Source organism: Phaseolus vulgaris, chromosome 5 (genome assembly GCF_051622355.1).
Source record: "Phaseolus vulgaris cultivar YP4 chromosome 5, ASM5162235v1, whole genome shotgun sequence".
Lineage (NCBI taxonomy): Eukaryota > Viridiplantae > Streptophyta > Magnoliopsida > Fabales > Fabaceae > Phaseolus > Phaseolus vulgaris.
The window spans coordinates 37,262,501-37,319,902 of record NC_143502.1 but is presented as its reverse complement, the minus strand read 5'-3'; the positions used below and the strand labels follow the sequence as shown (position 1 = coordinate 37,319,902).

At 31.0% G+C, this 57,402-nt stretch overlaps 7 protein-coding genes across 14 annotated transcripts; 3 read left to right on the top strand and 4 right to left on the bottom strand.

The window, feature by feature from the left end:
- The first annotated feature begins 18,248 nt into the window (after positions 1-18,248).
- CLV3 (CLAVATA3) lies at positions 18,249-18,968 on the top strand. The gene is made up of 3 exons (XM_068642547.2): positions 18,249-18,355; positions 18,447-18,514; positions 18,670-18,968. Exons 1-3 carry the CDS (start codon positions 18,280-18,282, stop codon positions 18,838-18,840), a joined length of 315 nt encoding a protein of 104 aa, XP_068498648.1. The 5' UTR covers positions 18,249-18,279; the 3' UTR covers positions 18,841-18,968.
- A 645-nt stretch (positions 18,969-19,613) lies between these two features.
- On the top strand, positions 19,614-20,719 carry LOC137835604 (pentatricopeptide repeat-containing protein At4g16470). Its single transcript, XM_068644192.2, has one exon. The coding sequence runs from the start codon at positions 19,614-19,616 to the stop codon at positions 20,562-20,564; it is 951 nt and encodes a 316-aa protein (XP_068500293.1). The 3' UTR covers positions 20,565-20,719.
- On the bottom strand, positions 20,715-22,648 carry PDE247 (Tetratricopeptide repeat (TPR)-like superfamily protein). 2 transcript variants are annotated; one of them, XM_090302845.1, is made up of 2 exons: positions 21,568-22,564; positions 20,715-21,482 (listed from the first exon to the last, which is right to left on the bottom strand). In XM_090302845.1, the coding sequence occupies exons 1-2, from the start codon at positions 22,419-22,421 to the stop codon at positions 21,437-21,439; spliced, it is 900 nt and encodes a 299-aa protein (XP_090158971.1). In that variant the 5' UTR covers positions 22,422-22,564; the 3' UTR covers positions 20,715-21,436. The 2 variants fall into 2 exon arrangements, with proteins under 2 accessions (XP_090158971.1, XP_068500292.2); XM_068644191.2 differs by having other exon boundaries at positions 20,715-22,648.
- A 2,113-nt stretch (positions 22,649-24,761) lies between these two features.
- LOC137835602 (receptor-like kinase TMK3) lies at positions 24,762-28,745 on the bottom strand. Of its 2 annotated transcripts, XM_068644190.2 has the most exons (3): positions 28,502-28,745; positions 25,927-28,301; positions 24,762-25,535 (listed from the first exon to the last, which is right to left on the bottom strand). In XM_068644190.2, the coding sequence occupies exons 2-3, from the start codon at positions 28,292-28,294 to the stop codon at positions 25,024-25,026; spliced, it is 2,880 nt and encodes a 959-aa protein (XP_068500291.2). In that variant the 5' UTR covers positions 28,295-28,301; positions 28,502-28,745; the 3' UTR covers positions 24,762-25,023. The 2 variants fall into 2 exon arrangements, with proteins under 2 accessions (XP_068500291.2, XP_068500290.2); XM_068644189.2 differs by lacking the exon at positions 28,502-28,745 and having other exon boundaries at positions 25,927-28,476.
- A 4,778-nt stretch (positions 28,746-33,523) lies between these two features.
- HDA08 (histone deacetylase 8) lies at positions 33,524-37,339 on the bottom strand. 3 transcript variants are annotated; one of them, XR_016521127.1, is made up of 4 exons: positions 36,989-37,339; positions 35,113-35,693; positions 34,431-34,559; positions 33,524-33,998 (listed from the first exon to the last, which is right to left on the bottom strand). XR_016521127.1 is itself a non-coding variant. In XM_090302662.1 (4 exons), exons 1-3 carry the CDS (start codon positions 37,251-37,253, stop codon positions 34,503-34,505), a joined length of 903 nt encoding a protein of 300 aa, XP_090158788.1. In that variant the 5' UTR covers positions 37,254-37,339; the 3' UTR covers positions 33,968-33,998; positions 34,496-34,502. The 3 variants fall into 3 exon arrangements, 2 of the variants coding, with proteins under 2 accessions (XP_068500289.2, XP_090158788.1); XM_090302662.1 differs by having other exon boundaries at positions 33,968-33,998; positions 34,496-34,559; XM_068644188.2 differs by lacking the exon at positions 34,431-34,559 and having other exon boundaries at positions 36,989-37,337.
- Positions 37,340-41,262: 3,923 nt separating this feature from the next.
- On the top strand, positions 41,263-44,159 carry LOC137835600 (uncharacterized). The gene is made up of 2 exons (XM_068644187.2): positions 41,263-41,495; positions 43,589-44,159. Exons 1-2 carry the CDS (start codon positions 41,351-41,353, stop codon positions 43,870-43,872), a joined length of 429 nt encoding a protein of 142 aa, XP_068500288.1. The 5' UTR covers positions 41,263-41,350; the 3' UTR covers positions 43,873-44,159.
- Positions 44,160-47,907: 3,748 nt separating this feature from the next.
- Positions 47,908-51,265, bottom strand: LOC137835599 (octanoyltransferase LIP2p, chloroplastic). 4 transcript variants are annotated; one of them, XM_068644186.2, is made up of 5 exons: positions 50,747-51,265; positions 49,450-49,660; positions 49,099-49,363; positions 48,853-49,003; positions 47,908-48,298 (listed from the first exon to the last, which is right to left on the bottom strand). In XM_068644186.2, exons 2-5 carry the CDS (start codon positions 49,605-49,607, stop codon positions 47,973-47,975), a joined length of 900 nt encoding a protein of 299 aa, XP_068500287.2. In that variant the 5' UTR covers positions 49,608-49,660; positions 50,747-51,265; the 3' UTR covers positions 47,908-47,972. The 4 variants fall into 4 exon arrangements, with proteins under 4 accessions (XP_068500287.2, XP_090158715.1, XP_090158716.1 ...); XM_090302589.1 differs by having other exon boundaries at positions 49,450-49,534; XM_090302590.1 differs by having other exon boundaries at positions 48,857-49,003; positions 50,747-51,264.
- Positions 51,266-57,402: the final 6,137 nt, after the last annotated feature.

Below are 57,402 nucleotides of genomic sequence, written 5' to 3'. Positions count from 1 at the left end.
AAAAAAATATATTAAACTTAGTGTATACATATTCACCACCATTGTTAGTTTTGAGTCCTTTTATCTTCAATCTTGTCTCATTTTCTATCATGGCCTTCAATTTGAAAGTCTGAAACACTTCATACTCATGTTTCATAAAATATAGGCATACCTTTCTAGAGTGATCATCAATAAAAGTCACAAAGTGTTACTTCCCACCAATAGATGAGATTGTCATTGGACCCCAAACATCAGAGTGAACAAGCTCAAGTTTCTCCTTCTCTAAGGTTCTTACACTTGTATGAAAGCTAACTAATTTTTGTTTTTCAAGAGTATACAATCTTCACACATGTCAGTTTCTACTAATTGAATACTTGGTAGTTTATCTTTTGAGTGCGTGATCTTCATCATTTTCTCACCCATATGGTTTATAGATTGGGATTTTCATTTGTTGCAACTGCAATCAAATGGCATGCTTTTATTGTCTTGTAAAGGGTGTCACTCTTTTAACCATGAGCAATTATCAGTGTGCCCTTTGAAATCTTCCAATGATTTTCATGGAAGACTATTGTATAGCCGTCATCGGTCAACTAACTTACTAAGATTAAGTTCTTTAACAACAGGAATATGTTTAACAGTTTTCAATTCTAATATAGACCCATTTAACTTAATCTTCATTTCACATTTACCAACAATCTCATAAGATTGTTCATTACCAAGATAAATGATAAGTGTCATATTTCAGTAATATTTCATATTAAAAGACAAACACTTATGAATATTTATTAATAAGATAACTATAATGTAACCCCTAATTTATGAATTTAAACATTTTCACATATTTTATGATTATAATATCAATAAGAACGATTTATTCCCAAATTTGTGTTAATTTTAGGATTATGTGGGAAAATGGAGATAAAAGGGCTAAAGGAGAATAAACCAGAAGAAAATGGAAAGTTTGAACACTTAAAACTCGCCCAAAATCTTGCCTAAGTCAAATCACTCAAGAGGAACTTGCCCAAGTGAGCTCAATCACGCCCAGACGAGATCACTCCAGAGAAGTTGGGCTTTTTTCTCGTCCAACTCACCCAGACTAGCCCAATCACGCCTAGGTGAGAATTCACTTAACCCAAGTCCAACTAAGTTAAATAAGAAGCATGAGGCATAACCCTAGACATCATTGGGAGAATAGAATGAGATAGAAAATCCTAGAGGAGGCAACCGTCAAGGAGAAACATCTTGGAACTTCTTTTCTTGTTTTCCATGCTTGTAATGTCCAACATCAGTGGCTAATTCTACCATTTGGGATTGGAGTGATCTGTTCAAACTCTTATGTATTGAGGTGATATTTAAATATTTTTGTTTTTGATTGGTTATTAGTATTGTCATTTTATTCTTAACGCTTGTTTTATCATGATTTTAATCCTTAGATTTGATTGAAAAATACTTATAAGTATTTGACTTAATGGTAATGCTTAACATGTTTGAATGCTAGGAATAAATTTGAAATGTTAATTGCTATCAACATTTGCTTGTAACGATGAAGAGTTTTAATAAATATGAGAGGAACCGATATTTAAGAGACTATCTTAATAATTTTATATGTGAGGAATCGATATAAATGAATTTTATATGGGCATCAATATCAATCAAAGATAGAATATTATTATGCTTTTCAAAATGCAAAAGAGTGAGAAGGATGAACTTCAATCCCAATTTTCCCAATTGAATAAGCAAGTTCTTTACTCTTTTTTTTTTTTGCAATCTCATACACAACAAACTTCCAACAAACTTTATTATATTGTTTTCTATTTAGTGTATCTTATAATTGAGAATTCAACTATTCCTTGGGTTCGATATCTGTCCTTAGGGACAAATTTATTACTTCTGGCATGGTACATTTGTCGTAAAATAGTCATTAGTAAACTTTACCAAGGATTTTGGGAACATAAATCTTGAAAAAATCTTTTTGTGAAGTGCATGAAAGGATGCTCCAAAGTCTAACACCCAATACTCTTCCTTGTACTCTAAAAAACATATCAATGTATCACATCTTCCTGAGGTAAAAGCAAGACTTGCCTCTAGAAGCAATACTTGTATCTACCTTCACATCTTGAATCTTTGGTTCCTTCTTTCACTAATTTTTGTAGTGTTCAGTCTTTCCATAGTTCCAAACATTCAATTGTTTTCATTTTTTGAAGCTACAAGGATTCTAGGAACTTTCATTTCTTTAAATTTATCGCAAACATCGTCAAATTTTAACTTATTACTTCCCAATGAACTTCTCACAACTATGGCAATAACATTTCAACATTCTAGTAGAGAAGACAAAAATATCAATGCTCATACTTCTTCATCAAATTCTATTCCATCAAAACTCAATTGGGTTGTGACTATATTGAGTTCATTGAGATGTTGTGTTGTTGATGCACCTTCTCTCATCCATAAATTGAACAACTCTTTTATCAAATAAACTTTATTTGAGGTTAAAGGCCTTTCATACATTCTAGAAAGAGTCATAAGATTTTTTGTGGTTGTTTCTGTCATAATATTAAACGTAACATTGCAGTATAATGTCAAACGGATAACTCTAAGGGTTTGCCTAAGAGCTCAACCTTTATCTTTCATGCCCTATAGTTTGTTTCCTAAGAGATGTTGATATAATTTTTTGTGATACAAATAATCTTCAATTTGCATCTTTCAAAAGCTAAAGTTTGCACCATCAAACTTTTAATTTCCACATTTCTTTCCTCTGCAGCCATTGCTCTCACTCAAATTTTATTCCCTCTAAATTGTTCATAGTAATAAACAATAGTAACAATCTGGCTCTCATACCAGTTGTTAGGAAATAACACACATTTCCTATAATTAGATTTATGAGAAACAAAATAAATAAGGAACAATCACACACAAAATTAATATCAAATTTCAGTCAATTATGCCTACGTCTTTGGGTTACTGCAGACATTTTATTTGAAAGAGAAAATTATAAAATGAGTGTTTACAAAACACTCAACTCACAATCCAAATAAACCCAAAAATATAAAATATTATTTTTTATCTCTCCTTTTTTTTCTCTTTGTTGGAATGATTAATAGATTTTGCATGATTATATTTATAATAATGTAATGTATATAATCCTTACATTGTATTTCCTATATCTATGCAATTCTTTCATTTGCATTAATTTTCCTATTTTTTTGGACAAATATGTTCTTCCGTGTATTTTGCTTTACTTTTTTCTGACTAAGTCCAACACTAACAATTTTTTGTACATGACTTGCAAATTGTTTGAAATTACTTAGAGAACCTACTTATGGGTTTCAAGTTTTAGTTGACAATAACAACTCTTTTAGACTCCGTTTGCTTCAAGGTCTCCATTGTTAAAGAGGAAGGATGTGAGGAGTTATCTATGGTTTGAATCAAGGGATGTGTAGGGAAGGAGGGAGAGTGAATCTGCATGAATAGTGATTTCTATCCCCCTTTCAAATTCAAAGATGGGAGAGGAAAACCACGTAAGATGGTGGTCTTTTTTTTTTTTTTGTCCTTGTTTTTGGCTTTCATGGAATAAGTTTAGGGACGAGATTTTGGTCTTGGTGATTTTGAGTTATTGGATGAGAGAAATTGATGGAGATTTTAGGTATGAGAAGGAAATGTTCAAACTAGTTGCAAGGTAAAAAAAATTGTATTAATTGTTGGAGATCCCACATTGACTAGAGATGAGGACATTTCATTGTACATAAGTGGGTGCAAACCTCACTCCATGAGCCGGTTTTATGGAGTCGAGTTAGGCTTAAAGCCCACTTCTTAACATGGTATCAGAGCCATTTAAAGTCTATCCTAGCAAATGTTTGTTTGGCTTATCAGGTCACCCGCTATCGGGTCGTTATCGGACCACCCATCATATGTTATCCCACGTACGAGTTGTCACTCTCGGCGTGAGGGGTGTGTGTTGGAGATCCCACATTGATTAGAGATGAGGACATTTCATTGTATATAAGTGGGTGCAAGCCTTAACCTCATGAGCCGGTTTTATGGGGTTGAGTTAGACTTAAAGTCCACTTCATAATATTAATTATTAATAACTAATATAATAATATATTATATTGGGATGACACATCAATGACTAACAAGAATAATTATTATAAAATAAATATATCATTCATGCAATAATATATATATATATATTAATACATTTTGTTTTTATTATTTTTCCATCATATTGTATGATTTTTCATACTTTGTGTGGGTTATGACTCACATTTACTGTTATCTTGGCATAAATGGGAGGTTACTTACCGTTGACAATTAATTGTTATTAAAGGGAGGTTAATTTCCACAATCAATTGCAATCAATGGGAGGTTAATTGCCGCAATCAATTGCAATCAATGGGAGGTTAATTGCCACAATCAATTGCAATCAATGGGAGGTTAATTACCATTAATTGTATTTATTATTGTTGTCTCCTAATATATAGTGGCTTCCTTCAAGCAATGTAACACACAACATACAGCAACACACACTTGCTTCCTCTCTCTTTTCCTATACTCTCTATTTCTGCTTTTGGGTGTAAGTGTTTAACCCATATAGAGAGAATTTGTTTTGGGGCTATTTATCTATTAGCCTGAGAGGAATTTATTGTACTCCCAGTACCATTATAGTGGAAGTTTTGGCTCTCTCGCCGGTGGTTTTTTACCTCTATTTAAAGGGGTTTTCCAATTAAAAAAATTCTGGTATCATTCTCACTTTACTTGTTACTTTAATTTCTCATAATCTTTGGTTGAAATTATCACGCTTCCGCACACGATATCCCTACAAATTGGCCTCAGAGCTTTTCGATAATTCAACCAGGATCTATTGTTCAATAATGTCAAAATTGGATATTGAGAAATTTGATGGTAAAATCAGCTTTGCTATCTGGCGAGTTCAGATGCTAGCTGTTCTCACCCATAATGGTTTAAAGAAAGTTCTGGCAGGTAAAATGATGAGACCAACCACTATGACGGAGGAGTAGTGGGATGAGATGGATGAAAAGGCATTGTCTGCAATCCAGTTATGCTTGTCCCATGAGGTGTTGCGTGAGGTCATCAACGAGAAAAGTACAGCAGGCATATGGAGTAAATTGGAGTCTCTATACATGACCAAAAGTCTTGCAAACAAACTCCGGTTAAAGGAGCGACTCTTTACACTCTGAATGTCTGAAGGTACTCCCATCCAATCTCACCTTGATGAATTTAATTCCATCATAATTGATTTGGAAAATTTGGATGTTAAAATTGATGATGAGGATAAAGCAGTTCTACTTATTGTTTCTCTACCACCCTCGCATCGACAATTCAAAGAAATTATGTTATACGGTAATTATCTTACCTTAAGCTTTGATGATGTCAAGACTAATTTACTAGCCAAAGAAAAATTTGATACTCAAATTCATTCTGAAAATTCTGGTGAAGGATTAGTAGTTAGAGGGAGAAACCAAGAGAAAGGTAGGAACACTAAACATAAATCTAGGTCAAAATTTAGAGGCAAGAACTCCAAATATTGTCGTTATTGCAAGAAAAAGGGACACGAGATCTCTGAATGTTATAAATTGAAAAATAAGCAAGATAGAGAAGATAAAGGAAATGGTAAACAACCAGAAAAATTTGCCGAAGCTAGTATTGTTGAAACTGAATCTGATGGGGATTGTTTTGTAGCTTCCAACACTGAACAAAGGTCTAAAAATGAATGGGTTCTTGATTCTGGTTGTACTTTTCACATGTCTCACAATAGAGATTGGTTTACCACATATGAACCAGTTTATAATGGTCTTGTTTTGATGGGAAACGATGCTCAATGCAAAGTTGTTGGTGAAGGAACAATCAAAATCAAGACACATGATGGAATTGTTAGAACTTTAACAGGTGTTAGATATGTCCATGAGTTGAAACGGAATCTCATTTCCTTAGGCACCCTTGAATCTCATGGGTGTAGATACTCAGCTGAAGGTGGAGTTTTAAAAGTGTCTAAAGAAGCTCTTGTGTTACTAAAGGCAATTCGATGTGATAGTTTGTATGTACTGCAGGGTTCAACTGTTACAGGTTCTGCAACTGTTGCCTCACCCAACAAAGATAACACCAAGTTGTGGCATATGAGATTAGGCCACATGAGTGAGAAGGGAATTCTAATCCTCAAGAAGAAGGGTCACCTTGGTAACCACTGTACTGAAAAGGTTGATTTCTGTGAACATTGCATTTTTGGTAAGCAGAAAAAGGTTAGTTTTTCTAAAGCCATACACAGAACCAAAGGTACTTTGGATTATATTCATTCGGATCTTTGGGGTCCGTCAAAAGTTCCCTCCATAGCTAAATGTCGTTATATGATGACAATTATTGATGACTTCTCACGAAAACTGTGGGTGTATTTTCTCAAACATAAGAATGAAGCATTTTCCACTTTTAAAGAGTGGAAATTATTGATTGAGAATCAGACTGGCAAGAAGATAAAGAGGTTAAGGACAGGCAATGGCCTTTAGTTCTGTTCGAATGAATTCAATGATTTCTGCAAGAAGGAAGGCATTTCCAGACACTTCACCATCCCAAGTACTCCACAACAGAACGGGGTTGCAGAAAGAATGAATAGAACTATCCTGGAGAGAGTTCGTTGCATGTTCTCCCATTCTGGTTTAAGAAAATCTTTTTGGGCTGAAGCGGCTTCAACGGCATGTTATCTGACAAACCGCTCTCCTAACAGATCTATTAATTGCAACATTCCAGAAGAAGTTTGGTCAGGTGGCCAGGAAGATGCTCGAGAGAAGGTGGAGTTTGAGATTAAAACACTCGCTCATGAGGAAGATGTTCCCAATTCCTCCAGTACTCAAGGTGATCAAGTCACTGCTATTGATGGTACAAATGAACATTTGAGTCCACGTGAGCAATGTCCACCTAAACGACGAGGGTTACCACAACCGTGGTCTATGGCTCAAGAACTTCCACAACAGAGACCAAGAAAACCAACTCAAAGATTAATTGCAGAATCTGCCAACATTGCTTATGCTTTAACTATTGCACAAGAGATGGGTGAAGAAGGTGAACCCAAGAATTACTTTGAAGCTATCTCTAATGACGACTCAGCAAAGTGGATTGCTGCTATGCAAGAAGAAGTTGAGAGTCTTCTCAAAAATGAAACATGGGAATTGGTGGAGTTACCAGAAGGAAAACGAGTCATTAGTTGCAAGTGGATCTTCAAGAGAAAAGAAGGGATCCCTGGTGTTAAGAGTACAAGGAATAAAGCAAGATTTGTTGTAAGAGGTTTTAATCAAGAGAAAGGTATTGAATTTAATGAAGTATTTTCTCCTGTTGTTCGTCATACTTCAATACGTATATTACTTGCTTTAGTTGCCTTGTATGATTTGGAGTTGGAACAGTTAGATGTGAAAACTGTTTTTCTTCATGGTAATCTTGAGGAAGAGATTTACATCCAGCAGCCTGAGGGGTTCGTTGTTCCTGGAAAGGAGGACCATGTATGTCGTTTGAAGAAATCTCTCTACGGCTTGAAGCAATCACCAAGACAATGGTATAAGAGGTTTGATTCTTTCATGGTTGGACATGGATACTCCAGAAGTAGCTATGATAATTGTGTCTATTTTCAAAAGACATCTTATGGGTCATTTATATACTTGTTGTTATATGTTGATGACATGTTGATTGCTGCAAGAGATAAATTTTTAGTTAACAAGTTAAAGGCTCAGCTTAGCAGTGAATTTGATATGAAGGACTTAGGTCCTGCCAAGAAAATTTTGGGAATGGAGATCAACAGAGATCGACAAGCTGGACAACTTTTTCTATCACAAAAGAAGTATGTTCTTAAGATGCTTGACAAATTTGGAATGCGAGATTGCAAAGCTGTTAATACTCCAATTGCCACCCACTTCAAGTTGTCATCAGATCAGTGTCCAAAATTAGACGAGGACAAAAGACGCATGTCACATGTCCCGTATTCAAATGCAATTGGAAGTCTCATGTATGTTATGGTATGTACTATACCTGATTTAGCTTATGCTGTTAGCAGGTTCATGCATAATCCAGGCAAGGCACGCCGGGAAGCCGTTAAATGGATACTTCGTTATCTGAAAGGTTCTCCAAATCTTGGTTTGGTATTTGATCAACATAGAGCCGATCCCGGAGGAGCAGTTGGCTATGTTGATGCTGACTATGGTGGTGATTTAGATCGGAGAAGGTCACTTTCAGCCTACATTTTTACCCTATGTGGGTTTGCTATCAGTTGGTATTGTTCACTTCAAGCCATTGCGGTTTTGTCCACCACTGAAGCAGAATATATTGCTGCTACAGAAGGTATGAAAGAGGCTATATGGCTTCGAGGCTTGGTAAGTGAACTTGGTCTTCAACAAGATGTTCTTGTTATATTTTGTGATAGTCAGAGTGTTGTCCACTTGACCAGGAACAATAAGTATCACTCAAGGACCAAGCACATTGAAATCAAACACCATTTTATCCGAGACATTGTTGATACAGGAGATATAATTGTTGAAAAAATTCATACGACCGAAAATCCTGCAGACATGTTGACCAAGCCACTTCCATCGGCTAAGTTCGATCATTGCCTGAACTTAGCTGGTATTATCCATACTTAATCAAGGCTTCATGGCGAGAGAGTGTTCCAGTCAAAGGCAAGTCAAGGTGGAGATTTGTGGGTTATGACTCACATTTACTGTTATCTTGGCATAAATGGGAGGTTACTTACCGTTGCCAATTAATTGTTATTAAAGGGAGGTTAATTGCCACAATCAATTGCAATCAATGGGAGGTTAATTGTCGCAATCAATTGCAATCAATGGGAGGTTAATTGCCACAATCAATTGCAATCAATGGGAGGTTAATTACCATTAATTGTATTTATTATTGTTGTCTCCTAGAACCACTATATATAGTGGCTTCCTTTAAGCAATGTAACATACAACATACAGCAACACACACTTGCTTCCGCTCTCTTTTCCTATATTCTCTATTTCTGCTTTTGGGTGTAAGTGTTTAACCCATATAGAGAGAATTTGTTTTGGGGCTATTTATATATTAGCATGAGAGGAATTTATTGTACTCCCAGTACCATTATAGTGGAAGTTTTGGTTATCTCGTCGGTGGTTTTTTACCTCTATTTAAAGGGGTTTTCCACCTAAAAAAATTCTGGTATCATTCTCACTTTAATTGTTACTTTAATTTCTCATAATCTTTGGTTGAAATTATCACGCTTCTCCACACGATATCCCTACACTTTGTTCTATATATTTTTTCTTCTTTATAAATAAATTTGTTGTACAATTCATTTTACACATATTATTTTCCTTTATAAAATATCCTCTAAAATATCTACAAGGTTTTGTATCTACATACAATCTAATTCAATTTGTTCACATCCACTCCCTCAAATCCTCACATATCTACTCCTCAAATCCCATGCCTTAAAATTACAATTCCTAATTGGAGAAAATTGTATCACGCTCTATGAAAATAAATCGAAACTTCCTGCTCAAATTCAATACCACTATATTAGAAAGATTCATGACATTTCATAATTATTCAGAGTTCAATCCAACAACCTAATTGTGTTGCTAACCATTAGTTACAATTACTAAATAACATTAAACATGAATTGACATTGTTGTGAGCCAACACGAGCGTACCTTAAAGATCTTCCTTTCAAATACATCGTTTCTAAAGGTTTGAAAAGGTTCATTGATATTTCTTATTCTCATCAAATTTCTTGATTTGTTTGGTTGTACTGTGGTAATCTTGCTTAAGTTAGTTGCAACTTGCGTCTTCCTTTTATTTGCTCAGCTACATATAGGTTGTTATTTTTCTTTTCTTTCTATTTGTTATTTGCAGCTGAAATAGCCATAGAAACATCAATCTTATCCTGAAAACGAGAATAATTCATCATATGCCATAGCATCCAAATAGAAAATGTTATAAAGCAAACTTAATCAATTTAACCAAAGAAGTACCACCATTCTTAATAAAAAAAAAGATCATCCTTAATAGAAATATGAGAAGTAGGAAAAATCTGTCGAACCCAACTTCAAATATACTTAGGACATTCAAAAAATAAATATTGAATAAATTTTTCATTCTTTTCACAAAGGCTACACATAAAGAAAAGAATGCGCACGTGAGAAATCTAAAATTGGAAGTAAACAAGATGCAAAGATAAATATATATGAATAACAAAAAATTTCACACATGACATTATGAATATAGTTATATCTGTAACCAATATAGTACATTAAAAATTCTTATCCCAGAGACATTTACATTGACGGTGTACATGACTGGTAATTTTTGTTGTAATTTATTTTACAAGACACACTGTTAGTTACATAAATACTTAAGAAACTAGACTAAAAAAACAGAAATGAAAATATCACTGATAGATGATTAATATTAGAACAACACGTGACTCTGCAAATTCAAAGTCGTGTATTACTTGAAATGATAAAACCAAGTAGCTAGTAGTACTGCGCATTGTCTATCACTATTTTTTTTGGGTTAAAATATGTTTTTTTAATTATTATAATGTAAAATTGATTTTAATTTCTAATTTTAATTTTAAATTTATTTAATATTTGTAGTAAGAAAATTATTAAAAGAGATTTTTGTTAATATTTTTTAAGTAATAAAATAAATATTATAGACGAATTAATATTCTCATTTACATTAACAATGAGTGTGTATGTAATAACATCTTAGTACATAAAAAATTGATAATAATTCATTTTAATAATTTTTTTAATATAATTATTCAGAAAATTTAAAATTTGAACTAAAATCAAAACTCAATTTTTCATAAAAATATAAGGAAAAAACATATATTTTCTTTTTTATCTTTTATACAGTAATTAAATTTTGTAATGTTATCTGAATTTCTTTGTAAAATGTACATGACTTTAGATGAAACTAATGAAGCTAAAGAAAAAGAAAAACAAAGATGATAGAAAAAAAAAGGTTTAAAAAAAGTATAGCTGAAATAAAATCATTTAATTAAAACCCTTTGCCACATTCGTAATAATTGTTTGGAAATGTCATCATTACCAAAAAAGCAGATGAATATTTAAGTTTGTGATATTTAAGTGTGTGAAAGTATGCAACATAAAGCGATGGGACGAATTTTTCTATAATTTTTTTGTAGAAAAATATAAACATTAAAATATTATTTTTTAAAATTAAACTTAATTTAGTCGCATGTTAATTTATAGAAACGGTTTCATATAATTTTTCTAAATTTTTATTTTTAAATATAAACAAGTTTTGAATTATAAACAAATTCAATTCCTTTTTTCTTTTCTTTTTTAATTTAAAATTCTTATATAAAATTTCGTTCAAACAAGTCCTTAAGAATATACTTACAAGGAAAATTTCGTTCATTTCCTCGTAAGTCTTTAGGAAATAAAATACAAAAGATAAAATTAATTTCTCAGTATGTTAATATTAATTACATACAAGATAAAAATAAAAATCTAAAAAAACAACTTTACTTTTTTAATGTAAGAGTACTTTTAAAGAAATTTTATACAACCACTATATAACTAAATATATTATTATTAAGAAAAGTTATTTAATAATTATTAAACAAATTATTTTCACCAAATCATTTTTCTCAAGAAAACCATGAAAAAAAAATAAAAAAAAATCAATACAACAAAACCATATATGTGGTCGAGACAGAAAGTATTTCCATGCATTGTTGTGAATTTATTTTAGAATAGATTTACTCAAATAAAATTATCTCACTTTAATTTTTAAACTAGATCAATTTATTCTTCACATTGTTCTTGAAAAGTTGAATTCTAATGTGAAAAGTAAACAAGTTTAATTCCTCTCTCGCAATTGTGAAGCTTCGTGTATTATTGCAATCCAAATTCCCGAAAATGTTTACTTGGTTGGTGTTCAAGGTGCAAAAAAATACTTTTATGAAAGGATTATTCTAATTAAAGGTTTGGAGAATGTAGTGATAGAGACAAATTGAACTACCCAAGTTGAGTCGGCATTGGATAAAAATGTTGCATTTTATGATCTAACAGATATTACTATAGGTGTTGCTACTAGTCTTATAACACGTGTTTTCTGATTCTGTTGTTATTGGTGTGTCTGATATAAGTCTCCTCTTTTGTCTATTGTGTCTTATACATATGTTGCTCTAGAGCTTGATATTGTCCTCTCTTCAAGTGTTGACTTGTACCTGAAAGAATATAAAATTGTTGCTAAGTATTTGAAGGGTGGGATTGATATAAGACAACCTCTTAGTAATAATGGAGATGATGTTGTTCAAACTAGTAGGAGGTCTGGACGTCCTATAAAAGGTTTTAAAATGTCTTTTAGGAAGAAATGAGAGTCCTTACTTTTCTAGAATTTTCATTTACAAGGTTGTGTTTGGATTGAGGAGGGGAAGTGTAGGATTTGAGGGGGTGAATGTGTGAGGATTTGAGATGAAAGTATGAAGAAAAAGAGTGTGTTTGGATTGAGATATGTTACCCCCTGTTTGCTTCCATGAATGTACTGTTCAAGAGGAAGGATGTGAGTGTATATCCATGGTTTGGATCAAGGGATGTGCAGGGAAGTGAAGGAGAGGATATACCTGTGAACAGTAAATATCCTCTCTCCTCAAAATGAAGAGATGTAGAAGGAAAGCCATGTCAGCATCCCTTATTTCCAAATTTACCCTCATTTGAATGTATCACAATGCTTCATTTGAATGTATTAGTATTTTAAAAAATTTATTGTACAATGTTTAAAATATATATATATACATATATATATACACATATATATATATACACACATATATATATATATATATATATTTAAAATGAAGAAACAAATCATAATAAATTTTAAAGAAGTTTTAAGTTTGTTTATTATTTTATAAAATATTATAAATGAGTGTAAAAAAATATAGTTAAATAAAATCTTCCATTTATATATTAGTTATTAGAGTAGATCAGGTGATACCTATTTTTCGAGTTCTAATAAGATATTTTATTAAATGTGGTTGGATTTAGTTTTTTTTTTTTAAGAAAAGAATATACTATATCTAATTAAAATTGAAAATATTACCTGGGTTGGATCATGATCATCACCAAAAGATTATACTAAACATTTTTCATTTTTTTATACTAAATATTTAATTTATTTAATACAAAAAAATCCTTAAAAACAATCCACCACTTAAAATAATTTTATTCTAACATAAATTATTCATTAGAAACTGAAAATATAATTAATATATTTTCACGTATTTTTACATAATTTATTAATAAAAACTACACTTTATTATAAATATTAGTTATTAAATAAATTTAACTAACACAAATATTTAATAAAAATAATAATAATAATTAATTATTGAACTATATCGGATTATACTACTAATACGTTTTTATCCTTATATTTTATTATAATTTTTTATGGAATCCTTTTCTATGGTTAATTAAGTTATATTTTTGTTACTATTGTATTTTTTAGATTGCTTTATTGTGAGGATTTTTAATATTAAAAAATAGTAATTTTTTATTTATATAAGATGTGATTTATTTTTTAATCGTATAGTATATGTTTAATATTTAAAGAAATTATTTGAAATTCTGTTTTTATTTTTTATTTTTGTTATGTTTATATTAATATATTTTTATATATAGTTATTATGTTTATGAGTTATAATTTATTTTATTATAATTTTTTATGAAATTTTTTTCTATTGTTAATTACGTTATATTTTTGTTGTTGTGGTATTTTTTATTTTTCATTTCTAGAGGGTTTTTAATATTAAAAAATAATATCTTTTTATTTATATAAGATTTGATTTATTTTTCAATTTTATTACTTGAAGTTTTGTTTTTATTTAATTTGTTGAATACATATTTTTTTTCTAATTATAGTTTTTATATTATACATATTTACATTTAACATATATTTTTTTAATTATAATTTTTAAATCTACGAAATGTGTGAAAGTTTTTCATTTTTAAACAAAAACAACTCATTTTATTATTAATTTTTTTAATAAGCAAGGGTTAATCTGTAAAGTAACATTTCACACCTTTAAAAAAAATTAAAATTTCCTCATAACTATCACATCACTCACAAACTCCCATAAACTTTCCTCACACATCCACCCTAACATACCACAATCCAAACACCCTCACTTTCTTCACACTTTCCTCACACATCCTCACACATCTACTCCCTCAAATCCTCACACATCCCCTCTCTAATCCAAACAGAGCCTTAGAGTGAATTTGTGAAGAAAATTTATTGAAGTTTGTAAGTAATTTGATGGTTCTGATGGTACCTTGATTTTTTTTAAAAATGTAAAATATAAGATTACAAATTTATCCTTATCTTTAAAAAAATAGAATAATCAAATATTATGTATTTTTGTGTAGATTTGAGTGAATTAAAATTATGTTAGTTATTTCCGATACTATTGAATAATTAATTTTGAAAAAAACTACGAGTTACTTGATGAAAAATAATTTACATGTAAAATTATGAATATATGTAAAAATTGTAAATTATTTTATAGAAATAAATAATTTAAATATTCATAAATTTAAAAATTATAATTAAAAAATAATTTATATTAAATATAAATTGTATTATTATATTTATAATTATTATTATTAGATAATTTATTTATTATAAATAACTATTTTTTTTATTAAAATTTTATTTTATTATTAATTTTACTAATTATTATTATATCATTTTATTAAAATATTTGTTAGTTAAATTTATATAATAATTAATATATATATAAATGGCAAAATTGAAAAAATCACGGTTTCTCATACTTTCTCTTCATTGGGAGATGATATTTACTATCCACGAGTATATCCTCCTCTTCCCTTCTGTGCAAATCTCTAAATCCAAATGAATGATGTACTCCTTATTCCCTGTTCGTCAATAATAAATCACCCGAAACAAACAATTCCTAAGTGTTATTTTGATTTTTTTGTTTCTTGATAGATGAAGTTCTTTTTCTTAGAAAGTATTAAAATTCTTCTTGCAGAGTTTTATTTCTTCTTCTCCAGTATTTGATTACTTCCTTTTAAAGAGACTAGCAGTATTTAATTTTCTTCTTTTGTTGTTGGTGGCTACCATGCTCATCTCTCAAATAAATGAACCATTAATTCATCACCTAACGTAGCATATGCTACAACCTTTTCACGCGTAATTATGTATTCAATAATCAATACGTGATGTGGAATAAACAATGTCTACCACAACTTGGCTTCCCATTATATATGCTCATTAAGAAATAAGGAAGAATAAAAAATTTGTTCTCTTTCACACTCGATAAACTAAGCTTTTGTTTGCTTATTTTAATATTATATTATGAATTTTGTTGTGCATAATATATTATAGGGTACAAGAAAATAAATATAAATTTATTCAACTTCTTTCACGACTAGAAAATTATGAAATAAAAACTAATTTTTAGATACCAAAATAATTAGTTGCAATAGTAACTAAATTAGAAACCATTTTAGAAATAAAAAAAAAATCGATTTCTAAATTAATTTCTATTATTGTTAAATAGTTTCTAAATTGATATCTAAATAGTTGCTACAACTATTTAACAATAATATAAATTAATTTAGAAACCAAATTTTTTTTAGTTTCTATGGTTTTTAATTTAGTTACTATTGCAACTAATTATTTTGGTATCTATTTCATGATTTTCTTGTAGTGTTTATTATTGATTTCTCTTTAAAGTTTAGAAGTTTAGAGGTTGTGGATTCTCTAAAGTCTATATCTCTAATGTTATAAATTAATAAATTTGGATGAATTTTTGCAAAAATAAAAACATAAAAGATGAGAGAAAATTGTCCCTTCATGTATGATAAAAAAACTGAAAAAATAAATAATATATTATATTGTCAAAAATCAATTCAATTCTGAGATTTTAAAAAACAAGTTTAATATGATCTATTTTTTTAAACTGTGGTTCTATTATATTGTCATTATTAAAACAAACTTATCTATTGTAAAAAAATTGGACCAAATTGAATTTAAAAAAAAAAATATGACATTGAATTTTTTAAAATTTAAAAAATGAAATTTTTTAATCCTTAATATAGAAACTAAAAAATAATTAAATCTATATTTTATAATTTTATTTCAATCCTTCCTATATAAAATTATGGTATTTTTTTTGTTTGTTTAAGTGCGTAATGAAAAATTGAAGTGACATAAAAATGAAATTGTAAGAAGCACTATTTATGCTTTGGTCCATTATGCCTAAAAAGCACAGTAGATTATGAGTCAAAACATAAAATGTGTTTTTAATACATGTGTAATATGTAAGACACAACTAAGATAGGATAACATATTTATTACTCTCTCGCGTTTACTTGGGATGTCATAAGATATTAATTGATTGCCTAATATAAAATTTATTACAAAATTCTTAATCACAGGTTAAAGATTACGTCATTATTATTATATTAAAATATATTTAGTTTAATATACAAATTAATCAATATATACTAAGAATATATCAAGCTCTAACACTCTTCCTCTTAAATGACGTGTCGGTGTCGGATACTCACATCGGACATTGATACTCGTATGACAGTTGTAGAATACGTATCTGTGAAATGTCCAATTCAAAAAGTATTTGTTGGATTCTGACAATTTTAGTACGATTCTAACACAATCTTAAAAAAGAAAAATACATTAATTTTTTAAAAACTCAAATTTATTGTATAATTTTTTATTATAATTATAAAAATAAGAAACAAATCATTTTGAACTAGTCATGAAAAACATTTTTTTCTCCAAAAAATAACCTAAAACATACTTGTACACATAAATCTTTATTATCGATTTATATAATTCATAATTATATAATATATAGATCTGTGTTGTGTCCCCGTATCCTACATTTTAGATATTATACATATCTCCGTGCATGTCGTATCAGTATCCATGTCGGTGTCGTCTCGTGCTACCTAGCTAAGAATTAAAGTTTATTTATTGATCATGTTAACAGGTAAAATTTAGATTTTGGGAACAAAAATTTCATCTTTATATTATCTTTTTAATTTTTTTTTATCTATGTATGAACTAGAAAGAAGGTGATGGTGATAGAAATTTTGCATGTTAAGGTGGAAATAAATTAAAGAGAGTGATAATGGTTTAGATCTTAAGAAGGTCTTGTTACTGCAAACGCATCTTCAGCCCAGCCCCATGAAAATCTCACTTTAGTGCCAAAGATGCCACCAACCACATCAATCAGTCACTTCATCTTTTCAAATTTTTTCCCTTCACTATGACTTCATGTTGTCATTGGATAGAGACGATGACCCAATTCAATTCAAAACCAAAAATCATACTCAAATCTTCCCTTCCCACCCTCTTTCTGTTTCCTCTCAGTGCCAACACAACCCATCATCACTACGTTTACCTTAAACTGCACACACACATACGTAACTAAAACTACATTTTATACTATGATTTTTAGTTTCAAAAACAAGTTGTTACTTATTCTATTTTTCAATTTTTTCCCCAGTTCTTCATTGTTCCAGACACTGAGCTTGTTTTGAGATGCGTGCTTTTTTGAAATTTTTTCCCCTCACCTTTTTTTGGCTTATTAAGGAAAAAGTGATTTTACTTTCGGCAAGCAAAAACAATAGTACACGATTTAATCGGTGTACCATACTAGAGTTATTCATTAGCAAGAGACATGTACCTTGTAAGGAGTTCAAGAATGTACACAACTCGTTATGGTTTATCGATACGAGTCAGATTTTTGTGCATAGTACAGATTCTTCCAATAACAGACACAACCAGCACTCAATGGCAGACATATTCATATGTTTGGATTTGAATCTTCTACTCTTAATTAAATGACATTATTATATTATAATTTTGTTAAAGAGAGAGGATACAAAAAATTAGGAATCAAAAAAGAAAAGCATATCCTGATAATGAGTTTATTTTGGCATGATGCAGTAGATGGACACTTGCATTGTTGGCACCTGCCAGGTGATTTTCAGGTGGCTCGACAACCACACAAGACGGCGCTGTCACAGAGATGGCAGTGGTATCTATCGAATTTGTTTTGCAATAATTAAATCTTTAGCATTACTTTCTTTAATCATTTCTTTTTTAAATGGCTGCACGAGCCATCATTCTAGTCTTTGAATCATACCACTATAAATAACTCCACACCATTCTCTTCTTCACCAGCAAAACTTGCACCCCTTCCTTCATTCTCTTCAGACTTTTTCTCCTATTTCAATGGCATCAAAGTTTATCTTTACCACTGTCGTTTTACTTATGCTTCTGTGCTTGCTTCTTATGAGGGAGCCTTCTGGTTTGTCACTGTTCTTTTTTCTTATTACTTTAGTTATTCGAGGGACAAATGCATGAAGTAACTGTTTTATTCATTTTTGTTGCTATTGTAGGTTGTGGTTCTGCATATGAATGCTTTGGTGCTAATGCAGCTGTTCTCGGGGACATTCCAAACAGGAAGGTATAGGCTAACACTAAATATATATGAGTGGTTCAAATTTCGAAGTGTTTTTCTCTTTTTGACACTTGATTTTACACGATCATAACGTGAGAAATATATTTTGGGAACATATTTTGTGGGGTGCTTCACTTCTGTAACTTTATTTGCTTGTGCAGGCGCTGTCTGTTTTGAAGGATAAGAAAACTTCTCTGAAGGCTAGTTTGCAAGAATCATCAAGCATCAAGTATGGTGAAAAGCCACTGAGTTGGGAGTTGAGGAAGGTTCCTTCGGGTCCAGACCCGCTGCATCATAATGGTGTCAACCCCAAAAAGCCTCAAACTCCTTAAACTCACCACCAGAACCTGCTTTACCCTAGTTTTTGTTATCAGTGTGAACATCATCTATCGCATAAGTTTATTGAAAAAAAAATATAAACATACACTCGTTTTCTTTTTTACCTCTTTGTATTTCTCGTTTTCCTTCACCTCATCCACCCCATTTCCAGGTGTATGTTTATGGGAGCTCAAGTTTAATCGTGCTGTAGTTTAGTTTTGACTTGTAGTAGAATGATATATATGTCATGTTGTTTTTGTACTTAGCTGTTAATTAAGTAGTATTTATCATGGATTTTCTTTTACCTGCTAAAACATTGTGCACACAGCTCATTCATGGATTTGACATGAAGAACAGTGACATGATGTGCTCTGACGCCTTTCACCCGAATACTACAAAAATATGTATCTGCAGATATGCTTCTCTGCCATAACTAACCTGGAGCTTCTATTCATTTCTATGCTCATGCTGACGCGGGTCAGTTAGATATGACAGCAATGTTACAAAGGTGACGCAAGCGAATCATTTCCATTTTCAAAAAAATACCCCAATATCTAACCTTAATTATACAACCTAGTGAAAAAACCTAGTAATGGGAACAAAAAGTAACCGTGACCCATAACCAAATCCAGTAAAATATTATCTGATCGTATTAAAGAAGGCATGCATGTTTTAAGAAATATATTCGTGAAACATTTGTTTATTATATATAGTATTATGTTTTCTTCATTTAGGCTTATAAAGTTGAAAACAGTTTCAGTGCGTGCATATTGGTGTATTTGTTAAGATGGTGGCTAAACGAGGCGAACTCGTGCCTTTCTACGCTACACTTCTCGACGCTTGCTCTTCCGCGAAGCACTTAAAGAATCTAAAACGAATCCATGCGCTGACCATCACCTTAGGCATTTCACGCAATGACTTCATTCGAAGCAAGCTTGTGTCTTCCTATGCTTGCTGTGCCCAATTGCATGAAGCCAATATCCTCTTCTCCTTCACCATTCGCCAACCCACTTTCCTTTTCAACTCTCTCATCAGAGCACATTCATCTCTCAGCTTGTTTTCTCAATCCCTTTCCATCTTTCGCCACATGATCGTTGCCCACAAGCCCTTTGATCGCCACACGTTACCCGTGGTGCTGAAATCTTGCGCTGGTTTATCGGCTTTGTGGCTTGGGCAACAAGTCCATGGGGCTGTTTTGGTTAATGGGTTTGCCTTGGACTTGGCAAATTCTAATGCTTTGGTAAACATGTATGCGAAGTGCGGCCAATTGGTTAGTGCGCGCCAAGTGTTTGATAGAATGTGTCAAAGGAATGAGATTACGTTTTCAACCATGATGATGGGTTATGGAATGCACGGGAAGTGTGCGGAGGTGTTCGAGCTGTTTGATAAATTGGTGGAGGCGGGGGAGAGGCCTGATGGTGTAACTTTTACCACGGTTCTGAGTGCGTGTAGTCATGGGGGGCTAATAGACAAGGGGAGGGAATATTTTGAGATGATGGAGGTAAGGTTTGGAGTGAAACCTGAGGTGCAACATTATACGTGCATGGTGGATATGTTGGGGAGGGTTGGTCAGGTGGAGGAAGCGGAGAAGTTAATTTGGAGGATGGAGGTTAAGCCTGATGAAGCTTTGTGGGGTGCCTTGTTGGCAGCTTGTAAAATTCATGGGAAGGTTGAGGTGGCTGAGAGAGTAGCAGAGAGGGTTTATGGAAGGGAACTGACTGTTGCATCGTCAATTTAAATTCATTGTACGTGGATTTTGCTCATCTGAGAATGCATGCAGCTTAAGGATAAGCATTTTCCTGTCTTGCATGGCCATACTTTTGATCTCGTGTACATTTTTTCATATATATTCAATTTTTTTACGGGCTTTTAATCTTAAACGCAATAACCAAATGATCATGTCTTCAAAATTTCGTCCCAGTTGATGATAAACAATTTGAACTGGTATATGTAGTTACAAAAGATATTTCTAGATTGGTATACTTGTAAAAAGAGTACATTTTTATAATCAGTTACTTTCTTGAACTGAATTAATAGGTCTGTTCCAAAATTAATCATTCTCGTAACATTCTTTTCTAGAGAAATCTGGAACATAGCCACATAATTGCAGCTCAAAAGACAGAAGTTCTAATGCTGCGTAAACATGATCGTTCTCTTCGTGAGATTTGTCACCAGCCACAAATTTGTGAATGCTGGAGTCAATCTCAATGGAACTAAAGCCCGGTATCTTTTGTATCCCACGTTCCTTCATTCTCCTCCTAACCTTGTTCGCACCATCCCACTTTCCAACTGCTGCATATATGTTAGAAAGAAGCACATAATTGGAATCTTTCCCAGGGTCCAATTCAATAAGATGTTTCATCACATTTTCAGCCAACTCAATGTTCCCCTGTGTCCTACAAGCTGCGAGCAATGATCCCAAAACAACTTCATTTGGCCTCATAGGCATATTCTTCAAAACATTCCATGCCTCCTCTAACCTCCCCGCTCTACTATAGAGATCCACTAGACAACCATAATGCTCAATTCTAGGCGAAATTCTAAGAACTCTCTTCATATTTTCAAAGATTTTGAGTCCTTTGTTAATTAGTCCTGCATGACTACACGCCATTAGAGCACCTGTGTGGCTGACTCCATCTGGTTTGAATCCTGCCTCCTGCATTGAATTGAAGTAATTCAGAGCCTCATCCGCAAAACCATTAACAGCAAAACCCACTATGATTGAGTTCCACGACACTAACGTTCTATTGGGCATTCTATCAAACACCTGACGAGCTAACTCTATGCATCCACATCGAGAATACATGTCTATCAACGAGTTGGAAACTCTAACATTGTTCCTGAAAGCTTGTGTCATCACAAGTCGGTGGACCCACAAGCCAAGACCGAGTGTGCCCAAGTTGGCACACGCCGCAACAACGGCAATAATAGTCACATAATCATATGCCACCCCAGCCAGCTGCATTTCTCGAAAGCACTCCAGAGCTTCCTCGTGAAAATCCTTCTTCACAAACCCACCAATTAGAGCAGTCCAAGAAATAGTATTCTTCACAGGCAATTGATCAAACACTTGGAGGGCATCTTCAATTCTCCCATTCCTCATGTACCCATCAATCATTGTGTTCCAAGACACCAAATTTCTGACACCCATATGATTGAATGCCAACCTAGCAAAATCCACGCGACCGCATTTAGCGTACATGTCAATCAGCGCAGTGCCCACCATGACATCGTTCACGTGCAAGCCCATTTTGCATGCATATCCATGTACGATAGTTCCAAAGGAAATACTACTCTGTGAAGGATGATGAGCGCAAACAGAGAGGAGTGTGATGAGAGTAATATGATTAGGTTCAATGTTAGCTTCTCTCATTCGCACAAACTCGGAGGCAGCTTTAACCAAATGACCACCTTTGCAATACTGAGCTATGGAAGATGTCCATGCTACAACGGGGTCAGTGTATTTTGTGGTGCTCTTTAGGGAGAGGCTTTGATTGGTGTGGGAATGTGTTTGATTTGGAAGTGAAATTGGTGAAGATGGTGTTGGAGGGTGGGGAAGCCGAGTTGGCGTAATCGTGCACGCAGGAAGGATCATTCTTCTTCAGAATCAAAATCCCCTCACTTGAGATTAAGCTTCTGTACTTTTGGTTGGGATCAATAAGCAGATGCTCTACTCTACATCATTATTTTTTCAACAATGCTTCAAGCATATCAGAACTAGTTTTAGGTGGTACATAATTTCATATTTGTGTGAGATGTTAACAACTGGTTGTCCAAGAAAACCAAGACTCACTCTTTTGAGCTAGGAAAATGATAGTGTTAGAACTTACAACTACAAGAGTTGTATACAACTCTAATATAGATTTATAAATAAATATATATATAGTAAAGGATAAATTTATAATTAAATGATATTAAAAATATTAAAATAATAGTATTGAGAGTTGTAATGTGGTTGTATAAAAAATGAGGTTGTCCATATATCATGAGTTATAGATAACGATACATTCACAACCCTAATTTTTATACAATCACATTACAACTCTTAATACTATTATTTAATATTTTTTATATAATTTAATTACAAACTTACCATTTATTATATATATTTATTTTTAAATCCATCACATTAAAGATTGTTATGACTTCAAAAATTGTCAAACTATTGATTTTGGAAAAAAAGCTTATGGAGAAACTCGTTGAAATAAATATGAATGGACAAAATTTTGATGCAGTGTAATTCATATAAAGAATATTAAAGTACTTAACATTGATGATATTTTTGGTCAGAAATTAAATTAGTGTCAATGTTGTACAAGAAATAAGACATATACCTAAAACATGTGTAGTTTGCACTTTGTTTTTGTTTCTATTTTAAAGAGAGAACCAAGAAGTAGCGCTATAATGTTGTGTCGTTATATTGTTTATGTGAAAAAAGCACTTTTATGCAGTGTGTTGTGGATTATATTGTTAAATAACTAAATACATGAAGTGGATCACAAAAATTTACAAAGATTCAGACACATGAGTGTGTGTATATGTCCATGAAGATGTGGTAGGCACATTGGTAGAGAAAAAAACATCAAAAGTTCGACAAAAAGAACTAAAGATATACCCACATATATGTGAGGTGCGTTGGAAGAGAAAATACATATCATAGCATAACAACCACACTACTATAAGAAATTGTCACACACCATTGTAACATTTAACTTTCTTAACTTTATCTTTAAAAACCTTATGATTTCAATATTAACCTTCTACCAAAGAAATAAACTCGTCCAACTTAGTATCCAAACTTAAAACACCTCTGCAGTTGCTCCTTAAAGCTAAAAACATAATAAAATTGTAACATCAACCTAGACAGTGAAATTTTTGCTAAAAATTCTGAACGTTTGATATAGATTTGGCAAGATTCAAATGTCATGAAAGAGTTAGAGTTTAAGTATTAGTATGGCTAATGAGTAAAGCTCAAATAGTTAAAGAACAGTTGTAGTTGAGTTCCTTAAAACCAAAAAGGTTTCTATCTATCTTGCAAGTCATAAACCAGCATTTAAAAATTGGTGCAGATAATCTAAGAAACTATTATCTTATCACTGTGATTCCATTACTGAAAGAGATTGCTGTAACATTGAAGGAGAAAATTACCGGGACATATCGCATTAGTTAAGCAAGTTTTGATAAGAAAAACGTACTAGTCTATTTTCTTGTGGCAAGTAATAACATGACACAGACTAGCCTCTATAATGAAGTTTATCAATATCAAAACTTGAAAGAAGATTTCATAGCCAATGGAATAATCAAGGACTTTGAACACAAACCACAGGAAGCCTATTATGAGGCTGAGAGAAACATAAAAGTCGTGCAGGCTAGCTAGCCAAGAGATGCATTGCAAAAGTAGCAGCTGCCAGCTACAGTAAAAACAGACAAAAGAAAATAAGAATTGTCAAGTACAGAAGCCTCTATGAATTCTTATGCTATACTTTGTTTTCACCATATTCTACAGTTTAGAATTCAAGAAATTAAAAGTCACAGAAGGGACATAATTGAATTTACCTGAATTGAACCCTAATTCTCTCCCATAAAATCGCTCACTGTTGAATCTCAGTCTCCCCTCAGTATGAACACAACAAATTTCAAGTGACAAATCTGACAAATTCTTAACCTTTTGTTTTTGTATATATAGATAATAACATTAGGCTTCACCCCTCCCTTGGAGTGATATAACATAGTTAAGTAGCTTGATAATCCGGTAGTTGTCAAGATTCAATTAGATGAAAAAGAACTAACGAAGCTACCAAGACTTCAAGTGCCTAAAAATATGTCAACATTTTTAATTTATCAATGCAGGTGGAAAAAAATCTCATGGATAAAATATTCTGCTAAGCATTTCAATAATAACACCTACCATAATAACATGGATGGGATAACAACATAGATGAATGTGACTTGTCACTTGTCACGCAGAACCATTACTATAACGTAGAAATTGATGTTCCTGTATACAAGACAAAATAAAGAGAAAACATGTATATTTATCTACACCTTCGTATGGTATTTTAATGTCCAAAAACAGAACAAAATCCAGAGACATAATTTTTGCCTCTTGACTGCAGAAACAGACATGGAGAACCCAAGTGAATTTGAATAAGAACACAACAAAAGGATCTACGAATTGTGCTAAATTTGGCTCAAAATCATCTTGCATCAGCAGAAGTAAAAGAGTCTGCAAACCCAGTAGGCCTGGCTGCAATACTGCTTCTGCTGTTGTCAAGACTAGAAGCATAGCTGAACTCTTTGCCTTCAGCTTCCTTCCAAATCTTCAACATCTGAGGAAGTGGTCTTGTGTAGTCGATGCCAGAGTAGCAGTCTAATTCATCATCAACTGGTTGCCATTTTTCCACTAATGCTGCCAGGACATTGACTGCATGACCCATATCTGGCCTACGATGCGCTTCCCTTGCAGTGCAATGTCCAGCAAGTTCAGCTACAATAGTTATGCTCTCAAAAGTTTCTTCAGATGCTTGCACAACTGGATCAATGGCAGCCATAAGCTTCTCCTTGCTTGATTTAATTCGCCAAAACCATTCAGCCAAATACCGGCTCTCCTCTGGCCGGCTCTCATCAAGTGCCACAAGTCCAGTCAGAAGTTCCATCAGAACCACACCGTAGCTGAACACATCAACTTTTGTGGTGATTTTCCCCATCACTGAAACACATCAAAACATAGTATGAAAAGCTAGGAAGGCACATCAAACACACTGAGATGATAAGACCATCACACATTGCAATGATATCACCAACTGTTAGATGAGCAATACAAGTATCGTATCATATTGCTTACAAATTTTGAAACATTATGACATGTAATTAGACATCAATTGTTGTTAACTTTTGTATTTTCAAATGCAGACAGAAAGAGAGACCTCTTGCACACTACTAAGATGTTTTCATTCTAAGAACAATGTAACTGACTATAAACTAACAGAAACTACATGCTGATTTCTAGAGAGCGCGTTTATAATGATTCCAGTAGCAGTTAATGCTAAATGTCAACATATACATCATGGGCAGAAGAGGTGATTTCAAGCAAGCCATACCTGCATATTCAGGGGCAAGGTATCCAAATGTCCCAGCAAGCTTGGTAGCTACAGACTTCTCACTGTCTGGGGCATGCTTCACCAAACCAAAATCTGAAACTTTAGCCCGGAAATCATCACCCAATAAGATATTAGAAGACTTGAGATCTCGATGAATAAAAGTCTGACGGGCAAGACTGTGAAGGTATTCTATGCCTCTGGCAACATCTAGTGCTATTGCAAGTCTCTTTGACCAAGATAAAGGCTCCAACTTCAAGCTTTTCCAATGAAAAAGATGCTGGCTTAGAGCTCCAAGAGACATATATTCATAAACAAAAAGTCTTTCATTGCCTTCAACGGAATACCCCAACAAGGATACCAGATGGCGGTGCCGTACCTTGGAAAGAACAGCTATTTCGGCTTGAAACTCCTCTATTGCCTTACTGCTAATAACCCCATGCTCCATTCTCTTCACTGCGATCTTTGTCCCATCTTCAAGTTCCCCACTGTAAACAGTCCCAAACCCTCCACGACCTAGTTCATTTTCTGAAGCAAAGTCATTGGTAACCTTGCGTAGTACTTGTATAGAGATGACAAGGTTGCCATCCTCAATTATGTGAGAGTTTTGAGTTTCACCACTGATGTTACTAAGAGAACTTGTACCAGTCTTTGTTGACAAACTTCCAGTGGCGTTCGAAACTGCAATTTTAACAATGTTGTCAGGATCAGATGGATTGCGAGGGTGAACCACAATGGAACTTGGAGCATCCAAGGAGGCTTTTTTGTTCTTTCTACAACATAGGAAGAGATAAGCAACCAAAAGTGTTACAACTGTAAACAATACAACTCCAGCCATTATTGCTGCTATTTTGAATCTTTTCAAGTCATTGGGCTTGGATTGATTTGATCTTGAACTCTGATCTGAAACAGGTGGCTTATGAGAGGATGGAGGCTCTGATGGATTTTGTGGTGAAGGTGGGCTGTTAATAGGCACAGGACTGGGACTTCCTCCAGTTTGATTCAAAAGAGGATTACCCGCAATAATAATCTTCACATCATTATGAAAATTTGGAAATGGAGGCTCAAGATTGTTATAACTTAAATCCAACAACTCCAAAGATGTTAATTTGGCGAAATTAGTGGGAACAGAGCCGGTTATGTTGTTTCCTGTAAGCCTAATTTGACGGAGTGAATCTAACTTAGCAAGTGAGGGACTTAGTGTACCATTTAGCTTGTGTCTAGGTAGATTGATAATAGATATCTCTGAGTTGGAATTGCAGCTCAATCCAAACCATGACCCTGTGCTGCGTGTGCATGGTTCATCACCAGACCAGTCAGAAACGAGAAAAGAAGGGTAATTCAGCTTATCTAGAAAATCCAGCAAAGTAGTAACATGAGGGGAACATTCAAGTCCAGGCTCATTTTGACAAAATAAATTGTTATCATACGAAAAATTGGCAGCCTTAAATTTCGGTATTGGACCCATTAGCATGTTGTTATTTAACACAAGGATATCCAGGTCCATAAGTGCTAGGGACTCTGGAATCAAGCCAACAAGTTGATTGCTATTGAGATTGAGTTCCTGCAAGGAAGTTAGATTTCCAATATTCTGAGGAATTGACCCAGTGAACTGGTTTCCATGTAGCCAAACCTGTCTAAGGAAAGGCATTGAAGCAATAACATCAATAGGACCACTCAACCCACCACCTTCTTGATTATTCAACCACAAAACCTGGATTGAAGATAGTGCAAAAGTTGCTGGTATGGCACCAGACAGCTTGTTACCTGAAAGCCTCAGATTTGTGAGAGATGGCAATGTGCCCAGAAAATCCGGTAATGGTCCAACCAAGTTACATTGCACCAGAGAAAGGTTGGTTAACTGTAGTGATTTTTCTAAATCCGGGGGAAACAACCAACCACTACTCATATTCAGTGGATTTTCTTCCAGAGACAAGACTCTAAGGCTGCTAAGTCCATTAAAGAAATCAGATGGAATTGCATCAAATTTATTGTAATCCAAGAAAGCAAACTCCAATTTGGATAATCCGCTAAAAGTGGGCAACATCCCACTAAGGTTGTTGCGTTGGAGACCCAAATTGTAGAGTTCTGAGAGTTGGTTAAAGTTTTGAGGCAATGACCCTCTAAGACCAAGATTCTTGGCCTGAATCTGATTTACTCTATCTCCAGAACAGTACACAAAAGGCCATAAAGGAGGACCACAGGGATCATCTCCCTCCTCCGGCCACTTCAAAAGCTCAGGATTCTCCAACCCTTTTCTGAAATCATTCAAAACTTTGACATCATTTGAGTTCGTAGCGCCATAACTCATTGTAGAGATCAGACAAAAACAAAACAAGATGAAGACTTCTCCTAACTGAACACCTTCCATAGTTAGCCTAGTGAAACACAAAGAAAAAAAACAAAAGACAGTATCAAGAGACAAACTTTCCCAGTAAAATCAGAACACCATTATATCAGACGCGAAAATGAGACACTGGCCACAATACTCGGAAAAATGACCAATGACAAGCTTAGAAGCAACTAAAACATAACATGAGTGTGAATGTGAGAGAGCGTGCTTGGCAGTTACTCTTACCTACGGTTATGAATAAACAAAGAGTTTTTGTTGAGAAAATGTTGAATGGATCAGAGGAAATTGAGGTTCCCAAAATTGAGAAAAAGACATGAAGCAGAATGTGCCAATGTGGAATGTCTCCAACTTTTCACATTTCACGAAGGAAGGAAGGAACCCTAAACAAAGTGTCAGGCCACTCCACAAAGACTGTCCCTCTCCAAACCCTCTTTTCCCTTCCTTTTTTTTTCTTTTTCTTTTTCTTTTTGCCTCATACCATTGGTTGGCAGTGATTTCTACTAAAAAATTGTGGAGGCATGGTAAAGGAAGTAAAAAAAAGGAGTTAACAATGATTTTGTCCCACATCTTTTGATTAACCAGTAGCAAGTGGAGGGCATGTACGAATTATGTGGGCTTGGAATTTTCAATTGTATTTACTGTAAAGATGGTGGAACATTTATTAGGAATTTTATTCATTGAAAAAATCATGTTTTTACTATTGTATATTTCAAGTCAACTACATAAATGAATTCAGTGCTCAAATTTTAAACGACAAGCAAACTTATTTTTTATCTTTAAAAATTTATTATATTTCTAAAATTAAGAGAGATGGATATTTCTAAAGTTTGAAATTCAAATTCTATAAAATATAGAAGGTTAGTTCTCATTTAACTGAAGATACTAATCCAAAAAAAACATTTTTTTATTTGGTATTCACAGTTACAAGAGGTTACACTGTGATCTGAAATGGTTGCGTAGCGAGAGTAGAAACTAGATCTGAGGTTGAAGGTAACACGTGCTGAGTTTTTAGGAACCTGGTGATGTTTCAAAACCGTGGTTTTGTTTTGTCGTCAGCAAGCAAAAAAAGACAAAAACAAGGGGTGGGTCCCATTATCTAGGAAAGTTCCATAGATTGTGGTGGCGGGTCAATTTATAAAGTGCTCCGCTAATGTCGGTACCAAGATAATTGCTAGAGGGCCACTATTTTATTTTCTTTCCTATAAATTCTTTTAAATAAATCTTTCTAACAAATATCTAAATTTATCTTTCAAATATAAGTAGTCCCTTAATATACTATCATTAGACTCAATTATCTCTTTTGAATTATTATTTGTTTTAAAATTTAAATCTTTATTACGATTTTATTTTTAAAATATATATGAGAAGATTAAAAAAATGTATTTAAAATATTTTTAATTTCTACTTTTAAATAATGTAAGAATTATTTAGTGTACTGGAAGAAGTATGTTTGACGTGTCTTTTATTAATTTTTCATTCAAATTAGTTATTGAGACATTTATTTACTCTTATATAATTTCTATTTGAATATTTCATAAACAAATAAATGTAACTTTTTTTATGTGGAGTATGAAAAAATTTGTATAAATTTTTCAATGTTTTATTCATAAATTTTTTTATTTGTATTGGTCAGTACCAGACGAGTCACTCATCCAGTCTTATGACTGACCGTATCAAAATATATTAATGTGCTTAATAAATAATAATAATGATAATTATAAAAACTTTCTGGAATATCCCACCAAATATTATCCAAATATCTCAATTGGAGTAATTTTTTTATCAATCCTATTACAAACAATTAGAGGAGACTTTTAAGTATCTATACCCACTTTACAATTACATTACCTAAAAGTTTCATCGTAATTATACTCATATTTCAAACATTACCCAGAATTATTCAGTATTCGAGAATTTTCATTTATGGTTTTGGAACTTGACTTTCTTTTCTTTTCTTTTGATAGGTAGAAACTAGAAACTACTTGCTTTTATTGCTTTCACCCTCCTCTTTATATTCCAAACAAATGATAATAATTTTTTAAAAGTTTAAATTTTTTTATAGAAAATTAAAATCAATTTTTTTTAAAATTAGAAATTTTTAAAAATTTAATTTATGATTTTTAAAATTTTTCATTTAGTTATATTTTAATCATTTGTCTTTTCAATGTACTCAATTGTCTTTCAATTTACAAGAGAAATTAAATATAAAATTCAAGTAAACTACATTTAGTATCAAATTTTTTTCTTAATTAAATGGAAAATAAAATAGGGATAATGATATAACCTTTTCACAATAATGAAAAGACAAAAGTTAAAAAAAAATTGACTTTTAAAATCATTTTTGTCTTTAATTTAATTTTAAAAATTTTCTTTCCTTTTTTATTTTGTTTTCATTCATCTGTTTTGCATTTTCCAAATACAATTAAAGATATCTTTAAATAAAAATCGTTTGACAAACTTTCACTCTTATGTTTAAGGAATATCAACTGTTAAACTTTGTTTTAATCTCTGCATATTTTTAATTTCTTTTACTTTTAGTATTTTTTATTATAATGTTATGAAAATATAATTTCAATGAAATCTTAACCTAAAGCTCGTGTTAAAAATGATAATGAACATGTTCTGAGTATAATGATTCACTTCACTATTTCAACAAATATATTTTTAACCAAATACTTAAAGTAGATTAGTATTATTTGTAAAGGTGCCGTGGAATCAGCTAAATTAAAAGGTGGGGTTTTCAAACATGACTGAGTTCAGTCATAATCTTAATTAATTTTTTTTACCAATCTTAGTTTATTATTTATTAAAATTTTAATTAAGTACCCAAATTTGTTTATTTTTAATCGAAATTTATTAAAAAGTTTTTTTATCTAGTATTAAAATATTTTTTTATTTCTAACTTTATTGCTTATTTTTTTGTCAGTTAGCGAGATGATATTTAAAAAAATAAATAAATGATAGGTAAACTGAAGAATAAATAAACAAATTAATTGATGAATTACAAAACAGAAAACGTAAATAATGATCATGTTATCTGATTAACAGTGAGATGAAACGATAAAATATTATATTGATTTTTTTTAATAAAAATGTAACTAAAAATATATAAATTTATAAAATATTTAATTAATTTTTTATTATACATATATAGGTAGAGTTTTGTTTGAATGAAAATTTGACTACTTTGTTTTGGTTTAATAAAAGTTGTTGATTGGTTTAGAAGAAGAGAGAAATGTGAACGATAAGGGTAAGGGTGCATTATTGGTGATAGAATTAATTAGGGTTTAGACTTGGTAGGACTGAAGAATGACCCACTTGCCATAAATTAACTCATGCATTGATTAAATGTGTCTCTATTATGCTGCTCGGAATAAAGAGCTACACATGCATATGCTAATGGAAAATGATTCTAAGGTGGAAGACGAAAGAGAATTTTGCACCACAGTTCATAATATTGTAATTTAACTGGAGGTTGGAGTTAATTAGAAATTTGCAACTAGATATTGGAAGGAGGAATTTGTGATTTTATAGTATTATTTTTTTTAATATATATTTAAATTGTTATTGACCTTAACTCTCCAGAATGATATAGAATTATTAGATGTAATAGATAAAGATTCTTACTAAAGAAATAAAGATTATTTTTTTAACACTTTTTCATTCTTACTTAGATAAAAATTCGTTTTTGAAACTATTTTTTTTGAGAATTTATTTTTGGAACTACTTTTTCATTTTTACCTATGTAAGAGTTATTTTTTGACCACTTTTTTCACCTATACAATTTATTTTTAGAATATTTTTCATTGACCATGTCAATATTTCAACTTTAAATCCATTAAAATAATATTGTTATGATCAACTATAATATCTTATTACTGTTTTAAAATTCAGAGTTTCATCACGGTATTTCAAAAAATTAAGAGAAAAATATACTTCTTAAGAATGTGAGAATATTTGACATAAAAACAACTTTATTTAACTTTAGTTTGGTATCCAAGTAAGTTTTGGTTTTTGGTATCTTATGCTAAGAAAGCACTATATGGGTTGAAAGTAGAATGTGATTATTAAAAGAATATGGGTTATGGAATTTGAGCAACAATATTCCAGTTTTCAGCCACTGTCCGCGGCGTCAATTGGCACAATTTTCTAAGCCTAACTTGAAATATCTGTATTAGTGGACATGGTTTGTTGATGTTTTTTTCATATAAAACTCAAAATTTGTTATGCCATATGTTTCTGTTTTGAGACCATCCTTATTGTTTATTCACGTAATCATGTTTTGTCAAAGCAAACTAGAGTGGCGTGCAATGGAAGAATTCAACCAACTCTGTTTCTCCTTCCAGTTAATGAGTGCTCTCAGTGGTTTCATGTTAGAACTATGAGTGGTTCAAATCGTGTAGTTACAGAAATAAAATGAATGATGTAAATAAAAACTAAATATGATATATAGAAGTGTACTTTTATAATAATATTTTTTAATATAGATTTAACTTTTTTAAAGCGAGAAAGTATAATAAAATAATGAAATAATAAGCATTAGTTAAGAGATCAAGGACTGATAAATATGATAAAACCAAAGGCGTATTTAAGAAAATCTGAAATTAGTTACAATTTAAATCATTGATTTCAAAATTAATGACTATAACTGTTCTTTCTCACTTAAAAAAACTAAATATTTTAGATGTAAAATGTAATTTTTAATTAGTTGATGATATACCCTTTAAAATATACATAAAAATTAAAATTAAAGTCGAACCTTAACCATCAAACTCAACTAGATGGAAAATATTACATTTATAAAACAATTTTTTCAATCCCTAAATAATTACATGATAAATCCCACGTTTAAGCATGACATTAAGTTTACATCATTACAAGAAAATCATGAAATGAAAACTAATTTTTAGAGACAAAAAATAATTAGTTGCTATAATGATTAAATTAAATGTCATTTTAAACATTAAAAAAAAATAGTTTCTATTATTGATAAATTGTTTCTAAAAAATTTTTCTTGTAGTGCATATCCTCGTCGTCCTCAAATCAAGTTTGGTCTAACTTAAGACTAAACGAAACATAATTAAATTGAGTTGGATTGGATTGAATAGCTGAGTAAATGGATTATAACAATATATATAGGTAATTTAAAATTAAGAAAATGAATTTCTTTTCCTAGAATTGAAAAACAAGGAATTACTTAAAAAGTGAGTTCAATGGTTGAATGTCACAACAATGGCCTAATACATGTAAAATATAATACTAATAATCATTTCATTATTGCTATAATATGTATATTGTGCTGAAGCAGAATAATTGAGTTAAACAAAATAAATCCAACTCAATTTGCAGAAATATAATTGGATTGAGTTGGGTAAACGAAATTTGGAGGTGAATCTCTCATACTCCTGGAGGAAGTATCTTAGGAGTTTCTCCAGAAGGGCACTTTATCTTTTTGATAATTCTTAATGGATTCTATAACTTCGACTGAAAATGTCTCGTCCTCTGGGTACCCACCTAGAGGATCTGATAGTAGAGTGATCGGAAGGTTGAGAACCCCCTCAAGTGTTGCATGTAAACAATATGCAGAATATGTGATATGATATCCACCTTCCTGCACAATTAGAAGGCGCCCATCGCTCTGACTTTTCGCAAGAACATGAACAATCCGTCCAATTTCTCTATAGCCTTCCATTGTTAAGCATTGTCTTCCATTGGGATCAAACTGAGGCACACCACACCAGGTTATAACATAAGTAAAACTCATTTTTTTCAAAACTGCAACTTGGATTCTACATTACAACATAGCCACATAAAACTACTGTTTCAACCTCAAATCCGCTTAAACTACCGCATCTGAAGTATTATTTGTTTTGGAGTTTAGAACTCCATCACAAAACTCTGAACTTGATAACAGATAATATCTCGAATGCGGTGATACGGACTTGAGGTGGAAACAATGCACTTGTTGTAACCTTTAGAACAAACAAGTGAGGTGATTAATCCAATGCAACAAAGAATGTGGATCATGAAAATTAGTGTAATAAACTTGCAACTACTAATTACAGTATGCTGATTATTTATAAGTGACATGCAAACGATCTTTGAGTGATTGAAAGGAGATGGACTGTTTGATTATTTATAAGTTATGACATACTGTAATTTATCAGAAAACTTGAAGTCCACGAGAAGAAGGCAACTGTAGGAGGAATTTGGAAATACCGCCTAGTTAACATTGTCCATTTGTCCAAGGGATTATTCTCACTGCAATGAGTGTGAGGATACCCTGGTCAAAATGTTCATAACAGTTAATTAAAAAACTAAACACCAGAGCTAATGTCTTTTTCATATAATCAATTAATCACCCTCACATTAGAGCTACGATTTATTAAATAAATCATGAAGAAACTCACATGTAATGTTTTGAAAACAAAGAGAACATAAAGTTATTGACAGATTTGCTTCTGTGGAATAACCACTTACTGAAACATGATATACTCTTGGGATTCATATTAACACTAACAGATTATAGTGACTTGACCAGGGCAAGTTTAATACATCGTCTTGGTATTTTTGGAGGGTATCATATTTCAAAATTCAGTAAAACATTAGGTGGACTGATGAGGGTATCAAACACAAACTTGTTTCTACACTCATTTTATCTGTTTCGTTCCACTGTACTATCTAAGTTTTCATATCGTGGTTAAAAAACTAGGGTTGAAAGTCACGTGCCACTGCCATTATCTTATCAGGTTTTGATTTATCTTTGAGGTTGAAATCAAGTTTATGTAAACTTGGCAATAAATATTAATTGGGTACAGAAGAAAATCATAACTTACTGCACTGGAGTCTTGTCCAGAAACCAAAACTATCATATCAGGTCCAAACTTTTGGATTGATGGAACAACCAACTCATTGAAGGCACATATATATCCCTTGTCCCCAGTTCCATTTGGTAGAGGTATGTTCAAGTTATAGCCATAACCTTCTCCTTCACCTAGCTCATCAACCGATCCACTTTGGGGATGAGATGGACCCCATGATCCATGATTCATATGAAGAGAGATGGTAAGAACCTTATTAGATCTATAAAACCCCTCAGCTGTGCCATTTCCATAATGAACATCAATATCTATAACTGCAACCTTCTTGCACCCAGAATCTAAAGCCAATTGCACTGCTAGACCTGCATTGTTAAGGAAACAGTAGCCATCAGCCTGAGAAGGCTGAGCATGGTGACCAGGGGGCCTAACCAAGGCATAAGCAACTTTTCCATGGCCATCCAGTAAATGCTTCATTGCAGAAAGTGTAGTACCAGCAGCAAGAAGTGCAGCATCCCATGATCCAGGGTTCAAGAATGTCCCAGCACAAAGCACCTTCCCCCCTTCTTTGTCAGCTTCTAAGAGTTCATTTACGTATCCTAGGAAATTACAGCATTTCAAACCATATCATACCAATCCCCAAATTATCTCCAACTCCAATATAATATATGTTACTAATTTTAGAAAGTATAACTCTTATTTTCTCATTCTCTTAATTAACTCACTTTAGGTGTTCTCTTTGCTCTCTTGATGCATAATGATTTACAACATTTGAAAACCATTTCAATGCATTTCACATCAATGCCCAAATTATCTTCAAAACAATTATATATCTCTATTTCTATATTTTAACTTGGAGTACTAATTTTAGAGAGGGCAACTCTTTATTCTTCTTACTGTGTAAATTAACTTTCTCAGCTTTCTCTTATTCTCTTAACTCACTTTATGTGTTGTCTTTTCTCTGTTCTCTTGATATACACAGTAACTTACGCCCAGAATATATGAAATTGAAATTGTTTGTTCTAAAATTTTACAATTTATTTATTTATTTTAAATTATAACAATTATCATTTTTTAAATTTTAAATTAAATTATCTGAATTATTTATTGCTATAATAAGTATGTTTTATTTTTAAATTTATATTTGATCCTGTTTTATTTTAAATTCTAATAAGGTTTAATTACGCAGTAGGTCCTTAAACATCTGTAATTTTTAAATAAGTCCTATATCTATTTTGTTTGTCAATTGGGTCTCCAAACTGAAAAGAAAAATAGGTTTCTAAAATTACTTTTTGACCACTTAAAACCACTACAAAATGACAAAATGTGGCAGGTTAAAAAAATTTAGAGAACCGATTTAAAAAAATTACATGATCAAATACCTAAATAAAAAGAAAATTAGTTTGGAACCTGTTCATCAATAAGTCAGAGACTTACCTATTATTTAAACCCCCTCTAACAAATCCTACCATCTTTGAATTTAAACATATTTTTATATTAATTTAATTTACTGAAAATTATAATAAAATTATTTTAATTTACATAAACAAATAACTATTGACTAAAAAAATATTTGCTCGATATATATATTTGCACAGTTACAATAAATAGAATACTAGTTTAACAAATAAAAAAACACAGTTATAATCCCAAACCTAAGCCCTAAATTTTGTTTCTAAAATTGTGTTTGGATTTTAGTTACACCATCTAAACCAACTTTCATTTTTTATTAAACCTTGGGTCAATAAATTTGACTTTTTTTTAATCCAGTTATAAGTAAAATTAACCTCAAACTCTATTAACTTCAAAACTATAACAATTCAAACTTAATTTATTACCAAAATGATATGTGAATACAGAGAATAATGATGGTGATGGAAAAAGAAAAGAGTACCAGGAGTGTGAAAGGAAAGAAGCTCAGAGACGAGAGCGGATCTACCAGAGTTCCAAGAAATGTAAGGAGAGATTGGACCCTTTTTGAGGATAGACACCATGTTCCGAACTCTGTCTGAGTTTTCAGGGTGCTTCTCCAATACCTCTAAGAACCCTACTTCCATTCCCGTGTCAAATACACCAATTCCAGTGTCGTGCTTCACCATTCCTTCGTCCCAGAATACGTCAATTTTCACACCTGCAACTGCATCTGCATCATCACCCATGCTGCACCCTCCTTCCTTCTCGCTTCTCTCTCCTTCTTCACACTCGCAACAACAGAATTCATGAATGCCCAAGTGGGCTACCGAGTACTTGCATTTGTCACAAAAATTAAACCCACTGGACCTCCTCTGGGCCTCTTTCCTTCTGTTACTCGTTAGGAAGTTTCTTCTTGCACCGCTACATTTTTCTTTCTGCACCCACAATATTGTGCAAAGAACAAAACTATCCCTATATAAAACTATATATTTATTTTTTTGCATTCCGGATTATGAAACCCGATAAATTTTTGGATTGGCGCTTCTGGTAAAGTTTCAGATTGACACGTCCGGTAACCTCCCAGATTGGTGTTTCCGATAGTACGTGAATGACAGTGTTAATCCAAAATAAAAAAATGCATAAATTCATAATTGAAAAAACCATTCCGAATACGTCAATCCATAATTCAAAATATGGATTATGGATTCAAAAATACATACTTGAAAAAAATTATTCCAAATCCACTAATCCGTAATAGAAATTTGACTTCTAGATTTAACAATCAAGAAATCAATAATTTATACAAACTTTACTTCTGGAACACCCTTTCATCCAGAAAACAACATGATTCACTTTCGGATTGATGAATCCGTAGCATACTCCCAAATTCTAATTTCAAATAAAAGGTAAAAGTCAATTTCAGGATTTAAAAATTGTGGGGGTGCAGGAAGAAAAATGTAAGAGTGCAAGAAGAAACTGCACACTCGTTATCTTTATATGAAATTGGACTGTTACTTCCTGCACCTCCATATCTTCTTCTGCCACCTCCATACACAATTTGAAAATACATTTTTATCCTTCTTGTGTCACCCCCATAGATTAGTTTCCGGATTATATAATCCGGAAACTCATTTGAAAAAAGACTTCTGCATTACATAATCCGGAAGTTAAATAAGACTTTCGGATTATGTAATCCAGAGAGTAATCATGGATCTGAAAAATGGCTTCCGGATTATGTAATCAGGAAGCTAATTACATATTTAAAAAATAAATTCCAGATTACGTAATTCAAAATATTATAAAAAGGTATTTTTGGAAATTTGGAAATTTATGGAGGTGAGAGAAGAAGGTATGGAGGTGCAGGAAGAAACAGTCATGAAATTGTTATTTGCCACCTTTTTTCGCTACGTATACCTCCGTACTTTTACACATATCTAATTATTCCTTTTAAAATCATGAGACTTTTTTAACACAAAAAATTTGTTCATTGATTTGAACTTATAATACTAGTTTTCTTTAAAAAAAATCATTTGTCTATTTACGCCGGTTGGGTAAATACGAAGGTGAAGTATATGCTTGCACAATACCTCTTCAGCAAACTCAAAAGTTTTCTTGTTTAATTTTCCTGTACATTCAATTCGAAACAAAAGTATTGTTTCAAACATCCAAAAACCATGAAAACGATACAATATTCCGTCTTTATATATAGTTTTTAGAATATAAAGTAATAATTAAAACGTTTTTAAAATTTAAATAATTAATAATTAAAATCTTGCTATTAATAATAAAAATTATTTTAAATATCAATAAATTTTTAGTTAAATTAATTATTATAATGATTAATTACTTTTTATCTTTAAATTAATCGTTATTAAATGACTTTTTTAAATTATATATATTATTATCGTTTTTTTTTTGTTTAACAATTCTAATCTGTGTAGAAAAAATACAATTTTTTCAACAGTCAAAATAATATTCTCAATAATGTTATAATTCACAATAATATATTAAAACAAAAAGTGAATACTTTCTCAAAATATCTTAAGATATTAATGCTGATAATTCCTGCCTCGTGTCTGAATGTAAAGAAATTGGCAATTTCTTCCTCCACCATATCAATTTGAACCTACATCCTATTATTTTTCAAAATTTCCAAAATTACCCTTATTTTGAATTTAAAAATTTAGAATAGTAAAAATAATTCAAAAATAAAAAATTACGGATAAAAAAATCTGAAAAGAAAAAATCAAAAATACATTTTGGATAAAAAATTCTGGAATTTAAAAATGTGTTTCGGATATCTAAATCTGAAATATTTCTGGATTAAAAGTTTCGGAAGTAATTTTTATTTACAGCTTTTTTTAGATTATTTTTGTCATTTTGAAAGAATATTTTTGTCATTTTAATATCAGGTTGGTGTATTTTGAAATTGATATGGTGAAGGAAGTATTTGCCTAAGAAATTTGGTTAGTTGGTAAGAGGATAACGATAACAGAAGCCCGTAAAATGGTAGGTGGTGAAATTCTTGTTTAATCCTTTATTGAAAATCCTTAATTTGTTTCTATTATAATTAAAAGACATTACATAATATTCTTTTAGTTAAATAAGAATTTGAAAAAACAAATTATATTAAAAGAATATATTTATATTATTAAACATGTAATGGTGTCTTTAACATTTTCCTGCTTAAAACTACAAATAAGATAATAATATGGATATATTCAAGTGTTCTTTTATCACCAAAGATATTCAGTGTTTTAAAGGGTAACGATTCCATCAAAATTTCACATTTTTTTTAATAATTTTAAACTTTTTTTTCTTAATTGTAATCATGAATTTTTACTGTACACATATAATAAAACTATAAATATATTGCATTATCTTTATGTTCCATTAATTGTATATTTTTTTATCATCTGATGCTTAAAAAATATTTATACTTTGTTTAAAACATTTCATCAGCATAAGACAATGCATGTTACATTTTACTCTAACAACTTTGTTTAATTTCATTCACTTTTCTTAAAATTTTAATACTAATATAAGGAATTTAAAATCTTAAATTTATACTAAAAATTTCATTAAATAATAATCAAAGATACCCACAATAATTAATCATTATATTAATAAATTATATACTATTTTAAAAAATACAAAATTATTGATATCTAAAGTGATTTTTATTATTAATAAAAGTTTATAAAATAATTTATAAATTGGTATTTAAATTAGCTAAGGTTTTATCTACTCATATTTATAAATTAATCTATAAAAGACTAATAGATATTACTTTATTTTAGAATATAAAGTAATAAATAATTAAAATTTTGATTATATACAAATTTAAAATTATTTTATAAATTTTTATTAATAATAAAAACTATTTTAGAAACTAATAATTTTTTTAGTTTATAACATGTTCTCCAATTAAGTTAAATAGTAATAAATTATTTTAATTTTATATTTAATTTTTATTTATTAATTTTTTTGTAATATTAAATAATTTTTTTTAAGATGAAAGTGATAATATATAACTTTTAGTATTTTTTAAAAAATACTAATAATTAATATGGATGAATTTTGCTTTAAAGTATCTTTGATAATGAAAAAATTTAATTCAATATATAACTTCAAGTTTTTCTTTTCCTTTATGCTCAAGTTATGTTTGGTGACAATACTTTTTACAATTTTGTTTTATTAAAGTCATATTTGTATTCACAATTTCAATTTTCTGTTAGAAAGATTACATCAGTCAAGACTTCTATCTTTTAATAAATTTTGTAAAATGTAAATAGAGTATATCAGGATACTCAATTCCTCATATAATATTATTTATATTTATATTTTCTTATTTATCTTTTTCTTTTTAATTTTCTATTAAATATCTTTTGTTTTTATTTATCTATCTACACGGTTTCAAAAGTGAAAAAAAAAATTATTTTAAATGCATTAAACAAATAAATATTTTTAATATTTAAAAATATAATAAATAAATAAAAAAATAAATTTTACAAAAAAAATAGTAAATTAAAAATATTTAATTTATTTATTTTTAAATAAAAAAACAAAAAAATTAAATCTACAAACAACATAAAAATTAAATCTATAAATATAAATTAAATATTTATTTATATTATTATTGATAAAAGAATCATCTTAATTTCAAATGAAAAATACAAACAGATAATTAAAAAAAAACTAATGCAAGCTACACTAGTGTTCACCTATTGTGTCGGTGGAATATCAATGCACTGTTTAGAGTTAAAAGAAAACTACCCACAAACTAAAAAACAGAGTTCTCTGAGAAAGGTGCCATTTTTTGTTGTTTTTCTCAATCCCAACCATGGAAAAACAGAAGACAGTGATGGGTTTGATTCTTTTGCTTTTTGTTGTGGGTGTGAGTGCTTGGACTGGTGAAATCCATGGAAGAGTTGTTTGTGATGTTTGTGGGGATTCTTCTCTTGGACCTGAAGACCATGTGGTTGAAGGTTTTCCTCTCGCTCTCTTCAATAGGCGTTTTGTTTCAATTTTTTGTCGTTTTGATCGAGTTTCTAAGATGGTGTTTTCCTTTTTTGATGAAAGTTGTTTGCTTTTTGCTGTTGTAAATTAGCCATGTCACTCTCCACCGATTGTTTAACTGGGTTGAAAATTTGAGCTGTGCATGTTGTTATCAGTGGTGTGGTTATTTGTTAGCGTTTTAACCGTTTAGCCCTTCAAATATTTTGCTTGATTTTCTGGTTGTTTGACCCTGTTGAGTAAATTTGTCATAGCAAAAGAATACCAAGGTTTCAAATTGCGGTAGCAGTTGAAGTTTTGTTGTGATATTTGATATTGTAGGAAATTGCGGACAAATATGGATACAATTGCAGTAACGGCTGACCCAAAAACCTTATAGTTGCAGTCAAAATTTTGGTTACGGATACTGTTTTTTTGAAACCATGCATAGACTGTGCACTGTATTGTTTAGTCCTTATTAGCCAGTTAGACCTGGTGACACATTGGATGGAATGGAACAAGGAAGATGTTTTCAGAATGTTGACATTTGAGGATGATGATGACAATGATTGATGAATTGTTTGTTTGTATTTTTTTTTACTAATCAACAGAAGGAGAATGAGATGACCCTGATTGGTTTGATCAAAGTATTTGCAGATATTCATAAGAATAAGAATGCATTATCCGATTAGCCTCTGCTGGGAGTGAAATTATTTTTCTTTCTTCAATCCCAAGTAGAATTTGATATCTGGAATATTTGTGTTCCTAATCCAGTCGGATATATGGATTTTTCCATGATAGTATGACTAGTTGAGTAAGATGTTTCATGACATTCTCTTCATTCTGCTCACTTTGCCTTTCCATTTCTTGAAGTTTATTTGTATCAATGACTATTATTGTCTAATCATTGTGAAGATTTCTATTTTTCTTTCTTACCCTTTCATCGTTTCATGTATTGTGTTAGTTGATTTATGCTTGTGGATATCTTGTATGTTCAAAGCTCCTTGACATTATTTATCTTATGACCACCTTCCTTTATTAGGTTGCTATCAGCGTGTCTCAAACTAAAGCTCAAAAAAATAATTGAACATCTCTTTGCCATACATTTTCTATGATAACCATATTTTACTCCCTAACATTTTTGTTCACAAGTAGTTTCAAGTGTTATTCAAAAGATTTTGGTTAAGAGAGATATAAGAGATGGAGGGTGTTCGACTAAATTCCTGGAGTCCTTGTTAGTGCCTCCATGAGAGAATTAGTATTGCTGTCCTTGGAGTATTTTAGGGTAAAGAAGACCAAACTTGTAAGAATAAACTCCTAGCTGTCTTTTTATGTTTTTGTAGAAGATATGTGTCTCTAGAAGGGTTTGATACTTGTCTGGGTGAAAACCTCTCAATTGGCTGATAGTTCTCAGTTTCAAAAGTTTGATTATCTAAAATTCCTTATTTTTATCCTCAAGATCCTTTTTTATGCCACCGATACCTCATGGTTGTTATTCCAATAAACTTCTGACAACATTTAATGTTGGTTCTGTGCAACCTAATTTAATGTTGTCTCTATCAGATACAAACCCTCTTTCTTATTCTTTTGTGTCTGGTTTTTTAAGTAATCCCATTTTCAGATTTTACCATTTTGGTGATGATTCATAGTTTCAACTTTCATATCATTCATTCTTTCACATTTCGAAAGTTAGCAATCGTACAAAAAAACTGAACGAAGGAGATGTCACTGCTCTCATCTTGCCATCCTTTACAATTGCTATGAAGCTGAAGTATATTCATGCATATTCCTCCCATTGCTTGGAAGCTTACAGTTTCATGTTCTATTTCCCTTTCTTATGGGTGTTCTTTTCACCATTTTCTAACGGTACTACATAACTATCGATCACTCAGGAGTATTTAATCTTGCAACGTGATCGATGCTGATTCACACAGGATTCCATTTACTAGTGCATTTGAAAATCTTGCTGCAACTCACAAATCACAATGCAATTTCCATATATCAATTTTAACTTATTCTAACATACTGTTAGACTATTATCTCCTTTTCTTAACAAAAGATAATTGACTTTAGTGCTCTAATGTAGGTGCTGAGGTTGCTGTCCTTTGCATCACCAGGTCTGGAGAAGTTCTAAACTATCAGGCATTCACAGATGCCAAGGGGATATACACAGTGGCCGAGACAATGCCGGAGAGTGATCGTTGGGACGCATGTCTAGCTCGACCAATCAGTAGTTTCCATGAGCAATGCACTCAACTTGGTGAGGGCAGTTTGGGAGTCAAATTCAGTTACAATCACCCATCAGGATATTCACACAATGTCAGGACCTTTGTGTATCGACCCACCAGTGTTCCAACTTACTGCATATGATATATATGGTCTTGCTCTGAATCTGAGAGTGCTTATGCTTTGGTTGAACTAGTTCAAAACTAATGAGTATATAAACACATATTCTCTTTATACTATACATGTAGGTGAAAGTGGTGTTCCAGTATGTGTTTCTTTAGAGCCTAGACATAGTAAGCATGAGACGTTTGAGTAATTGTAAATGGTAATATTATAGACAGCAAAGAAAAATCATAGTAAATGGTACTGTCATTGAACTGTGCTATGAATCTCATGGCTTAAATGCATATTTACTCACAAAGTTTATATAACTGGTCTGTGTAAACATTATGTATGAAGAAGATTTTGTTGGATGAGGTAAAATTCCTCTCTTGGTTAATATGCAAGGTTGTATAGGTGGCACAAGGTTAAGCCCTTGAAAATTGACAATGCGAGATTGGCACTAGACTCGGCTATGGATCATTTTCGATGGCACCCTTATGTTCAATATGCTGGTAGGTTCAAGGTGTTTTATCCAGAAAATGAATTTTTGGTACGGGAAGGATTTGGATAAAGAACTAGTCTCTTTTGTTACATGCTTGAGAGTTTCTGTGCTTGTTGGAATTGATTCTACCGTAAAGAAATACATGCCACATAGAGTTGGTATGCAATTTGGAATGGATCAAGATGTTCCAGGTTGTGTGCCTAGATTTCATGGGAGTAAGGAGTTTGCTTGGAAAAATTACTGCAGGCCCATATCTGACACTAAGTTGTATTTTCCTGCTAGGCTTGAAAACTGTTCCTTCTGGAAATTCTGCTCAAGATGGTTTCAAAGATAATGAAAATATTGATGCTGAATTTCCAACAAGATGTAAGAATTTGTCCGACCCAAGTTCTTCAGCCTCTACTGCAGATTACGAAAATGCTAAAAGGATATCACCACCGGCAAAACTGGTTGGAAAAGATACTGTTGAACCATTGATTTTGAAGGAAGATATTGAAGATGCAAATGGAAGCAAAGAAGCAAGGCTGTCTAGTGAGAGAGTAAGCCTATCTGCGACTCAAGATGAAAGCTATAATTGTGTGTCTGGAATGAATGTAAAAGATCTTGAAGAGAGAATCAAAAGACTGGAGACAGTGGTTAAAAAATTAAAGACAGAAAAATTTGGTGACTGTTGAAAATTTTAGCTGATTAAACCAAAACCTTACTACTTGGTAACATGTATTACTTTTTATACATACTCGCAATATTGCATGACATGAATGTTCAGAAAAACAAGTACAACACGGTCTTGGACAGATTTCACAGCATTACAGGGCTAATGCATATAGACATAATTTAGCATCAGTCTGACTCTTTAGACTGAAAAAAACTATATATGAATGCTGAAGATGAAAGAAACATCTGTAGATAATGTGTTAATCTATTCAATTGCAATGCCATGGTAGATTTTACAGATTCTAAAATGTTCATATTCATTGCATACTGTTAGAATGTATGAGATGCTTAGTGATTTGAGTAACTGTACTGATTGCATGGTTGAATTTTTCTGGTTGTGCTTATTACTAATTAGAATGCACTCTACTGTATATCTCTGTCCAAACCAAAATTGGTGTATATGAGATGGGTGTCTTTCATATGGAGATTATAGTTTTGGTTTATTTAGACAAATATATATATATATATATATATATATATATATATATATATATATATTTATAACTTAAAATTAATTTAAACATAAATTACTTTATAGAAGTTTTTTAACTTATAAAGTAACTTCTTTTTATTTTGTTTTTAAATTCTTACAAAAAAAGAAGTTGTTCGAGGGCCAACTTATATAGCATACAGCATTTACTACTTTCATGTTTTTTTGACTATAAACATCGTAGGGCCAACTTATCATTGGTATGTTGTACAGAATTGATATTTTACATCTAATTCTCAGGTTATGCATGTCACTTTTCCGATCAGATTTTGTCTCCAAGTGTGTTAGTATTTTGTTTATTTTTTTAATATCATATTATACATCTCTATGAAACCTTAAGTTCGTAATTAGGTTGGTAACTTTAAGTTTTATCAATTATATATTACTGCTGTGTCTATTTCCAGAGGAAGGGGATATTTTTTTTTATTTGTTTCATTAGTTTTGGGAGAGTGGGTGGACAAGAGGGTTGGAGTTTATTTTCAATCTTCACACAAATAAAAAAATTTGTGTTTATTTTATGGAAGATTATTACATTTTACTCAAATATCCTTGTGTATTTATTTTATTATAATATACAATATACAAAATTAAATATTACATAAATTTATTTAATAATTTTAAAAATTTAATTATACTACTAGAAACAATATATAATTATAAATAATCAAAATATAAAATAAAATAATAATATTAACAACACAACACATATATAGTTATATAAAATAATAGATATATATATATAATAATAATAATAATAATAATAAATATTATATTTGTAATTTTTATTATATTTAATAAATTTATTTTAATTTAACATAAATATATATTTTATTATATTTTTTAATTTTATTTTTTAATTTTTTATTAAAAAATACAAGTAATTATAGATATTATATATTAAAACAAATTTAATTAATTCAAACCTACATAAAAAAAATTATCATAATTCATTATTCAAATATTTTTTAATAACAAAAATAAATTTGTAAACTTACATTATATATCTTTAAAATAATTTTTAAATCATTTTTTAACTATCACAACACTCACAAATTTCAATAAATCATTCTCATAAATCAAATTTATCATCTCTCAATCCAAACAATCTCACATCCTCTCTAATCCTCAATCCTCACAAATTCACTCCCTTCTCAACCCACAAATTTCCTCCTTCTTCAAACACAACATGCATGAGAATTATATAAAAGTAAAAAAATGAGAACATTAAACCAAAACTCATTCAATAAATAACTAGCTTCTAAAATTACTAACAAAACTTAAATTTTTAAACTAATTATATCATTATGCATAGGTTTAGAAGCTTTTTTAGAGCCCATTTAAATATTTCATTGCACCAAATGAAGCATAGAAGAATGTTTACCGGTCCTCATGATATTCTATTAAACCAAATGAACCACCAACCCAAAAGTGATAAATTTTTTAAATCTCATTATTTCTAGCTTTCAAATGATGGGAAAAAAAATGAAAGTGAGAGTATTTTGTTAATTTGGTGTTTGTGGCATTCATATAAATGGTGTGCAAATTTGCAACTGAACATGCCAAATAATAGGTGAATGTAACTTCTCAATGAACTCAGAACTTTGTATCTTGCTGAGATAAGTTTTGCACTTAATAACATCTTTAGCCATCTATTTCGGTAAAATTACCATTAAAAGATGATGTGCTGTTTAAATCAAATGCTCTTTCGTTCCAAAATGCAATTAATGATAATGAATGATTGGATACAAACCACCTACTCCACTTTCCTATGTATAAATACTGACAGAAAGTGGCAAAATTGCAAACTCAAATATCATCAACTCATGTTTGTGCTACTTCGTGATCTATCAACTCACTACCAATTAAGGCCTTTATTTTTCGTGTCGCCTAGAAGATAAAAAAAAATAAAAATAGACCCCACAAATTTCCATTTCTGAAATTCTGAAGCAACTATATCAAATTAACAAGGGTCAGAGTAAAACAAGCATAACTAATATTTGTTACAAAGAAGCAAGATAAAGAACTATTCATTACATTGAGATTTTTTGACAATTTTGATTACAGTTGATGAACAAATAGAAGTAACTATGCATCGACTGATAAGATGTATTAATTCCAGTCTTTGTTAAACGTTAAATTTTTACAAGACTAGTGTCTAATTCAATGATAAGTTTTCCATAAATCTCCAAATTTGTACTTGCTTGGAACAAAGTACATCAAACCAAACTCCATGCTCAAGATATATGAGCCACAGTCTCAATAGTCTTATAATTTTATCCGCTAGCTATTCATCCCAAGAAATTGGGTAAACGTGGAAAGTATGTACAGGTGTGTTATATTGCAAAACAGATGATATTTCATAGACAAGGGATTGAGAAGTGTATATTATATTATCAAACAAATTTAACCTTACTGTGTCTACTTGGTAAAAAAGTTTCATTTCCTTTCATACAACATGGGGGAAGAAATGTTTCTGTGACTGTATTCAAGCTGAAATGCTTGTGAGAATTCTTCAAGCAAGGATTTATGTGTAATATGAATAAGACTAGCATCATCTAGATTATGCAAATCAGGTCTTCCATGACCAACACATGGCTTACCCTCTCTCACCAACTCCTTAATGCTTCCTACTTGACGGTCTCGAATTCCGCATGGGATGATCCATTTGAAGGGAGACAAATCTGTTGTGACATTAAGTGCCAACCCATGATAGGTTATCCAGCTAGACACTCTAATACCAACAGCTGCTAGTTTCTGATTTCCTGTAATGCAATATTACTAAGGTAAAAGAAAAATGATTTGAATCATGACAAACTCACAAGCATAATCAAATGTGTTGTATAATCTTATTTCACAGCAGCAAGTCTCATCCTTATTGCCATAAAACTACTTATCTTCTCTTTCATGAACATTTGCGAGCTGAAACATATAATCTAAACCCCAGAAAAAGCATTTAGAGACAGGAACATCTAAAAAATAATCCAACATCCTTTAAAATATGCAGAGAGTATCAATAATACTAAAAGTGTAATAATGTCTATAATCTTGATTTAATTTGGAGATTTATGTATGAAACTAAAATTTGTCATCTCAAATAAATTCCTCAGGGAATGTCACATGAAATGGACACAAATGTTAGAGATAAGAGAGAAGGATCATATTTGAAAATACTTTGACTAAAACAAGATAAAGCCAAGGCAGTACAATTATTATCTGTTAATGTGTAATAACCAAGATAATTCATAATCAGGGCAGGTGGTGTGAAGCAAAAAAGACCAAACTACAAGTGTTATATCAATAGGATTTAGAGGTTTACCAACCCAAACACCAGTTAAACCTTCCACCATAGAAGCCTGAATTGAAAATGTTGAAGAAAGAACACGAATGACAACCTCTTCAAGAGTCCTAAGGTACCAATGAAGATCCATCTTGTGCATTCGGAGGTTGATAATTGGGTACATAACTAGCTGTAATGCAAAATGCAATTATGTTATGAACTGCTATGCAAAATAACACAAAATAGGAAGTTTCCAAACTGTAGCAAGTGATTTGGCGCAAGCACCTGACCCGGGCCATGGTATGTAACCTCTCCACCACGCTCAGTCCGATAAATATTAAAAGGAGCATTTTTCATGTCAAACTTGAGGTTCTCCACAGTACTACCAGTGCCTAATGTATAAACAGGAGGGTGTTGTAGAATAATAAGGGTGTCATTACAATCTCCTTCCTTTGTAATCTGTGCCATCTTGTCCCTGACAATTTCTTTTTGCCAAGACCATGACACTTCATAAGGGACTTGCTCCTTGTGCAAATCAAAGAGATCACAACTGCAAATTTAATTTAATGGTTAGATTTTTCAGTGTTAGGAAGAGAGATGTTAATGGAAAGGGAAGAGAAGAACAATGCAACTTACATCCTTCTGTGGCCATTGATTACAAGAGAGGTGAATTTGGATGGTTTGGAATATAGGAGTGGTCTGTGCAGATCAAAGTAGGGCCCTAGAGGTAGAGAAGGATATGCTGGTGTTATTGATGGGACTGTGCTGAAACAATATGTACCTAACAAAATCATGTCTAATTTGCTATAACTAAGAACATTGCCACCTGAGTTCACAAAATATGAGCCTGCAAACAGAACATGAAAAGGGAGGGGGAGAATCTTTTTCAACGCCCTTCTGCATATGATAAATGTACTAATTTAACGATCTCTTTAAAATTATTTCATAGTATTTCCCAACACAAAAGATTAACCAGTCAGATATATCAATATCAATGACTCATAATTTAAGTTTAGAAAGGGCTTCCCCTCTCACATATCTAACACACATGGCCTAGCCTTATTAACCTTCCTTCAGCAGGATATGCAATGAAATCCCTAAGGCACTAAAAATTATGTGACCAGAATTCAGTCACTGTCAGCCTGAATTACATTATTCTTCTGACTTGTAAGTTTACAGATACACAATAGATAACAGTTAAAAATTAGAGCACCCCAAATAAATCATAATATCAAACTCCATTATGCAGATTGCTTATAAATGATAAAAGTAAAAAGTATTCCAGGAATCGACAGAATACAAAACACTAGATTCTAAACACTAAAGGTTTTCACAAGATTAAACCCAACCCGGCTGCTAGAGGAAAGAATTTGAGAAAATAGACCGCTATATTCTGAAACTGAAGTTATCATTCAAATCCAAGCAGCTCCTTCTCAAATGCAGACATCACATAACACAACCAAGCAGATAAAAAACTTCAAACATACTAACGGTAAGACCGGTGTCGTACACAAGGGGATAAAATCTTAGATATCAATGTAGAGCGCAAGTATTTAAATTGGAACATATCCATTAAAGGCTATTCCAATGAAAGCACATATGAAAATTGTCCGTAAGATTAAGTGCCAGCTCTTGAAACTAGGATATAAACTAGCTGTGATCAATCATTCTATGGTAGCCAGAATTGTAGCCACATACTATATCTGAAGCAATAAATTACAGTAACAACAGAAGCTAGCAAACTTAATAAAATCATTCGGATCCATAAGAATAGTCCAAAACTAATAGGCAAAGAACAAATAAATACCCTTTCACTAGTATTTTTTTTCCATCCCTACTCAAAACACCTACTAGCTCGTATTACCCTCTCAACTAACTAGAACACCAAATGAAACTTCTTCAGATGCAAAATATAACCTTGAAGACAACTCACCTGCTTAATCGTCTGAAAAAGCGTGGGGCCGAACGCGAAACTGCAAAATCCAAAAATCCGAACCTAATGCAAGAAAAAGCGCCAAAATTTGAATTCTTGAAGCAAGATCCAGAACTAGGGTTTGTGGGGCAAAATCCCCAACTTTTGTATTTTTTTTGCTTTTCCCCCAACTTCAGAAGGCAATTGCGGAGACGCAAATTGGGGTCACGGGAGCAAGGGTTTCCGATTCGAAATTAACAAAAAGAGGGTTCTTTAAAATACCGGAAAATGGGTTGAAGATTGTTAGAAGATGAACTGGGGCATGCCCGGAAGAGAAATTTTGGAACTTTGAGGAAGATAGTTAAAAGAGAAAGAGGGATTGCAGAGATGAAGAAGAAGAAGAATAAGGGTGTGAAGCATTGACTGAGTTTTTGGGTGGTGATGAAGGATGATGCTTCTGTTGGTTGCTTCCTCTGATAGGAATAAAGGTGAAGAGGAAGGGATCTACTAATTATTATTATTATCAAAATATTTGTTCTTAATTATTAATATTATAATTAATTATTATATATCATCATGATTTTCATTTTTGTGATTTCTATTCCTTTCCATGTCCTTATGATTTTGATTTTATTACATTACATGGTATATTGTTTGAGTGGTTTAACAAGGGCAAAACGGTCAGAAAATTTTAAGGAGATGTTAATTAAGGGTTCAATCACAGATTTTGTGTTTATTTATGTTGCTTCTTTGTTTTGATATACATAAATTGCATATCTAGCTCTAGAGGATTTTTTGTAATTATTGAGGAGATTCATAATAAGATTGAATCTAAAAAATAAAATCATATATTTATTGGATTAATGTTAAAAGTTTAGACTTTATTATGTTTTTTTTATAATTGACCATTGAGATTTATGTTATTAAATATTTAAGGAAGAAAGCAACAGCTCAAACAAAAGAATTGGAAAAAAAAAGTCCATGAAAAAAAAATACAACATTGTTTGGGCACTCTCTGAATAAGAATGATAAAAGAGTTGTGATTAATCATCTTTAGTAAAATTAACCATAATTAAGCAAATTAATGTAGTTTGAAATGGATTCTAGTTTCAAAATTTTGTAAAAATTAAAACCAATTTGAGTTTTGAGTTTTTAATTTTAAATTTTAGAAAATTGTGATGGTCAGAAGTGAATGACATAAACCACCTTAAAGCACCATGCTTATGATGAGGTTTACATTTTATTTCATATATGGTTTACAAAATGTATATTATATTATGAAATAAATTTAACTAGAGAAGTGTGGTATGTTACACTCTTTTGAACATTGAAAATTCAATATTCTTTATGTTTATGGTACATTCTTATTTTTTTAAAACGCTTAAAAATTGAGTTATTTTTTTTTTATGAGTTTTTTCTACTCACTAAATGAAAAACTAATTTAGCAGTGCTTGCTAATTTCTTTTACACATAATGAAAAATGAATAAGGATTCATATTACATAAATTGAACTCATAATATAGGAGATATTTGAAAAGAATAAGCACTGATTTTTGTTAATGAAAAATTATAAGTGTAGGACATAAGTCTCTAAAATTTTAAAATATTAAAAAGGTAGGTCATTACATTAAGATCTGTTTTTAATGATTTAATAAAGAAAAAGTTATTATGTGTTGGAAATACATGTGGCTAATATAAAACATCTTACACTTTTGAACAAAAATGTAATTAATAAAATATTAGTGAATGTTTGATTTCTTTTCATTTTAATCTTTCAACCATGTTAAAAAATACTCAAATTTCCAAAATAGCACTTATGTATATTGAAAACTCAATTTCAAGCTTTGAATCAATTAGGAGTTGTCAATCCTAAACCTCCAACAAAAAATAAAAGAAAAGAAGTTAAGAAAAACAAAAACAAGAACAACAAACCCTTAAAAAAAACTCTCAAACCCAAAAAAAAAACTCTCAAACCCAAAAAAAAAACATTTTATTTTAATATCTCTATTTAGAGAAGAAAATGTTTATTGTAAGTGGAAAGTATTAAAAATCTCATAATTTTAGTTCATATGAGTTGAAAAAAGAAGTACAACAAGAGGAAAAAAAAAATCAGTATCACATACACCCTTAGTACTTGATAGTATATCTTTTGGGCACAAAATTTGGTTTTTACTCTATTTTGAAATTGGGGTTATTGAATATCATTCTAAAAATGAATGGTTAAAAAAATATCAGTTAACTAAATAAAAATTAAAACTTTAAATATTTTAAGTATACAAATTATCATTTTTTAATAAATAATTTAACAAAATTATTTTGGTAAGAAATGAAGATATGGATATGTTGTATATTTGATATTTGTTTTTGAAACTCTTTCCATGGCGTGAGTTTTCATTTGAATCAAATAACAAAAAAAATTCAATTGCAAATATTATGTTGTATTATACTAAAAAAAATTATTAAATAAAATTAAATTAGAAAAAAAATAATTAATTGTTATATTAACTAAATAATATATTATTTTAAAAATTAAAAATTTATTTAGCTTTTATTATTAATAAATAATTTCAAGATTGAGAACTAAATTTTATAGTTAATTAGATATTAATTTAAAAATTATTTATCATAATAAAAATTAATTTAGATATATATCAATAATTTTTTAATTTTTAAAATAATATTTAATTTAATTAATATAATAATTTTTTTTCTCAAACTTTTTTAGTAATGTATTTCTTCTTTTACTGGAATATTCTTTTGTTAAAGCAATATTTTGGATATTTTTATATGTGGATAGTGAAAGTTATTACATTGCCATAATTGTAGCCTTTTAATTGTATCTTTGTTTTAAAATTTGTTAGTGTGTAGTTAATTTTGCTTAAAAAGTAATTATGTTTAAAAAAAATTAACTGCTTATTGGATTGTAATTTTGTTGATTATGTATTGTTCACAACAAACATTAATTGAGTCAAATATATTGTTTATTTTATTTATTGCTACACGTACATATATTTTCTTATTATTTATACTTTGCATAAATAAAAAATAAAAAATATAGTTTAATATATATTGTAAATAGTAAACTTTATATATCTTGTCAAAGATACTTAAACATACTTATCAATCTCACACTTATTTTGGAAACATTATCGTGTAAATATCAACTATTTTAAAACACTATTAATATTATTAAGTTTTTAATAACAGTATAATGATTATACAAATTATATGAATATTTTCTTATTAGTTTTTATAAGCTTTACAAAAATTAGATTCAAATTAAGAAAATAGTAGAATAAAGTTGATTGAATAACGCTTCACCTAGATGTCCATTAGGATCAAACACAATAAAGAAAGATATGACCTGTCTTTGAGTGGTGTTTATTTACAATTTTCATCTCATTGGTGGTGGATTATGTGCAGTATAATTGAAAACATGTAGTAGCTTAAATCATTGCTTAAACATTGTTATATGAATAAAATTTGAAGACGAACAATAGTGAATCAAACAAATATCATTATCGATTTTCAACACCAAAACAAATACATTCCAAAAATAAACGAAAACAAATGCTTAAGAAGTATGAATAAAATGTTCACCAAATCTTGTAATTACAATATCATGCTAGTCTCCTATTCTTTTTTTTTTTTTTCAATTTACACTTGTCAAGTATTCATTTTCTCTTAGTCTAAAAATAACTACATCTATATCAAATTTGTTATACAAGTATAAAAAAAAAACAAAATAAAATTGCATCATGGACATCATACCATACACCCTGCACAATGAAAAAAAAAAAAACAATGACACACCATAGAAAATGTTGTTCTTTAAATTTCAAACAAAAGAATAAAGTACACAATTTACACAAAAACACACTTCAAAGATCAAGATTTCCTTACCATATTTCTCTTGTAATAAATCATAAAGTTACTACTTGTTTTTCATCCTAAAACAAACTATATGTATTACTGTTCAAAATACAAAACAGATATTACTAAGCATGTAATGGAATACAAACTTTACCTTTAGAACTAAGAATGCTTACGTCTTTTTCTTGAATACATAGTATAAGTTGTTCTGGAATAATACATGCTCCAAAACCCAAATCTATGTAATTAAAATCAAATTTGAAGTACATTTTTTCTCCTAGAACGTGAAAATCCTATTTATAAATGAAGTTGATCACAAGGTTTAAAAAACTAAAATTTGTAACCAAGCCCAAATTTATAATTTATGGACTAATTGGGTCCCATATCAAGTTCTATTATGAAGAAGTATATATTACCACACATTTTCTACATGTTTCACATCACTGGACTATCTCAAGGTTTCATTCTTTAAAGAACCGCATTTCATTTAACAACTTAATGAGCATATATATTCATAGGAAAAAAAATTAATGTGAAATGAAGAAAACCAAAAGAAAAACTCAGTTGCAATTTATGCCCATTTTCAGGGCAATATGGAAAGTTTAATCATAAAATATGCCTAATTATAAACAGTAACAAATGTATAGATTCATATTCTTATTACGCTTTTCACTTCAATGCACTTAAAAGAATGATTGAGTCGATACCAACCAATCATCATCATTATTATGGCTAATATATGAACTTTTTATATAAAAAATAATAAAACCCTTGTTGGACTAGATTTATAGCAAATAGTAAAAGATATGTTATAGTATTCATTTTGTCTTATATAATATTTCTTTTGAACAAATTAGTTTAATTCTTATACATGCATAATTAATCTTTAGTCATTGAGACTAATGACATTCAATAATTTATAACAATATAAAACTGCTTAAAAAAACTTATAGCAATAAATGGTTATAAAATTATGTGGTGTTTAAATAATACAATTTTCTTGTAAAAGAATTAAAACTTAAAATGAGAATAACTAAAGAAACAAAAGGAATAGTTTAAAGAAAAGGAATTCACCTAGTAGGACAAGAAGTCTTACAATTTCAAAATTATTTATGTAGTTGCAACTTGCAAGGTAGTCAGTAGTTAGTCTAATTAATGGTAGACAAAATTAAAATTGCATTATAACAAGTTGTTTCTCCTGAAATACTTTTAAATATGAAAATATCAGCAAAAGTATATTTACATATAAAATCTCATACGCATGGCGAGAGTATTGCTACTTGAAGATTGGGAACAAAGCCATAAAATAAGAGTTTGGAAACAAATGAATATAAATAAGTGTTAAATGTTATTTCAAATAAATAATAACGACAAAGCTATTATGCATCTAATTTAGCCAAGAACCTTTATTCATTCTCCAATTGACATGATTTCTCACGTAACGCTATTACTATCAGAGTGACAAATTAATACTTATGATAATGCAATGAAATGATAACATGGAACTTTTACACCCAATTTTCAACATGGGAGATTAAAATCCAAAAAGTCCAAAATGCTACGAATACAAGTGTATTATAAAATTAAGTGGAGAATGAGACCACTAATTGTATTATCAAATCCATCAATTGCAAAGCAATAAAAAGAAACCTTCATTTCGTTTTCTACTACATTAGTTTTTACCATGAAAGTTTCCCTTAAAGTGTCCAACACATAAAAAATATATCACCCATTTTAGCAAAAAAAATGTTCCAAAATAGCCCACCCACGAAATGACTTACCTTTGCACAAATCAAACACAGTGGACACCTCCAGCTGTATACTACGACAACCATGCCCACCACCACAAAAAAAATTAGAAACTCACAAATCATAACACCAATCCTAAATAAGTAAATACCCTTCAAAACAAAACAAAAACCACAATAACTGACAAAACCCTAAAAAGCCTTACCGGCGTCGCGAACACAAATCTTCTCCCTTCAAAATGCCTTTGTCATTCTTTTTCTTTTCACAAAAATGTTACATTTTTTGGTTTCCTTCACTCTACGACACACTCACAACAAAACACACACCACAATGATTGCTCAAGCTCCCACTTCTGTTCGCGAACACAAAACCTCCCCTTGAAAATGCCTTCATCCTTCTTCATTTCCCTTCCCTTGACCAAAATGATTTTTGTTTTCGCTTCCATTCACCAAAACAATTTTTCATTTTCGCTTCTTTGCACTTTGAGACACACCCACAACTAAATGCAAACTCTTAGTCTCCCCCTTGCTCTTCTATTGATCTCTCCAACATTAGACTTCACAATAATTTAAATTTTCATTAATAGATTGGTTGACAAAAATGCCCTTTTGACACATAAGCAATCAATGCCACGTCAAAGTTGTATTCTGGTGCATTCTAATATAGTGAAATAAGTTTTGATTAACATAATTTAGGAGTCCACTTTTCAAATTATCACCCCTTTAATTCACTTTCTACCCACCTCATGTCCACCCCAACCAACCAGAACACTCACTTAACATTTTCAAGAAAATTTTTCGTGGGTCTGTGCAGGAAGTGTAATGTGGGTCACCACATATTTCTATTAGGGTTACCACATACTGTCAACCTCTAAGTTGAGTGAATTTTACGGTTACCTGACATTACCCTACATCATGGCCTATAAACACCTTATTTAACTCACTTTCTCCTCACCTCATGCCCCACCTCAACCAACACTCACACTCAACCTCTTTTTACCTTTCTTATCCATGTCAAGATTAAAGAATTGGCTTAAAAAAAAATTTGGTTCCTAG

Bases quoted from the DNA above. Each gene is read 5' to 3' on its own strand.
- LOC137835602 (XM_068644190.2), bottom strand. From the start codon at position 28,294: ATGGAAGGTGTTCAGTTAGGAGAAGTCTTCATCTTGTTTTGTTTTTGT. The intron at 25,536-25,926 runs GTATGGCTTGCT...GATGTGTTTCAG, and splicing joins CCTTGCCCCTGAATATGCAG to TGATGGGGAAAATCACCACA.
- LOC137835604 (XM_068644192.2), top strand. From the start codon at position 19,614: ATGGTGGCTAAACGAGGCGAACTCGTGCCTTTCTACGCTACACTTCTC.
- LOC137835599 (XM_068644186.2), bottom strand. From the start codon at position 49,607: ATGATTTTGTTAGGTACATATTGTTTCAGCACAGTCCCATCAATAACA. The intron at 49,364-49,449 runs GTAAGTTGCATT...TTAAATTTGCAG, and splicing joins ATCAATGGCCACAGAAGGAT to TTGTGATCTCTTTGATTTGC. The intron at 49,004-49,098 runs GTGCTTGCGCCA...TTTGCATTACAG, and splicing joins CATACCATGGCCCGGGTCAG to CTAGTTATGTACCCAATTAT.
- HDA08 (XM_068644188.2), bottom strand. From the start codon at position 37,253: ATGGGTGATGATGCAGATGCAGTTGCAGGTGTGAAAATTGACGTATTC. The intron at 35,694-36,988 runs GTACTCTTTTCT...GTAATTTCCTAG, and splicing joins TCTTTCCTTTCACACTCCTG to GATACGTAAATGAACTCTTA. The intron at 33,999-35,112 runs GTAAGTTATGAT...GGTGTGCCTCAG, and splicing joins CTGGACAAGACTCCAGTGCA to TTTGATCCCAATGGAAGACA.
- CLV3 (XM_068642547.2), top strand. From the start codon at position 18,280: ATGGCATCAAAGTTTATCTTTACCACTGTCGTTTTACTTATGCTTCTG. The intron at 18,356-18,446 runs GTTTGTCACTGT...TTGCTATTGTAG, and splicing joins TCTTATGAGGGAGCCTTCTG to GTTGTGGTTCTGCATATGAA. The intron at 18,515-18,669 runs GTATAGGCTAAC...TTGCTTGTGCAG, and splicing joins GGGACATTCCAAACAGGAAG to GCGCTGTCTGTTTTGAAGGA.
- LOC137835600 (XM_068644187.2), top strand. From the start codon at position 41,351: ATGGAAAAACAGAAGACAGTGATGGGTTTGATTCTTTTGCTTTTTGTT. The intron at 41,496-43,588 runs GTTTTCCTCTCG...GCTCTAATGTAG, and splicing joins TGAAGACCATGTGGTTGAAG to GTGCTGAGGTTGCTGTCCTT.
- PDE247 (XM_068644191.2), bottom strand. From the start codon at position 22,421: ATGATCCTTCCTGCGTGCACGATTACGCCAACTCGGCTTCCCCACCCT.